The 72,089-nt window shown below is 39.3% G+C and overlaps 2 protein-coding genes across 2 annotated transcripts in view; one reads left to right on the forward strand and one right to left on the reverse strand.

Moving 5' to 3' along the window:
- Positions 1-5,321, forward strand: part of LOC131258338 (uncharacterized) — an 11,630-nt gene extending 6,309 nt beyond the window's left edge. Inside the window, exon 4 of the mRNA XM_058259590.1 lies at positions 3,737-5,321. Within this exon, the coding sequence (XP_058115573.1) occupies positions 3,737-4,727 (991 nt within the window). The 3' untranslated portion in view covers positions 4,728-5,321. The remainder of the gene's footprint in view (positions 1-3,736) is intronic.
- Positions 5,322-31,381: 26,060 nt separating this feature from the next.
- Positions 31,382-37,876, reverse strand: LOC131217497 (uncharacterized). The gene is made up of 2 exons (XM_058212432.1): positions 37,632-37,876; positions 31,382-31,865 (listed from the first exon to the last, which is right to left on the reverse strand). Exons 1-2 carry the CDS (start codon positions 37,874-37,876, stop codon positions 31,382-31,384), a joined length of 729 nt encoding a protein of 242 aa, XP_058068415.1.
- Positions 37,877-72,089: the final 34,213 nt, after the last annotated feature.

A 72,089-nucleotide genomic window follows, 5' to 3' on the forward strand; every position in this document is an offset into this window, starting at 1 on the left:
ACATTTTCACACTGGGCTCGAGTGGGGTGGCTTGTAGTATATAGGGGTACACTCGGGATGGGTGGCTCGTGTGAGGCAGGTGGTTGGTGTGAGGCGGAACCTATGTGATGTGGGGCCCACGAGGGGGTTCAGCCAAGGACCTAACCCATGGGATGTGGGGCCTAGGCTATGAGATAAAGGGATTGATTCACCACGCTCTATCAGTTCGAGCTGTTAGAGGAAGTGGTTAGTTGTCCTGCATCACTATGTTAGTGTTTGATGGGGCTTAGGAGTTTTTAAAGTCTATAGTTGGGTTTAAAAGGTGTTTAGGGTTTTATGGTTGGACTTTGACGATAATGTAGGGTTTGGAAAAGGCTTTAGGGGTTATATATTGGCTTGCTGTTGGGACTCTACATGGAATAGCAGTTAGGAATTGGCCAATTGGGTACAATAGGATTTGAATTAAAATTTGGGTTGTATATAGCTAGAATGGGAGTAATTCGGAACGGAAAAAGGGTTTTTGGGGTTTTTAATCGGATGGGAAGTGGGTGATAAGTGCTGCTTTGGAACTTGATTGCGGATTGGGGTCATGATTGAGATTGGATCGAGGATATGATTAGAGCCGTAGTTGGGGTTTTTGAGGGGATTTTAGAACGAGGATTGTCGTTGCATACTAGATGGGTAAGAGTTTAAGGTATAGGAGTCTGGGGAAATAGGCGTTGAGGTTAGAGTTTTATGCAGGAATTTACTAGGAGGATTTGGAGTGGAATCGGGTAAGAGTTTTGGGAATCCTAAAACGGGCAATGGCTAGGCACGGAAATGGGAATTGTGGCTGAGATGGATTAGGGTTATGAAATAGATTATAGGAAAATGTTGAAAAGGTAATTAGGGTTTTTGGGTGTATTATTAGGGGAGATTTGAGTTTAGGGTTAGGATTTGGGTAATTGGACAGGTTTGGGGGAAGGAGAAAAGCAGCAGCAAAAGCCAAGTTGCCTTGCCTATATAATAGGCTATTAGATAGCGCTTTATTGTAATCAACCTATGTAATAGTTTGTTACATTTCGCCTGTGGGAGTTTTGTGCTCTCATTGCTGATCCCAAGCCCAAATAAAGGAGGGTTGTGTGACTTTTGTCAGGTTGGCAGCTGGCATCAAAGTTATGCCATAACTTCCAACACAAATCCAAAGCCCCTGATGGAGTGGGATGGTGGAAAAGGATTCATGTAGCCAACCCCAATTAGTTGGGACTTGGGATAAATGATGATAACGACAAGTTGCCTTGGAAATAATTTATAGGAAATAAGTGAAGGAATGAATTTGTGGGTCTCACCACATGAACAACCTAAACGAGTTGCACCTCTATTGTTTATAGAAGAGTCACAATTCTAGGGTTTTTTTTTTTTGGTTAGCTTGTTAGTACACCCACTGTCAGTTCACACTTCACTGTTAGCCACCCCCACTAGGGAATCGATACCAAGACCTCAGTGTTGAAACGAGGTATCTTTCACAATTGTAGGGTTAATTCCAATAAAAGAATCAAATGAAAAGCCATACATATGGCTATAATGGCCTTGTATATACAAAAGTCCCAATAAACGAGATTTCTATTGGTCGATATTTATTTATTTTTAAAATATAATCAAAACTAATTCTAGGGAGTTGTAATATATAGGGAAATGATGGGTCAAGGAAACAACATAAAAAAGAGTTCAGATACTAATAAAATACTTTGTATATACAATTGTATGGCTCCTTAGTCCTGTACCGCTTGTACAGAACCTCATTTCGATGTATGTGATTTGTGTATAAATGCAAAAAGGACTCTTGATTGGACCTGTGTGCCCCACGGTCCAATCAGATGATAACTTATGGCCATCCAATGTTTCTGTTGGCCCCACATCCCAGTTGTGCCTGATCTTCAATCAGCTAGAAATGAGGACCACTCTTCTACTCTTTTTTATGATCTGATGGTCCTACATTAGATATAATAAAGAATGTTGAGAAAATGTTTTGACAGCATACACCAAAATCATCATTCCATAAACATACCAAAGAAACATTTTCTTAACTGTGCCCAAAACCATTGTCAGTCTCATGTTTCTGTTCCAGTCCCTATTTTCTCATCAATATAATGTAACAATTCCTCACAGCTGCACACCCGTATCCCCACCTGCAAGATCAAAGCACATGGATCGTATTGAAAAATTGCCATCAGCTTTGGCCTTTGAGACCAAATGCAACAATCCATGCTGTTTCTAGGAATGGAGGTATTCTCTAACAGCTGCAGCAAGCTTGAAAAATCAGAAATCTCCTGATCCAGCAAATTTCTTTCGAAAGTCAGCATGCAAAGCATATTCCCACCCACGCACTGAAAGCATTGGTTGATCTTCGCCCCTTTGTTGTCAACCAACATGCGGAGCCTTTCAAACCTTTTCCCAAAGCAGCACCTCACCACACCATTGATCTTCCAAAAGATGGATGTTCATCGTGTCACCCACAAACCACAATGAATCTAGTGAGATTGGAGCAGTACTTGACTGGCCAAGAGAGCCCTCCAAACAAAGGACCCCTCCTTTGAATAGCTGGATTAATGCCCCTAAGCCTTGCACTGAAGTCGATCTGCAGATATCCCTTTTTTTTCCAAGCAGCTAAATGATATCTGTGTTCTCCCTCATTCCAAGAATCGTTTTGGTATGTATCTGTGGTCGCCATGACCTTAACCGGACACCTGAGATGGACATTTTCCTTCAGATTGCTAGTCTCCTACTGAATTTTTCTACCAGATTATCCCAGCACTCTGCCAGAGGCTTCAGCCCGGATATTAGGATCCCTAGATGTTGGCAAATGGGAAACTGAACCGCCCAGCTGATGCGCCTGGTCATTGATGCAGGCAGGTATGCAATTAACCCCTGCAATGTTGCCTTTTTCTAAGTTAATGCTGAGACCAGACCCTATTTCAAGCATACTAGGATGCCTCTATACATCAGAGCTTCTGTTTCCATACCGTCCCTGAAGTGTAATGTAACGTTCAAATGTTGCATGTGTCTTATTATTAAACCCTCTTCCCCAGTAGCATGCCATTGATGAACTTTGTGTCTGCAGCCTTCTGAAGTATTTTCGCCATTGCCTATGCAACAGCTTTGAATAAGAGCAGAGATTGGAGATCGCCCTACTGGATCCCTCGAGTGCTATGAAAGTCCCTTTGGCTTTTCATTAACAAGGACCGAGAAACATGGCAACTTGATACAAGATCTGATCTACCTTGTCCATCAAACTCCGAAACCCATTCTATCTAACACGTGGCAAAAAAAACTCCCAGTTTATACTATCATTGGCTTTTTCCATATCCACCTTCAATAGTTCAGATGCTTCACACTTTCATTTAGGAAAAACCAATTCTTCCATACTGCCAAAATGAGAATTTTGGTGTCCTATGAATCTTCAATCAGCATTTTGGGGTACATCTAGACGGGCCCTAAATTTATACTCTCACCATTTTGTATAAATTGTAAAAATCAGAAATTAATAGGTCCTGCTCCAGGAACAAGTGTCACTTCTTTCTTTTTGGCAGTGTATGAGAGATACTTTATTGGTTAAAAGACCGAAGTATTCGCTCATCTGCTAGTGCTTCCAAAGTTCAATAAATATCTTAAAATTTTGTTTTTCTTTTAACTGCCAATGCTGATATTTTTGCTACTGTTTGAGACCACTGTTGCCTCTACATTGCAACCTGATTATCATGAGATATAAATCTTGCAGCTGTCAGAATGCTCTTGACGAGGATGAGAGCCGGATCAATCTCGGAATTGGGAATGTGGACAAATCAAATGGTCATGGTTACACCAAGTGGTTCCTATCAAAAGACCTGCTTCAAGTGGGTGACACTGTGCGTTCAAGAAAGCCAGCAAAGTCTTGCAAGCCAGAAAGCATGGCCATTCCAGAAGGAACGGTAGTTGGTCTGGAAAGCGGCAGCGATCGAGATGGTTTTGTTCTAGTAAGGGTCCATGGGATCCATGATCCTCTGAGGGTCCAATCATCAACTTTGGAGAGGGTGACATCTGGCTTTGCTGCTGGGGACTGGGTACGGGTGAGGGAGGAAGACAAGAAGAAGCATGCTTCTGTAGGCATTTTGCATTCGATTGAGCGTGATGGCAGAGTTACCGTTGGTTTAGTAGGGATGGAGATTCTTTGGAAGGGAACTTGTTCAGATCTCCAGATGGCGGAGTCTTACTGTGTTGATCAGTTTGTGAGAGTGAAGGCGAATGTGTTTAGTCCTCGGTTTGAGTGGCCTCGTAAACGAGGTGGGGAGTGGGCCACAGGGAGGATTTGTCAGGTCCTGCCAAATGGGTGTCTTGTCGTTAGATTTCCTGGCAGGTTTGTTTTGGGAGATGATTGCAAATTCTTAGCGGATCCGGCTGAAGTGGAAGTGGTTAGTTTCAATACTTGTCAGGGGGCGGTGAAGAAATACCAGCACCTTGAGGACTTCCATTGGGCCGTAAGGCCGCTGGTGATTGCCTTGGGTCTTTTCACGGCGTTGAAGGTGGGCTTCTTTATAGGGAAGAATGTGGGTAGATCGAGGTCAAGGCTGACATCAACATCGAGGTTGAGGTCAAGGAGGAAGAAAGGCCGCGTTGCTTTGGTTCAGGGTGACATTCGACAGCTGGATGGTCAGGATGGTAGCAATCCTGCATGGCTCCCTCCATCTGTGGCTAATATCCTTTTCAGGGAAGGTGTTGCTCCTGCTAGGTAACTTTCCATGCTTCTGTCAGGAGGACTGTTAATAGATGTACATATATACATGGTTTTTAGTTTGTTTTGTGTCATAACTCACGCTTCTCTAATGTTTGTGGATGGGGTTCGACATGGCTTCTTGGTGGGACTGGACTTCACATCTGTTGGGGTCCACCATTAGGTGATGTGGTTAAAAAATGCCAACTGGAAATCCTAGTCTAATTGAAGGGGGTAGCCGACTATTTCAATTTCACTACCAAAATTGATGGTTTGGATAACAGAGTGGCATGAATTTTGGAACATGGCCCATTCATGATGGTGCTTGCCAGATGGATGATTCAGATCCTCCAACTAAAAGCCATGTGGATCCCATTCAGTGACACATTGAAGGACCGTTACTCACACTGTATGCGACCTGTACCTTCTTTTAGCTTTCATTCCCTACTAGTTTGGTGTAAATATGCTTGAATTTGCCTCTGCCATATTTAAAGTCTATGTAGGCACACTTATAACTATGGTGTCCTTTATTTTTATGACCAACTGTGATAATCTATTTAATTGGAAGTGGGGGCCATTTATTGGATGGTGAGCTGCTAACCCCCAAGTTCCTCTACTTGATTATGAGTGAGATTTGTCTGCTTCCCAGAAGGTGCCATCATGCCATTTTCTATGTTTGTGATTTGTAATGCCATGAAGGGGCTCACATTTGTAGTTGGCTAATTTTCAACTTCCCTCCTGCTTACTACAACTACCTCTGGTATCTAAGATGGCCCGAGTTGCCTTGCTGAAGAGCGGAACTTAAATATAGGGTCCTGATGAATCATGTCAGGTGTGGTCCTGATGCCCAGTCTGTCCAAAGCGGGCCATGGTCTGCTGATCTATACTACTGATCTGATGCACCTTTGGTCAGATAGGGGAGATGCCATAGAAATGTTTCAGATGAGAAATTCCTAGCCATCTATCCTTTTTTTCCTGGGTTTTTGCTGTTTGTTGTTAGCTGTATGTGGGTGATTGGCTGATGGTTGTAGATGAAGGTTTTTTCCTTTTGGGAGCCTGTCTTGATCACTAAAACATGACCTACTTGTAATGGAAGGTTTCAAATGTCCTCATAGAATTATGTAGTTGGACTAGAAGTTCCATTTTTAATCAATTTATTTAGTTCTTATTCCTAAGAGTAGTTCCATTAGAAGAAAAACGATAGAGAATAGATTGAGCTGGTTTGGTTGTGTAACAAAGACCACAGGGAGATGGTTTTGTAAAGGGGTAACATTGATTCTGGCAAGAAAGCATGGAAAGAAGATAAATAGAAGACCTAGAAGGAACTTGGATTAAGGTGAGTGGAAATGCTAAATCTTGTTCACTTGCCAGAGATGGGGCCCTAAATAGGAATGGTTGGTGAAATAGGACCCACAGAAGCTTTGTTCACTTACAGAAGACGAGAAGTAGATTGGAATGACTAGTGGAATAAAATCCATAAAACCAATCCACAAATAGGTGGAATAAGGCTAATATGAAGATGATGGCTACTGCAATGCGGATGATGTATTATTTTCACTGGCTCACTCAAATCTTTTCCCAAGCCAAACTAGCCTGGCATAGAACAGTAACTGAAGGGGTTTTTTTTTTTGTAACAACATTTGTAAAAAGCAGAAGAAGAAGAAGAAGAAGAGAAGAAGCAAGCAATAAGCACTTATGATTGCTTCACTGCATGTCAACGATTGGTTTGGATTGAATTTCCCTCATTACGAATAGACGAGCATGCACACGCACAGCTCTCCTATGCAACTTCTAAGCAGTTGTTGATCTCCCCCAAAACTTACTAATCAGAAGCCAGACAATGGTGGCCATCAATTGGGCTACTAGAAGTTGATCGGACAATCTGAATCTGATGGGTGTAATCAGAGGATCTGGACCATACATGCTGTATAAATGGATGATATTTGGAGAATGTTAATGGTGAGAGGCAATGTTTTAAAACTCGTCTTCAACTTTGACCCGTTTTGGATTTTTGGTGGGTCGTTAGGTCCAACTGCTGGTCCAACCAGTCGAGCCCCCTCTTTCTCCATTTTGGTTCAGAATCTTCTTCTAAAATCATTCATCATCATCAATGGTTTATCCGAATTAGTTGGGGTCAGCTACAAAAATCCTCCTGCTCTGCTATTTTTCTTCTATGATCATTGCAAAAAACATCTAATTTTGGGGTTAGCCTAGTGATTTCTTCTAGTTAATGGTTCATGCTTTGACTGATGTAGTTTTATTTTTCTTTTTAAACAAAAGGCTTATGGGGTGACTTGCCTGTTTTAGTGGTGATTTGGGCTATGCTGGACAGCCTGTTTCAGGTGTCTGATTTCAGCCCATACAGGTTCAGGTTCAGGTTCATTACGGATTTTAAAACACTGATTAGGTGTGAAAAAATTGAACTGAAAAGAAAGAAAAAAAGAAAACGAAAAAGATGAAGGGATGGTTGACATTCAATGAGGAAAAGATCATTGAATAGATACCTATGATTATTTGATCAAAGGGATATATTTGGTTAAGAGAGCAACAGTGGCGCATCCCATGGGATAAGTTGTCCAGATCTCATAAACATTTCTCACGTATATTCTGTTGCATGGCAACGGGCCAGGTTCGACAGCTTGAGAATTCTGACTTGATGAACCTTAACTTACCCAGACGCCCAATCTAAACCTGCTAAAAATTTACTAGGCGTCAGATTGTGATCTGACCCACCTAACCAAACCTAACCATCCAACCATCCCACAGTTATAATATTTAGGGGCCAAACGTAAGCCTAGCCAACCCCACATATGTCATACATATATAATTATTTCCTGCTGATTAGGTCGGCTCTGTTTATCTGTTCAGCCCATGGACAGCTCAACTGCCTCTATTTTTTATTGACTTAAGAGATCCCAACTCACTGCCAATGTAGCTTGGCTCAAACATTTATCAAGAGTCAGTCAATGTTGTTGAACCATGGCCTGACCTGACTCATTTCTAACCATGGTTCACTGACCTTGTGAATTGACCCAGGACTCAGACGAGTCTACTCGGCCTGGTCATCAACTAGGTGTAGATGGATTGACCAGGAGTCAGCTGACTCATCCAAGTCAAAGAACGATCCTTGCTGCCCCCGAGTAAATGGATCTCACATGAATCAAAAGATTAGAAGGAAAAAAAAAGGATAGAGGAGACGAAAACAAAAACCCAATCTCTCAATTCTCATTCTACTCAACCTCTCTCCAATCACTAGGGCCTACGCTGTCCATTGATTTTTGTTTTTGATGAAGAAGAACAGAAGCAGTTAATAGGGTTGTAACAGTAAAAAATCGAGAGAGAGAGAGAGAGAGAGAGAGAGAGAGAGAGAGAGAGAGAGAGAGTAATTTCGTAAAAGTGTACATGTCTAACACTACCACTGTATATAAAGCATTCAAATTAAGGGAACGGACCCACTATAGGTTGGTCAAACTATTTCTAACCTCTGACTCGTGGTTACTGGTATATCAAATATCATATATTATCACCGCCAGAGTATAAAATATTTACACTTCAAAAGGTAAAGAAAGAGTACGACTTTTGGGTTTGTTTTCCCTCAATTGGTGATCAGGATCCAGTTGCCAACATTCTTCTATGATGATTTAGACCGTCTATATTCTTATTACCATTGTTGCTTTTTTATTTTTATTTTTATTTTTATTTTTAAATTTAAAAAATAACAATTTAGTCATGTGAGAAATGCTTGTGTGCCAGAATTGAACTTGCGGTTCAATTCAAACCGAACAACTATAGCCTCAAGTGCCGAGATATGCAGATACGTAGCGTATGATCGAGATCGAATGAGATCAGTCGCCTATTCAACCACTCACTCAGTATGTAAATAGGATTAGGTGATATTTAGAGGGTAGAGTTCGTCCTCTGGTGATGGGTTACACCTTTGCCTTCTATATAGAAGGACTTTTTGATACAGATAAGTCGGTCGCAGAGAACAACTGCAAAGCACCTTTTACAATGGAAATTGAATCTAGCGGATTGAGCGGTAGACCTAAATTATAGCTAAGATTATCAGCTACTTGATTAACACTATAGATTAAACTATGGAATGTAAACATCGAGCGAAAAGTAAAGGATTACATTAAGATATGTAATTGATTGAGTAGAATGATTACACTAAGGAATGTAAAATAACTGGTAATTGAAAGGATAATTGAAAGATATATTTCGGTTTGCTTGGGTTGATATGATACAAAATTTTCTTATTGAATTCCTTTGTTATTTATAGCCTTATCCTAGCCATCTGGATCCTTCCCACATTCTAACAGTTACTATAACTGTTCAACACTACTTGACCTTCTTTATTCCTGCTCTTGCCATCTGTCTTGTAACCACTTTTATACGATCGTTCTCCAATTGGCCGCTTAAGTAGTATTGTGGTGTCGCTCAATGTGCTCCAGTTGTACTATTGTAGGATCCTCTTCGTATATCCTGTTAGATCTCCAAATACACCATGTAAGTCCATCCAAATTACACGTAACTCACTTTGATTAGCTTTCATAGGAATTGGTGACAATGGGCATGAACATTGCCCCCCACGTCATTTCACCTTAGAAAAAGGTGAAAGCGACGTGTGACCCCTCATTAATGCAACAATCCTCCCATACATGTGGCAGTGTCATGGTAACCATCTCTGGCTGATACATCCCTACACGTCAGCTCTAACTACTCTTTTTTGAAATAAGGGCTAAACCCGTTGTGACACGTGTACTTGCATCGTACAAAGAAAATATTTAATGATGCCTTAATAAATGCTCCATCTCTTCGGTTGATATAAGCATCATTTCAACATTCTTTCATCCCACACTTTTTTTTTTTGTTTCTCTGAATATCCTAATTCCTTTATCCTTCTCGAACTCTAACAATGGTTGCCTCATTGTCATCTTCCCCCTCTTTTCATCAGGATGATTTGGTTACCGCAATACATGTCCTATTTGAAAAACACTCCAATGAGAAAGTCTTCAAATCACCTATTGGAGGCTATTTATGTATGGGACCAACATTCTTCCCTGCGATTGATGTTGATATCACGATGGATCCCCTATTCCCCATCTACTCATGCAAGACTTTACTAATTCAATTTGAATCCATCCTCGAACCCACCAACACTCTAAAGAATCCTCGATCTTGGCCAAGACCACTACCGGAATGGGATGCTTGGTTTGGTTGCATTTTGTCTCAATATGAGGCAACATGGAGGAATTATGACATTTATGAATGCATCAAACTCTCCGTCCATGATTATCCATCAGACTTTGCTCTACTCGAAGCAGCTTCGACATTTTGGAGACCATCCATCAACACATTCTTCTTGAGATGCGACCTTATGAGTCCAATGATTTTGGATGTTACAGCTCTGACCCAAATTCTCCCTTTTGGTGAGACCATTTTCTCGGATTTCGCTCAAAAAGAACCTAGACGTTTCACAAATAAGGCCAGCAATGCCTATTCTCACTTCATGCAAATGTACCGCAAACGCGGAGGCTCGTTCAATTATGAAGAACATACGGCCTTCATGTTACTCTGGATCTGCCGACATTTACTTTGCGTGAATGCTCCGTAGATCACGAATGAGTATGTTTAACTAGCTGAAGTGCTTGCACAGGGTCAAAAACTTGCTTTGGCACCTTTTGTACTTGGCCACCTGTACAGAGATATTTTCGATATCACCACCAAAGTCTGTATCTTAGAGGACTACTATGGCTTCTTCATATGTGGATTTATGAATATTTCCTTCATTCTCTTGTACATGCCCCCATTCTTTTCGATGTTGTTTATTCATCCTATGGTGAATGCGTCATCCATTCTCCCTAGGAGATTCGTACATTTTCCACCTATATGGACTCATTTTTTTTCCTGAATAGGGGTAAACGGAGTCAATCTTTTACTCCATTTTATAATAAAGAGTTCGACCCAGCTTGGTTCACCACCCGATACGAGAATGAGGACAATTAGGAGGCATCTCAGATACATCTAGCTTGGGAGAGTTACCTCATCTGTAAGGATCTTCCTTATGGCGACACGACTGATACTAATAAGAATGCCAAAGCTAGAATCGAGCAATTCCGTCCAAACCTACTCGTCCGTTAGTTTGGTCTATGTAAGGCCCGTATCCTAATCCATACCGTTCTTTTGACTTTCGCGATCCTTCCCATCAAAATCTGACAATCTGCAACCTGTAATTAGCGTTTGCGCGTGACCCTAAGTCGCATCCCGTATATCTGAGTCGACTCGACCCGAGACTTGTACCATAGCGACCGCGCCGTTGCTGCGGTTCCAACGCCGCATCTCGCACGTTGATAAGATGCCTAGGCCAGGAGCTGTGGGCCTGCGTTTATTTCAAGAAAAATGCCGCGCGTTGTGAATTCTGAGAGAATCTCTACCCAAACATCACATCAATTAATAAAAGTACAACCTATACCTAGCCCATCCCTCTCTCACCAACAAGGCATGGTAACCCATACCTCTCTCATCCAAGGTCAACTCTCTCTCTCTCTCTCTCTCTCTCTCTCTCTCTCTCTCTCCACCCATCCCTTTCTTACTCTCACCCATCACTCACACCATCCCTTTCATCTGATCACATCCTCTTCTCTCTCATTTCTCTCTTCACTCCCAAGCAACCAAGAGTGTGGACGTCCAAGCTTTCCAAGAGAGAACCCCAAGTGTGGCCCACTCCCTACCACCCAATCTCTCAGCCTAGCCATCCATACTTCATCATCCTCCATCAAAATTAAAGCCAAGGAGCTAAGGAAGCTAAGGGATTAAGAAGGAGTGCAATCGGTGGGTGTTCATAGCATTAGATTTTGATTTTTATGTAAGGCCTACTTGTGATGGGACCCATTTTGATGTATATGTTGTAGCAAGGAGGGGCCCATAGTGGCGGGGTCCCTCCACTACACCGTCTCTCTCTCTCTCTCTCTCTCTCTCTCTCTCTCTCTTTCGTATTTTTTTTATGGTGATGATGACGCCGTGTGGCCCACCCAGCTGGACCCCACCTTGATATATGTATCACATCCACGCCATCCACCAAGCAGGGCCACCCTGCTGGCCGTCCAGCAGCAGCACTTTGCTGCCCGTCCTTGAGTGGACCCTGGACGAAGGGAAAACGCATAGATCATCTTGATGCTGACCTGGTGGGCCCCACACTTGTGGACCCACCTTGATGACGTGCTGGATCCACACCATCCAAGCAGGATGGTGGGTCCCACGCAGCAGGTAGCTACTGCTGCTCAGAACGTCAGCAAGTTCTGTGGCCCCATCTCAAAGTATGTGATATATCCCATACCGTCCGTCCAATGGCAGGAAGTGGGACCCACTCCACATGTGCTGCATGTGTGGAGATGGGGCCCACATTGATGTATGCGTTCTATCATCCACACCGTCCGTCCAGACTGGACGCTGGAGTGCTAAATATATAATAATAATAATAATAATAATAATAATAATAATAATAATAATAATATATTATAATATAATACTATGGCGGGCCCCACGTGTGACCCACTTGATGGGAAGCTGATTGGCTGGTGTACTTTACATCAGCTATATAGCTGATGTATTGACGCCAACAGGTTTTGTGGGTCCTACATGATGCATGTATTTTATCCCACCGTCCATCCATGTGGGGCCTGCTGTGTTGTATGTGGAAATCCACACCGTCCAGACAGATAGGACGGTGGGACCCACCGTGATGTAAGTGTTTATCTACACCGTTTGTTTGACAGGCCCACCTTGATGCAGTGTTGTATCCACTCCGTGCATCCATGGGTCCCACATGAGATCACCATGATATATGCATATAGCTGTTGTACTAACATCAGCAAGCTCCGTGGGTCTGACCTGATGGGTGTTATATCCAAACCGTCCACCCACTTGCGAGCTTGTTTTAAGGCTTGAGACTAAAAATAAGACAGATCTGCCTATCAGGTGGACCACACTACAAAAATCAGTGGAGGATTGAACGCTTACCATTGAAACCATTGAGTCACATAAGCTCTGGATCAATATGAGATTTGTTTTTCCTCTTAATTTAGGTCTTTATGACCTTATGAACAGATTGGATGGAAAATAAACTTTAAGGTGGCCCCCATGAATTGTTAATGATGAAAATCATTATCTCCACTGCTATTTGTGGTATGGTCCAGATGATCTTTCGATATGATTCATTTTTAGGTAATGCTCTAAAATGATCTCTAAATATAGATGAATGGTGCAGATAGTCCAGTTAGGACGATGGGTCCCACTTGATGTATATGAAGCCCAATGCGATGTATATGAGGCCAATGAGTGAGGTCCAGTGTGATGTATGTGAGGCCCATGAGTGAGGCCCATTGTGATGTATATTGGGCCAAGTGATGAAGCCCATTGTGATGCATTTGAGGGCCAGGCGATGGGGCCCATTGTGATGTATATTAAGCCTATGAGATATGGCACATTACGATGTATAAAGCCCATGTGATGTGGCCCATTGTGATATATATTGGGCCCAAGTGATGAGGCCCATTGTGATGCATTTGAGGGCCAGGCGATGGGGCCCATTGTGATGTATATTAGGCCTGTGTGAGTGGCCTATTGTGATGTATATTGGGCCCAAGTGATGAGGCCCATTGTGGTGCATTTGAGGGCTAGGTGATGGGGCCCATTGTGATGTATGTTAAGCCCATGAGATACGGCCCATTACTATGTAAGGCCCATGTGATGCGGCCCATTGTGATGTATATGAGGCCCATGCAATGCGGCCCACTTGATGTATATGAGGCCCATGTGATGCGGCCCATTGTGATATGTGAGGCCCATTATGTTGTATGTGAGGCCCTTATGTGAGGCCATAGGCTCCACTGTATGTTTGGCCCTATGAGGGCCACTCCTTGGGAGTAATGTTGGTTGAATGTCCACATTGATGGACAATGATGGTTAAATGTCTACATTGTAACATTCCATTAGGCCTCGTTAGGCCCATTCTTGGTATGAGTAGGCCGCCTAGGCCCATCCTTGACATGAGGAGAGTACATTATCATCATATAACATGCTTAGTATAGCTCCGCAGTCCATGCCCATACACATCATATGTATGCTTGTTATAAGGAGTAATTGATCATAGCACATGCTATTGGGCGGATTATTGTATGACTGGATGATATGACTCATGCATCTCACATTTTGTGATATGACCACTGTACGCCCTAGCGACATCAGGGCTGTGGCCTTCACAGGCATATCGTGGATAACCAGATGGGACACTGAAAATCTTTTTCTACATGGGGAGCTATAGATGTCTCTGGGTGAAAGTCCCTAAACCCTCTTGGTACCAGGGGACGCCCCAACGTCTAGACCGAGTAGATATATATGAGCGCATGAGGGCCGTATACCAGTAGGCCGCTTCTCCCACTGTGTTGTGGTCGGTTGGGAGGGGGTGTGGCCTTGCCCGCCCGAGAGAGTAGGCAATGTTAGGCTGAGTCTGAGCAGCTCATAAATGGGTCCGCTATCGACGAGCTGGGTCGATATTGGTAGGCGGATAGTGAGGTCTCTTCCACTTACCCAGTTATGCGCTTAATGGGGCGGCATGTTGCGTAGTGTACTGACCCCGGTGATGAACCCAGAGATGTACGGTACTGATATGTGGACTTGTTGAGCAAGAGTTGCATACTTAGCATTTTACTCATTCATTCATACATTCACTATCCACTCAGGCTGGTGGTGTGCAACTAATTGTTATGTGTACCTTTGCAATGGCCAGGATTTCGGTTGGGGCGTGCGACCAACCTGAGATCAGGAGTTCACCACATTAAGTCTGGCTATCCAAATTTAGGTATAAGACTAGTTTAGATAGAAGTCCCTTGTGATAGACCTCATAGCCTGCGATACTATGTACTATCATCCCGACTTCATACTCCAGCTTGGTCATTTCATTTGCACTGCATATTGCATTGCATCCTTAGCACATAGCATTTGGTTTACTATGCTTTTACATTGCATAGCCTGGATAAGGCTGATGATATTTTTGGACTTACCAGCATGTTTTTGCATTGCTCTGATATTACATTCTTAGCACTTATCTTGTGCACACATGTACACCACCCTCTAAGCTTTCTATAAGCTTATGCACGATAGATGCGTGCAGGTGGCGTTAGGTCGCAGTAGTGTTGAGCTTGGAGCATGCAGCTATCCTCTGGAGCCTTTGATTTTCGATATATGTATTTCCCTTTCAGCACTATATTCAAATGTTTATATTAGTGGATATGTGATGATGACGTTGCCTTTGTGATTTGGGTACACTTGTGGTTATGCTCCTTTATTTACAAAAAACTTCATACTGAAAATCCTCCTTGAAGGATTTCAGGATCGGAATCTGGCGTGTGGGCGCCGGAAGCTGAGAATGGGGTACTACGGAGGTTGTCGGCACCGGATTCGGCGATCGGGAATTCTATGAGCCCGGTTTCCGTGTTTGAGGCGTGACAGTCTAGTTTAGTGCATTCCTTGTCCATTCACTCAAACAACCTACAACCAACCTCCCTACACACAGTCGATCACTGATTGAATCGATCTCTTCCATTCTCTCATCTCTACCTTTCGGTCGGCCAGCTTGACTCTCGATCTTCCCATCTACCTGAATCAGTCTCAAATAATGGACACTTTCACTACTTGGTGGGAGGATAATTATTAAAAACTTATCAATAAGTCTCCTCAACCTATCATAATCAAACTTTCTTCTTATATAGAGCTTCGAGGAAAGAAAAGAGCAGCACCTCAATCAGCCATGACTCCCAACTGAAAACTGAACAAGCTAAAGACCAAATTGGCCACTATGTCCTCCCTGCAAGCTTCACCAACCAAGACGGTTCCTCAACCAAAGCACAAAAAAGCTATGGTGAAGGCACCTATCGTGTGGACCCTGGAGGTAGTGCGATTCCTCGATGGTACGGGAGATCTACTCTCTCCTTTCCACTGGTTGCCTCGCTCGAAGGCTTTTGTAAAAGGGGGTAACAGTGTTATATTTGACTAGAGTCGCCACTAACCAATTATTATGATTTTACAGTCGGTTAGAGCCCATAAAAACACTTAAGATAGAAAACCTGAAGATTCTTAACTCTAAGATGACTCATGAGTTTACGTTTCAGAGATCCAAGTAAGGGACCATAGTTATAGAGAGGGAAGGTGTTAGGCACCATCTTTGCTTGTAAAGATATACGGTCTTTACTTCACGAGATTTGACTAATTTTTGAAGAATAAGGGTAATTCTCGTGTGTAGAAAATATAATGCGATGCAATGGTGCTAGTGTTTGATCGATTCGAATTTCTGATGGGAAGGATCCGACTATATCAGCAAGCCGCAGAGCATACATTCGAAACGATCAAGTGTAGGGTGCAAAGTATGTATGTATGGGATGCTTATGATAAAATGACGACAACCGACTAAGGTTTTTGATGAATCCGCAATGACTACATCGGTGAATCTCAGAGCATACACTCACCAGTCAGATATGATGGAAAATGATGAAATGCTATGTATATGCTAAAATGATGGCTAGCTGGCTAAGGTTTTTGATAGGCAAGATCTAATTATATCGGCAAGTCACAGAGCATGCGCTCGCCAGTTAGATGCGTGAAAATGATAAAATGCACTATGATGTTGATGTATATGATGAGTGTGGGGGTTGAGAGGGGAATGAATGTTGCGTGATATTGATGCACTGATTTGATGAAACCAATAGCGATTTGGATAGTAGGATAAATGGTAGTTTCACAAGGAAAGATTGAGTGGCTTAGGAGGCTTGGCCTCTTGCTAGGTTAGTGTAACGCCCCGGTTTTTGGAACCCGAGTATATGACCTATTCTCCAAAAACCTAAGTGTTAGCCTCTAAAATTCAGTGTAAATTTGAACTGCTTATCATTAATCAGAGTTAACAGCAACGAAGTTAGAGTAAACCATGCATTGAATAAAAAAATTCCAACCATAATGAAAATCCAAATGTAGCGCCCATACAGGATTTATATAATCTCAAATAACAAAGTTCATGTAAGCAAAAACATGAGTCTATCAACTAGTGGTGGAGCTCAATATGGGCCGCAGGGACCCCGTCTAGCTCCTCAGCTACCCGATCTGCTCTAGCAACCCAGTGAACAACATCGTCTTGTTCTACACTTGCATTAACTGTTACGGTTTGATAGTGTCAATGACTATCGCAGTGATGAGTACCCTCTAAGATTGCGCACTCATCATTCATAATCCAATATAGATTGCAGGTCACGAAATTACATATATTAAACTGGGCATTTCATAATCACACACGTACTCAAAAAGTAAGCCATTCAATAGAATTTCATCATAAGAAAAATATAATAGCAATCATAATATAAGGGAATATGTCCATATAATCAATTAACCAATCATACGACTTTCTATTGCACCCGAAATCACATTGTACATGAACTCCGCAAGATGACTAGAAAATCGATAAGCGAACTTCAGCTCCACTCGGAAATTATGGTACAAGTGAAGTCCGTAAGGTGAATAGAAAATCACCCTTTAAACCTCTACTTCACCCGGAAATCATATCGTATGTGAACACCGCAAAATGGCTAGAAAATCGATAAGCGAACTTCAGCTCCACCCGAAAATCATCATACGACTGAACATCGCAAGATGAAGAGAGAATCAACATAGGAACTCCGGTGTCATTAAAAAAATCATATGAACTCTGCAAGATAGCTAGAAAGTCGACAAGCGAACTTCAGCTCCACCCGAAAATCATAACGAACTTCGCATAATGACCTGAAAATCGTCAGGATACGCGAATATAACCAACAAGCCACAGAATGACGTCAATGTCCCATCAAAGCTACGAAGGACAAATAAACGATCCAAGCCACATATGGCAAATATGCGGTCCAAGCCATGTAAGGCAAATTGTGATCAAAGCCATGTAAGGCAAGTATGTGGTCCAAGCCATGTAAGACATATGTGTGATACAAGTCGCGTAAGTCAAATATGGACTGCAAGATGGTGAGTTCATGATAGGTTTCATTCATTACATCACTCAATCACAAACGGCAAACATACAGTTAATTAACAATGTATGACTAAAGATAGCATGTTACCATTAATCATTTCTGCTTGCTATAAGTTAAGAGATGTATTCATTATCTAACACAGGAATCAAGTGCACAACATATTAACATATCCACATGTTCACATATTTACATAATAAGTTAAGTAACTCAATCAAGTAACTTAGGAGGTACTAAATGGAAGGGATTAAAGCAACATCTATGATTAGATTAATGAATTTAAGTGGGAAGCTCGAAGGGTGAGTCCTCGCCTTTGATTAATTATGAGACGGAATCAACTTGAGTCCAATAGCAATGTCCACACCAACTTGACTTCAATGAGAGCGAACTAAGGTAGTCTCCACTGAATACCTATAGTCAACTAACATAAGAAGATAAATAACCTAGCATATTATTATTACTACTATTTATTTATTTATACTAATAGAAGGTGACAAGAGAGTCAACTCACCTAGTTGTCGACTCATCATTGTCATGGCCCTAATTTGGTTTAAATTGCAAGATCGTCGAGTCAACTCACCTCCCGAACTCAAACTCTCTCTTCTTTCTTTCTATCTTCTATCTCTTCTTCTCATGCTCCTCTTTTTCTTTCTTCCTTGCTAGAACTCCAGCAAGTCTCCAACCCGAATCAGGTCTAAAACCAACTCGGTCCAGTCATACTCGGTTTCAGCCGAGTCGACTTGGTAGCCTCGAGGAAATCAAACTATCTCTCTCCCTCTTCTATTCCTTTCCTTTTTTCCTTTCTCCTTCTTCTTCTTTCCTTTTTTTTGTTTATATAAATTGTTGGAACGTCCAGCAAGAATCTGGACCGAGTCAACTTGGACTCAACTCGGCAGCGAGTTGACTCGACTCCCCACTCTCTCTCTCTCTCTCTCTCTCTCTCTCTCTCTCCACAACCGGACTAGTAAGAAAACAGGTCCAGTACCCTAGGCCATCCAACGCCAGAACCGCACTCAACCTGGCTGGGTTGAGTTGGGACAGCAACCACCCCACTCTCCCTCTCGTTTCCTCTTCCTCTCCTTCCTTTCTTCTTCTTTTCCCTACTGAAATCTATAGCCAGAGCTAGAGTAGACCAGCTCCTAGGTTGCACTGGAATCAACGACGAGTTGGACCTGTTTGAGCGGCTGGATGAAGCACCCCCTCAACTCAAGTCCAAACAGGAGTGCGGCGGCACTCTTCTCTCATACTTCTCTCCCTGCTTCCTCCTTCTTTTCCTTCTATTTTTCTTCTACCCTTCTTCTTTCAACGTTCAAGAGGGCCTACCTGAACCTGGGCTCGACTTAAACTCGGACTGAGTCAGCGCAGCTTGGTGGAGAAGACGAGCTAGCCATTAATGTCAACTTGAAATCCGGTGACCCTAGCTTCGATCTTCTTTGTGTGGACATCAGAGAACAGTCTAGGGAGGCTAGTAGATGGAATATTTCGAAGCTCCAGGTTGATTTCGATGGTGGGTTCAAGCCTTGAAGGAAGCGGCTGAGTTTGAAGGTGCGACTGTAAGGAGTAGAGCAGGGAACCCTCACGCTTTATACTCCCTTTTCTTGAAGCCCTAAGCGATCTAAGACTGTCGAATGGAGAGTGCACGACCCGGATTGAATCCAACTGTTCGGTTTTCTCAAAACCGTGGGAAGGATTCGCGTTGGTTTTCTTTCAAGGAAACCTTAAAGAGGAGCGAACGTAGGGCTTGGATGCTTCCAAATGGAGTGCCAAGATGCAAGGAAAAAAGCTCACGTGGATCGCCAGTGTGGAAGGAAATCGGACTTTTTCATTTTTTTGGAAAGGAAAGAAACACAAATAGCTTTCCTGCGCTGGCATTTGTGCATACATGCGCGTGATTCATCGGGTGGGCCAACCATGGTTTTGGTCAGACCCCCGCTGCGCACCAGATGAACGGATCAGATTGACCATTTGGGTCATGATGGTGGGCCATGATCGGAACAGAGGGACGGTCCTTCATCCGTTCAAAAAGGCTGGGCGCGAGAAAAGGAAAGGAGTTTCCTTCTTTAGGTTGGCTCAGGTCAAACTTGTTTGACCGAGCAGCCCAATTCAATGCACGTCGAGTGTGCACTTGTAAGTAGTGCCCATGCACCACAGGTGGGGCCCACAGTGATGCTCTTGCCTAATCCACTCCGTTTATTCATTCTGTCAGCCCGTATTATGGCCCCGTCCAAAGAACGAAGCAGATCCATGACTTAGGTGGGCCATATGATCTGAACTATGGCCATTAAATGTTAGTTATCATTGATTCGAGGTGGAATATGGTCCACACCCGTGATTAGGACTGTTCATTTAATTCCTTGATGTGTATAAGGCCCCGAGTCCAATGATAGGGCTGATTTGGAGTTCAGGTGGGCCACACTTTAAATTCTTGGACTTTAACCATGGATTTTCGCTAATCTGACGGTCTGATCCTTTCTAAATCTGATCGTCAACATACTTAATGGTTCCTAGTCCTATATTGGGCAAATTTAACAATCATCTCTATGATCGATTACTCTCACTTATTAGTTAAACAAGTGATTATGAATTTTAACCTTTGTATAACAGGATTTCCAACTGTCTTAAGAGTCAGTCAAGGCTCTTGAGTGAAATCTAAAATTTAATGATTGGCCTGGATTATCAGACCATGAGTAGATGATGAGAAGTCCTAGAGACTATATAAATGGAAACCTAGCCATTGATCCTATACCTGGATGGACGGATTTCTTATAGGCTTAATCAATGCCGATCTAAAGGATTCTAGGGGTCCTAAATTTAAGACGGTCAGTTAGATTTGCCTACCAATGAAGTTCGAATCCAAACCTGACCATTAGTGATATTTGGAGTTTGATATTGACAGTGGATGGTCTAATCTGTCTATTGAGGTGATTTATAGGGTTGGATCACCCAAATATTGATTATAAGCCTAAGGAATTGTAAATCTTCTTATTTAAGTCTTAAAACTGATTTTTCCACAGCTCAATCAACCCATCAGGATGTTGTCTAGCATTTTATTCCAATTAGGTGATGTTGTCATAGAAGTAAGCCTCATGAGGTTCAATGCGGTTCTCTAGGTGATGTAATGGTCCATCTTGAAAGTAAATGGTTGGATGGCTTGATCTTTGCCTAGGTCCTCATGGTAACACCTGAGTACTGAAAAGTACGGGGTATTACAGTTAGGCTAGACCAGGGTTGGGCTCTCTCTCTCTCTCTCTCACTATCTCACTCTCCTTAGTGGAAGGATGGCTAAGGCTAAGGCTAAGGGATGCTTAAGGATGGAAAGGGATGCTTGGAAATGAGACTGGATGTTTGAAATGAGAAGGGAAGGGGGCAATTTATAGTCTCCCAACCCAGTTTTCTTATAATTCCTTTTGATCCCTAGGGCAAAATGTGCTTGAATGGCTGGGATTGGAGATCGCCACATGTCATCATCTGATAGGTTGGATGAGGTGGTACAAGTGTGATTTTGGGTAAGGAGATGGGCATCGGAGTGAATGCACTTCAACCACACACTTAAGGTTTGAAAAAGGAGCAACCCATATGCTTGAGGGGTGCTACTCAAGAGAGGAGTGCCATGTGACCGACAACAACCTGTTTGCTGTTGGTCCCCACTCGGACTTCCTACTTTGGTAGGCAACATCCTCCAAGCATATGGAGGATTTGTTGTAAGGGTTGGTGCTTTTAGGTTTCGACCATTTCTCTTATTGGGCTTGGTTCTGGGTTTAACTAGGTGAGTTGACAAGCTTGCTGGATTAGGTAGGCTGATCGGGTGAGTTAACTCACCGAGTTGACTTAAGGTTATAGGGGTTTTGGTTCCTAGTGTTTATGTCTAGGCTGACTGGGTTGGCTAGGTTGGATGGGCTAAGTTTAAGATTTAGGACTAGGGTTCTTAGGGTTTAGGCTTTTAGGGTTAGGGTTTAGGATTGGGGTTCAGTCATCCATCCATCCGTTCAAAACTCTATCAGCTTATTAGCCTAGGGTGGGGTGTCAATAGATGCCCATCTTTGGCAGAGGTTGTGTGCAACCGAATGCCAAAGTGAGTAGATACCTCGCCTTTGCCAATCAGTCATGAATTGCAATCTAGATTTGTTGCCTTCCTTTATGTCTGTGCCAGTTGGTTGCCCGAAAATAGATAACTCAAACATATCCCGAGGGTTTGAGAAAAATGTTGTGACTGTCCCTGCGTGGGCTGCCAATTGCAACCCTTTCACTCCTGATCGGTACTAGCATTAGAAAGGTACAGTAGAGCCCCTGTACTTTCTGTGGCCTTACGAGGATACTAACCCAGTACTGGATTGTCCATTGCTTCCCTAATCACCTAGGAGTACTTGTTTTGTTTGATCGTTAAAGTGGTTAGCTGCCTTGTGCTTTCTAAGGCTTTATGGGGAACTCACTATTCCGACTTGGACTCAATCAAATTCTACAAGCATCCATGCCTAGATATGTGCGAGCGACCTCTTTCCATGCAATCTTTTGGTTTTAACACTTGTTACAATTTGTCTTTTTCATTGTTTGGATGATTTCTTCTGACTAGGCTTGGCCTATCATCTTTTTCAGAGCATTAGTATTTTATATAATGGAACTGACACTGGAGTTCAGTCTGATCGTACTTTGATGTGCATTCGGATCGGAAAATCTCTGGGGAAACCACGAGATATTGGATCTTATTTGATTTAGCATTAATTCCCACCCGGAGATATGGAAGATCTCTTACTACCTCGGAAGTCGATTATATAACATGAATGATTTGTTGAGCAAGAGTAATCAATTGTATAGCAATTTTCAGATGTTCTGTAATCATTTAATATCACATCCTTTATTATTTACTATCTCACATCCACGATCAGAAAATTTTACACTACGATTGTTATCACAGATTTGAGATATGCTTAGAAGATTATGTTTTAAACCTTTAACATATAAAACATTTTTAAAGATAGATAACTTGGAAAGATCTACATTACCTATGCTGATGATCTTATAGTTGATACCATCTCCAAATGTAATTGATCCGCCATCGATTTGATTGATGTTTGAAAGAATGGCTTTATCACCCGTCATATGTCTAAAACATACACTATCTAGGTACCATCTTGAATAGCTATTGTTCGCCACAATTTTTGTGATCCTTCTCCGGCATAGGTGGCGAGCAGGTTTGCCAGAATTGGGATTACGGTTTCAATTCAATCCGAACAACAATGACCTCGAGCACCAAAAGTAGGCAGACACAGAGTATGATCGAAGTCTGAGGAGATTGGTCGCCTATTCAGCCACTTGCTCAAAGTGTAAATTGATCAGGCGATAGTCAGAGGGTGGGTTTCGTCCTTTGGTGATGGGTTACTTCTTCACCTTTTGTACAAAAGGACTTTCTCAATGCAGACTGAGCGGAATAAGAAGAGAAAAACATACAATTGATCGTTATCAACCGTTGGAAAGTGCTCCGATTACAGTTACGATTAGCAACCGTTGTATGTACGCTATGAATTAAGCTAAGAAATGCAATGGCAAGTGCAGAAATCAAATGATTATGCTAAAGAAAGAAATTTACTTGATCAAGAAAGATGATTACACTATGGAATGTAAATCTAACGAGATAACTTGAAAGATAATTAAAAGATAATTTGATTTGCTGATTTTTTTGGGTTAGTGTGAGATGAATTTTTAGGCTTGCTTGATCTTCTATTTATAACATCACTCCATTGGTCTAAACTCTTCCCATGTTCTGACAGTTATTGTAACCATTCCTCCCTCGTTCTGTTTCTAAAAATTTCCCACATTCTTGCTCCTTGTGGTCTTCAGACACCTGCCTAGCAATTGTGTGAACCTAACTATTGGCTACTTATTGCTTAGCCACCCGGACTCGGTTGCACCTATAATGTTTTTAATGCAATTGATATGTTGTTGCCTCCTTTTGAAATGTAATCATACGTATTTGAAGAAAATCATGCGACCGTTGAACATGCGTACATACAACTCACACATGTTCGATCTTGGATAGTTGAAAATAGGATTTGGTCAGATAGGGTACAAACATTGCCCCCCTGTCGCTGTCCTTTCAAAGAAAGTGACTGCAATGTTTGAGGTTTCATTAATGCTGTCATAAATGCTCATACATGTTACCCAAATGTGAACCACCTTCGACTGCCGTCACTAGCACCAATCGCACCGATTCGAGGCGTCGGATGAATCCTGAATTAACATGTGTCTCAAAAGAGCCGTTCTGCCGAAATAGGCATGATTTCCCAATTAATGTTGCTTTCTGCTTGCCTATATATACATGATCTTGTATTTGAATCCATTACGATTCTGAATCCCTCTTTCTTTGTATTTGCTTCTTTCGAAATCTCCGTTGCTCTGCTCTCATCCCTTAGTCATGGCTTCTTCATCGTCCAAACCATCTTTCGACCAAAAGGATATAATGTCGGTGATGGATCTATTTGTAGGAAGATGTACGGAGGAGATAATCTTTAAATCACCAATCCATGAGGACGCCTTCAGTCTAGGTCCTTTGTTCTCTCCAGAAATTTTGGCCGAAGCACTACAGCCTTTGGATCCATTCTTCCTGATATGTCCCGGGGATAACATTCTTATTAAATTTGGAATCGTTCTTGATGGGGTTAATGCATTGAAAACTTTGAGATTGTGGCCGAAACCACTTCCAGAGTGGGAAGATTGGTTTAACAGGGTATCTGCCCAATGCGAAGATTTGTGGCGAGAGCTTGGCATCTTTGAATGCATTAAACTATAGCTTTCAGAGTACTTAGCTAACATTCCTCTGCTTCTTGCCTTGACGTCCTTTTGGAGCACTTCTACTAATACTTTTATGTTTGGTTGCGGTCCCATGAGCATCTCTATAAAAGCTATTTGCCATTTGACTGAACTATTGCCCTTTGGGATGGTCTATCGTGCAAAAGCTAAAGTTAGACAGCGCAAGAATTTCCCCAATAAGAACGCCAAAGGGCACAACAATTTCATGACCATGTACCGCAAATTCGAGGGACTGGTCAAGGAGATCGAGCATATTGCCTTCCTTCTTTTTTGGATCTGTCGCCATCTCTTGTGTGTCAACGCCCAGTAAGTCATGCCATCTCTTGTGTGTCAACGCCCAGCTGAATGCCTCATTCAAGGACAACAAATAGCACTAGCACCACTGGTTCTCAGTCACCTGTATAGTGGTCTCTATAAAGTCAATGTTAAAGGGTTATACTCGGCTGGAGGACCTATATGGCTCACGCAGATGTGGTTTGTTGCGTATTCCTGACCATAACTTTTCAGTCAGGAACATGCCGATCGATCGTCTTCTTCGTATGGTGACCGAATTCTTCACATTGCTCTGGAGAACAATACGATCGATGAGTATCTCCGAGGATTCTTCTCCCTCGACAATTCCGACAACAGTCTGTCCTTCATGCCCTTCGCAGGGCAATTTGATCCCAAGGATGAGCATGCAATTGGCCGACTTCATTACTCTTGGAACTACTATGTCGTCAGCCGAGATTTGGCTTTTGGTGGCACAATAAAAAGGCAAGAATGCTAAGGCAGGGATCGAATAGTATCACCCTTCTCTGTTCGCTCCTCAATTGGGCTTTGTGCAGCACATTCCGTATCCTCTTACTCATATAACGAACAATCAACCTGCTTTTAATTGGATAAAAGTTACTGATGAGGAGCTCTATGTCTCTCTCGAGTTGGCTTATCGTAAAGAAACGGTTGCCCTCCAAATCCCAATCTACTCGGAATATCCTAAGGTGATGAGAAGCTTTAGCTTTGTATCGTGGTGGGACCATCAATACACTAAGTTCCTAGGCGGTTGAAGCACCACAGAACTTTTGCTTCAACTTTGCTCCCAACTAGGCCTGGTGGAGAGTAAGCAAAGAAGTGTTCCCCCTCCCTCAATTAATGTTGCAAAAAGGACAACAAGAGAGAAGACGAAGCTGGTTGCTACTCTTCCTGTTTCGAAGGCCGAAGCTCCTTATCCAGACGTCCCACAGATCACCCAGAGGCATCTTGACATTCTTGTGGCCGCATGACCTCAACAGATGGCTCTAAGGAAGATTTCATACTTGGGAGGTATCAGTCTTCCCCCAAATCCTCCTGTTCTTTCTTTCCAGCAATCAGTTCCTTCTAAACCTCCTTCGCCAATAAAACCTTGGCCACTAAAGAGAGCTAAAAAAACCAACAGACACTTCTTCTGCTGAGGCTATTACAACTTTTGAAAAATATTTTAAAATAAAATATTGGCCTCATCTTGACACGACAGATTATTTCGAAGAAATAGCTGAAGGCATGTAGTGGCATAAAGATGCTCATTTCAATAAATGTTTTAACAAATGGATTTAGGACAAAGGGAGATTGGATGATCCTGACCTTCCATTTAAAAAATATCTCAAACCCTATCGTCCTCAGCCGTCACCATTTCCTATTGTTGTTCGGCCGTTGGTGACTATAATAACGAATCCTAAATCCGTTCAGGGCTTACCAGTCAAACAAGCAATTCGATCTGACTTAGGTGGAGATCGTTCACTTATGCTTTTGTTTGAATTGGTATTCTCACTCCTACCCTCATCATCTTTGTTTTAATCCTTTCGTGACTTAGGAATTACCCAAATCAATACTGGCTCGGGGGTAGTGTACGCAGGCGATACTAGCGATTCCATTGGCTACAGTACTCTCGACTTTTATGGATGAAATGGTTGCAGTGGTAATCACTCCTGTGATTCTCAGAGATCCTACCCCTGTGACTACGGTGGTAGTGGATTCAGATACCACGACCGACGTAGAAGATATCCCTTTGAGCATGACAGACTCCTTCTCTGCCTCCGTCAATCGTTCGACAAAGAATCCTGATCTCCCCCAACTGGCCTTTCAAGCTGACTTTGGCCCCAACAATTTCTTCGTCACCTACACTAATTGGTGAAACCTCGACTTCGGCCGAGTCTGCAACAACTAATATAATCGCAATGCCTAAAAGATTGGTCGAGGCTGAGAAGCTCATCTCTGAAGAGGCGACAGTTGTCAGTACTTCTACAAAAGTGGTAGGACAAGCTTTACCTTCTACAGCAGAACAACAATCGGTCACTGTCAAGCAACCAGCTGAAGTCACGTCGGTTGAGACTCTGGCGGCACTGACCGAAATAGAAGCGATTGACGTGACTCCTCTTCCTCCCTTTCCAAAAACTATTCTTAGAGGTGATGCATCTGCTTCCATTAATCTTTCTTTGGTCAATGATGCTCTTTTTGTACTTGAGAAGGCTTTAGTCGGAGATATGCATGCAACAAAGTCTCCTCTCTACCATGATAACTTTCAAAGTTTATTGGCCGAGTTACACAAGCTTCTCCAAAAAGGGCTATCTGAATCCTTTGATGCCGAGTTGACAGACAAAATCGGTCGATTGGTCGATTCAACATACATGTTGTCCCAGCCAGACCCAACTTTGGCAATCAAGGTATCGTCTCTTCTAGGGTTTTAGGGTATACTTGACATGTATTGTCAAGCTAAGGCAGTTAGCGGCCGTCTTGAAGTTGAGAAATAAGCCACCGACCTCAAGAAAGCCAGTGCGCAAGAAGTTGCCCGCACACTCACGGCAAAAAATGTTGCAGTGAGAGCTTCTGAAAAGAGGATTGGGAATTTAGAGATCAGGATCACGACTTTGGAGGCTGAACTGATCACATTGAGACAACATTTGGCAGATAAACGTGCAAAGCAACTCAAGATTGCGGACGAGATTTCCCAGTTGGTTGCTACAACACATTCACAAGCAAAAGATATGAATCAGGCGTCCCGATCAACGGTAAGGGGAGAAGCATTATTGTGGACAGCCAGAAAGTGGATGGTGATGGCTGAGGCATTCTTTCAACAATTCTAATCTTCTGATATGTAATACTTTTATGTGAATGAATGGCCCTCGAGCCACTTTTGATACTTTCATTTTCTTAAGTAATTGTCTACAATTACGCTTCCTAGAACATTCCCTGAATTTTAGTTGAACGTGGGCTGCTTCCGTATATCTTGCCTCAACCGCCCATACCGCGAGCTAACTGGAATGTGTAGCTCCCTCCAGCCACACTCTTTACGGATAGTGGGCTTTTGAATCCACTATTTAAATAACATTGAACTTCCAATTTCATCATCACCTTTTTAAATCTAAACGTTCCCATGGCTATTGAGCTACCTTCCCTCATTGTTAGAGCCGAGTCCTTTCTTCAAGAGATTTTTGACAAAGGGTTGAAAGACTTCTCTTTCTCCTTTTTGCCGTTTGGCATAAGGAGAGTCATTACTGATGCTTCATGTTCGCTCGACCTTGATCCTTCCGCTGATTTAAACGATAGACTCAAGGGTCTACTCATAAAGCTGAGGAAATTAGCGGATATGGGAGATCACTACGAAAAAATCATATTATCTCCACGGGGTGCACACATGTCACCTAGAACAGTAAGATGCGGTCATGAAGGATTCATTCGATATAAGTGGCAAATATGAAAGAGTCTGGTACAACAACTTACGTTGTGTTCAGGCACACCAATTCAACTAATCGATGCTCAGGATGTTGCAGTCTTACCGCTCCGGCCTGATGGATGAATTACGAGAACGAGGTAACACCTTTTATGCGAAAGAAATGACCGATCCAGTGGACCTGGAGTTCATAGATGAACAGATTCACCTATACCGAACTCGGTCAATGGCGAGCCATGTTGACAAAAAGGCAGTCGAGAGTGAAGTACACTCCATTTATGTTCGTGTTGATCAATTACTTCACTTCTTACCATGTTTCATTGACGAGAGATACTACTGGGGGTCCGCTAAAGAGAAAAATGAATCAGAGATGCAAGCCCTCTCAGTAGAATTTGATAGCTTAAAGATCTGACTTGTTTTTCTATTTTTAGCTTTTTTATTTTTTTCTTCTCGTAACCGAGCGGTCGATGACCAGCACGATAAAGAATAAACTTCAAGCCCTTGGTCAACATTCAGACATTGCATATTTTCTATCTTGACCTCACTGCATAGGATGAGCGATCATCTTGCGATTCACTTACCCCCAAGTAGCGGTATGAGTACTTAGTACTTGGCCATCTCCAATCGTACTTGCCATATCTTTGCTTACAGTGATATATCTCATCGAGAGAAGTTAATTTCGCTGAATTCCAATGACTCCGAAACAACTGCATTTCATCTTAAAAAGCCTAAACAACGCAGTTTCTTTATGTGCATTAACTCCCTCTTTGCTCCATCTCATCTATAAAAGGGAGGCTTGGGCTCTCAGGTCCTCATAAATCCCTTAGCCCAATAGCCTTTGCTACATTTGTTTCCATATATGTTGGGCTTCCTGGAGGGAAGCTCACCGTTAGGACTGGGCCCCTTCGCATAATCTTCCATGCTCATTGTTTCCTTTTTCATCCAAAGTATCGTTGATCTTTTTGTAGATAACTAGTCCACTCAGACGGTCGTGGAGGCTTGCCTAGCACTTTGATGATTTGGGGAGGAAAATGTAGTAGCAAGGCTCGATCGTTTTGATGTTTTGTGCCCATCATTCCTTACCCCTGAATATGGGATTCTACTTGTCCATCAAGAGATGGCTCGACAGAACGTAATATGTGGGACTCGTGGATATTGCTCTATTAATGAGATGTCATGGTCGATGGGGCTTTCCCTTAACACCTTGGTTGATGGCTTGGCTCAGATCCATCTGCTTTACCCAGGTCGAGTCCAACCAAACATCAAAGGGGTGGTCTCATTGACCAGGTCCCCAGCAACATTTTATCAGTTATCAAGACCGTTCGATCTCCAGCAAGACTGATCTTGGATCATCCGAATCAAAGTATGTGAATCTCAGCTGACGTCTTGCTTATGCCGACCATTCTGGCGCACTTGTGGGTCGGCATACTCCAAGGGAGAGAACACAATATGTGGTGAGGGGGGACAAGCTGCAGTTGCAAAAAGATGTGTGATCATTATCTGATCTTGGCCATCTTCCTCACCAATGACTTGTCCGCTCCATCGTCTTCCTCCTTATTCTTGCAGTTTGTAATGAATCAGCCTTGTCCCTAATTTTATCTTTACTCACAGAGAAGCTTCCCAATTTCATGTAACCATGTGTTTAAAAACCAGCAAATTGATGAAATAAAACAACCTTGACCGATCGAGAGAACTTTTGCATATTTTATTGTAATTATAAGGATAAGGCATTCATGACCAATCTCCCTCATGGGTTTGGCCCATTTGGTAAGGTAGTCGGTCGCTATTGTAATGAATATATCTGGCTTAGTCGAAGGTGGGTGGATCTGTCCGATTAGGTCGATTGCCCATCCTCGAAAAGGCCATGGCTTTAAGATAAGATGCAACTCGGTCGTGGGCACACATCGAACTTATGTGATGCATGTTTTGCCCTGCAAAATGTGGACACGATATTTAATCATTTTGCATTCGCGCCATGCTTCCTAAACAAGCTCCGCCTATCCCGCCACCTTCCCATGATCCCGAGAATGGCTCCTTTAGTATCGAGTAGCCAACTGTCACCTAGCCAATTGTGCACATTAAATGCTGCTCTATAATCTTAATCTATAAAAACAATACTTGTGCATTAAGTGGACTAACCTTAATCAACATACCTACAAGAGAGATTTCACCTTCAATGGATCATTTCACTTTGTCCTTAAAAATTCTAAAAGAAATCATTGACAAAGGTATAGAATCCTTCTCGTGCTCCTCCTTAGCAAATGAACGTCTCTCATTTCTTAGGGATATTAACAGTGTTCCTAAGAAAGAACGACCTCCTTAGGAGATCTTGAGTCTCTTCTCCGAGCTCAGACATCTCGGAGATGAATACGTGGTAGCGGATGTAGAGATTAAGCATTATACAACCACTTTAAATCGGTAGTCATCCCTCAGTGCAGAGTGCAGGACCGCTTTAAATCGGTAGCCAGCCTGTTCCAAAGAAGCTTGGATGAACCAGTTGCATTGGACTCGTGAACACGAGTTCAATAAAAAATGTTGCGGGCAATGAAGCGTTTGCTCGACAGGCTCTTTGACGACTTGGCTGATACTAACAGGCTTTATCCCAACCGCGATCGGTTAGAGAGCACTGAGCTAGTTATGTTCATGGAGGCCCAGATAGTCCTATATCAAGGGCGCGCTAAGGTTAGTGAGGCTAAGAGACGGTCGATCGAATTGGAATAAGCTGACGTTGACGACCGTTTGGCTTATGTTGAACGCACCGCAGTGGAGTTCATGAGCTAAGGAGCATCCTGGAGTGAGAGGAGAAATATGGCAAGGGACGCAAAGCTTGAAGCTACTCGGGCTTTTGAGCATGCAAAATGGGCTAAGGGTTAGCCTCATCGTCTGGCCTCTCTCTTTCCTTTCCCTTATTATACACACACACACACACACACACACACACACACACACACACACACACACACACACAAATATATATATATATATATATATATATATATATTCTTTCTTGCCTAGCGCGGGTTCAACTAATGACCTCAGGGGCTTTATTTAAATATTTCTGATGGACCCTTGTTCAGGGTTTTTATTTAAATGAAAATTTGATCTATCTTACTAAATTGGCTCGGCTCAATTTCTAATGACTTCCCACAATGGAGGAAAGTATTGTTTTAGATATTTGCCGCTTATAGGTTCTTGTGCAACATCGCCACTTAAATCCTTAAGGAGGTAAACCCCTCCCCTTAGAACATTTTCAATGATATATGGCCCATCCCATGTATGGGACCATTTTCCTAACGCTCGGTCCTTCTGGCTGATGGGCAGAACCATCTTCCAGACTGTATTTCCCTCTTTGAAAGCCTTTCCTTTAACCTTTTTATTGTATGCTCGAGCGACGGCCGCTTTGTTGGCCATTATTGAATTAAGAGCTTTGACACGAGTCTCATCCAATCCCTCAAGTTCGGCCAACATTGCTTCCATGAACTCGGGCGGGCTCAATTGAGATTGATGCGTGACTCGTAATGATGGGACCATGACCTCTAAGGGTAAAACTGCTTCGTGTCCATAAGCCAACCCGAATGGAATGACCCTTGTACTGGTATGAGGTGTTACCCTGTAAGCCCACAAAGCCTCAGATAACTTAAGATGTCATTCACATGGATTTCCTCGTATCATTTTCCTCAAAATATTCTTGATTACCTTATTGCTAGCCTTGGCCTGACCATTAGCCTGAGCATAGTATGGGGTTGAGTGAAAGATCTTTATATCATATCAGTCAGTAAGGGCACACACTTCTTTGGCCGAGAAAGTAGCACCTTGGTCCTTTGTAATAGACTCTGGTACACCAAAACGATGAATGATGTTAGCTTTTATGAAACTAATGATGTCTTCATGACCGACTTTCCTCATGGGTTTCGCTTCAACCCATTTGGTAGAGTAATCAGTCACAATGATGATGAACAAATCCAGCTTGGTCAAAGGTGGGTGGATCTGCCCAATCAAGTTGATTGCCCATTCTCGAAATGGCCATGACTTTATGATAGGATGCAATTCGATCACAGGTACATGTTGAACTGGCCCATTTCTTTGGCAAGTGCCACAACCTTTCGTATATTAGACACAATTGGCCATCATTTCTGACCAAAAGTATCCGTTACACCTAAGAATAAGCCTCATTTTCCTTCTTGCCTAGTGAGCCCTACAACTGCAAACACCCTCATGGACTCCTTTCATGACTGACAAGGCTTCATTTTTCGACAAAGAGTGAAGCAAAACTCCATAGGCCCCTTTTCGATATAATTCATTATCGACCATAACATAATTAACGGCCGATCTCCTTGTACTTCTATCGACCTTAGTTCGAGGATTTGCAAGTAACCCATAAGGGGAGCATCAGATAGACTTTTTTTATACTTCCCCTTTGGAAAACAGAGGGTAATGATCTTTTTTGAACTGTGATCGACCAACTGGCTGCTCCCTTCCATGTCTCAAGACCTTTTGCCAATTGCATGGTTTCATTGGCATCCACATTTTAATTCTGAGTGACATGCATCAATTAGACATCATTGAATCGTTTGAGCAATTGGATGGCTACAGCGTAATATGGTAATAAGGATGGACTGGTGCACTTAAACAATCCCGCCATCTGATTTATCACCAATTGTGAACGCTGACGATCATTACGTCCTTCACACGTAATTCTAACAATATTTCGAGGTCGATTATCATAGCCTGATATTCGACCTGATTGTTAGTACACTCGAATTCTAACTGAATTGCAAACTCTTGACGATTTCCATTGGGAGCGATCAACACTATACTAGCCCCAAATGTTTCATTTGTTCTCTACTCATCAAAGATTAGCTTCCAGGGTGTGAGTTGCACATAATATGAATCCGCAATGCCTGCTGGGATTTGTTCCTCCAAATTCAATGGATGACTAGCCAAAAACTCTGCTATGGCTCTACCTTTTATTGCTTTTTGCGACAAATAAATCAAGTAAAATTTAGATAACACCAATACCCATTTACCAATATGGTCGCTTAAAATAGGCCGATTTAACATATATTTTACTAGATCAATTATGGATATCACATTAACTCTTTTGGCCAACAAGTAATGTTTAAGCTTGGTAGCTGTGAAATATAAGGACAGACACAAATTTTCCATGGTCGAATACCACGTTTCTACATTGAGCAACACTCGGCTTAAATAGTATATTGCTCTTTATTTTCATAAGTCATCCTCTTGTGCTAAAAGGGCTCCGATCGACCCTAGGGAAGCAACTATATATAACTTAAGCGGTCGATTCTTGATAGGAGGCATTAACACAAGTGGCTTCATCAGATATTCCTTGATTCGATTGAAAGTCAGCTGATGTTATGCTTCTCGTACAAACTCGTCTCCCTGTTTCAATTTTAATAACAAGGAAAACACATTAGTCTTGCATGTACAGTTAGATATGAAATGTCGTAAGAAATTGAGGTGGCCCAGGAACTTCTGTAACTCAGCCTTATTCCCTAGTGGTCGTGCATCGATCATAGCCTGAGCTTTGTTCTAATTGATTTCAATTCCTCTCTGATGTGCAAGGAATCCTAAGAAATTACTAGCTGATACCCCGAAAGCACACTTCATAGGGTTCATTTTCAGTTTATGAAGTCTCATACGTTTGAAAGACTTGTGCAAGTGCTCTAGATGCTCTCTCGCATCGATCAACTTTAATGACTACATCGTCTATATAGACTTCTATAAAGCGACCAATCATATCATGAAAAAATGGCATTCATTTCTCTTTGGTATGCAGCGCTTGCATTCTTCAAACCGAAAGGCATTACCACCTAGCAGTAAGTCTCTAAAGGTTTGGGACATCTGAATGCGGTCTTTGGCACATTGTCTAGAGCTATATAAATTTGATTGTACCCTAAATGCCCATCCAAGAAGGACACAATCCCATGCCCAGCTGCCCGATCGATTAATTAATCAGCCACAGGCATGGGATATTCATCTTTAGGTGTGGCTAAGTTCAAATTTCTGAAATTAATGCACACTCTCAACTCACCATTCTTCTTCATTACTGGGAATATGTTTGACATCCACTCAGCATATTTGATCGGTCGAATGAACCCGGCCTTCAAGCGTGATTCGATCTCTCTCTTTTTTTCTTTTTTCTTTTTTTTTTAATCTTAAAAGTGACTTCGGTTGTCATCCGTCTTCGAGGCCGTTTGTATGGTTGATGCCCCTCTTTAGTGGGCAACCTGTGCTCAACCAAAGATCTATCCAGTCCTGGCATATCTTGATAGTCCCATGCAAACAATCCGCAAATTCTTGCAGCAAACTTATTACTTTATCCCTTTCAGGCGGTCGTAACAGATTGCTTATAAACGTGGGTCTTGGGTTCTGATCCATCCCCAGATGTATTTCGTCCAGCGGGTCTTGAACTTATGGTCGATGCTCTTATGCTTCTCCTGGTTGATATATCTTCCATCCCCAAGCTGTCTTCCTTGGCCTATTCGTTTAGATCTGTTAAATTTACAAAGACACCTTCGTCAATTTCTCTCAAGATTTCTTCAAGCCTCTTTATTCTTGTAAATGCTATCTTATCTAGCTCCTATATTTATCGAATTTTATAGTGCCAAAACCTCTTGGAATCTGTATCTTGTGTAGCTCAACTTTATATCATCATTGCCTACATTCAAGAAGTTCAAATTCAAGATCAAGCATCTCAAATTCAAGTTTAAGAAGTTCAAGTACAAGAATAAGAGATTCAAGTACAACATCAAGTACTAGATCAAGTTTTCAAGCTTCAACAATGTCAAGACAGTGTGCATTACTTAAAAATACATGCTCAACTTCAAAGTACTTCAAGATGACAAGCTTCAAAGTACTTTAAGCTAAACTATCAACCGAAGCGAACGATGTTTTAATGTTCAATTTTCACCGATAAGGTATGAATGACCCTGGATTGACCATAGGTTAGGTCATATTGATTGCATACTAATATTGGGTCATATATAATTTTATAGGCTTTTTCTCGACTAGTCCTAGCCTATGTTTGACTAGTCCAAGCACTGGCTCGACCAGTCCAAGAATTCCCTCGACCAGTCCAAGGTTTGTTACTAATTTTTAAAATTTTCTGTTGGACCCTCGACCAATCTTAGAGACTGCTCGACCAGTCCTGGAGACTACTTGACCAGTCGAGTGAACACTGCTCGACCAGTCGAGCAGGCTCAACTCAAAGTCCAGCAATCATTCTTGGTCCCACTCAACCAGTCGAGTGCAGGGCTCGACCAGTCGAGCAAGGCACTCGACCAGTCGAGGAACAGTCTTATCTTATCAAGCCCAAAATATTTAAAATTTTGTTGGTCCTTCGACTAGTTGAGCTGACCACTGGGCCAGTCGAGTGAATAGTATTTGTACCTATAAATTGAGCACGAATTTTAGAGTTTGGTAAGTCATTCAAGAAAAATTCAAGACACCACTCTGAGAGATAAGTTTGTGATATTCTTAAGCTATATTGTGTTCATTTAATATTCTCTTTAATTTAGCTTTTTGCATTTTATTTTGAATTCTCTATTCCAATCTTAATTGAAGAAGGGATTTAAGTTTTCCCCTTTCTTGAGATCAAAATCAAATCAAGCTAGCCCAAGGTGATTTAATCTAAAAATCATTTAGATCTAAGAACCCTTTCATAAGTGAGTGTGGACATTGAACATTTACTCCGAATTGGTTTTACCAGGCTTCATCAAATGAGAATATCCAGATAAATATATTTATGTTTTTGTAAATCTCTTTTTTGTTTTTAAGGTTATGTCAAAAAAACCTCTCTTTCCTTTCTTGGTTTGTCTGAGGTGTTCCAGAAAATCTCAAAGTGTGGGGTTTTTGAATTGTGTAAGCCCACTTGAAAGACACAATTGTGAAGGTTTTAGGTGAACCTTGAAAAACCTATTTTATAGTGAACACCAATATCTCGAGGGTGAGGATATTGGGAGTGGAGTAGTTGTGTGGACAGTTGGTATACACACAAGCGAACCACTATAACTTTTGGTGTTGTGGTGGATGGTTGATTGTGGCTTTGTGTGAATGTTGTAATTTCTCTTTAAGCCTTTATGGAGAATGATTGTAATTTATTATCTGCACATGTGGTGAATGTTGTAATAGCAATAGAAATTTATTTCTGTTTTATTTTTTATTCCTCTATATTTGTTTGGAATTTTGATACATAGACCGTTCTAGAAATCAGGTTGTCCTACCATAAGTCATTGGTTTTTGGTGTAAGGTTGTCCTTAGAACAACATTTGTATCAACCTCTCAATACTTGTGCATTTGAGGTTGCTATTCATTTATGCTATTTAAATTGATAAGTGCTATCTTTATTTATTTCTTTTTTATTCCGCATTAAAAATTTTAATTTGGCATAATCCTATTCACCCCCCGCGGGGGACTCTTAGCTTGGCCTTTTCAATTCTGGCCGCGAAGTTGGCCCCACATACTATTCCTTCAGCTGTCACAATCATGATATCTTTTCGATAACACAACGGGTAACCAGCCGATAAAGGACAATGTCCTTCATCTAAGTCTCGTTTTCCTAGATCGTATTGCTTGCACAATGCTACCTAGATTCTTCTTTACTATAATCCCAGTCGGTCGTCCGTATTTATTTCTTCCGGTGAACCTAATGGGCCCTATTTCTTTGCCATAATAATAAGCCTCATTAGCATTTGATGTGGGTAGAAAAGGTTTATTATTAGCCAGGACAAGCTCGACCCTATCCTGATTCCAGAAAATGACGAACTGGTGAAGAGAAGATGGGATGCATGTGAAGGAATGAATCCAATCTCTCCCTAATAAAGCATTGTAACTTGATGGCGTGCCAACTACAAAAAACGATGCCAGGACAGATGTGGTGCCTATATGAGAGCGACTGATAGGACACCATGTGTGTTGGTAACATGACCAACAAAATTATTAACGGTGACCTCAAATGGAATCAAGTCAGTCATGGTTTTTCCCAATTTGGCCATCATTCTCTTTGGTAACAAATTTACCGCGGCCCTATTGTCTACCAAAATTCTAGTAACACGGCATCCATCTAAATGAGTGGATATATACAAAAGCTTGAGATGTTGCGTTATGTCAGTGGCGGGTCTATCTATAATTACTCTGTCGGTGATACCATCAGTCGCTACAATGACCCTATTAATATGCAATGCCTTGTCTTATTTCGCTTCTTCATAAGGAAAAGAGGCATGTTGTATAATAACTGGGGAAATGTATTCTTCTACATCCCTAGGCATTTTGTTTAGCTAAGTTGCCCTTGCCTGAAAATTAGATGGCAAAGTAAGTACCATGTTGTAATGAAACACCGTAAGTGGCAACGAACCAAACACAATGTTGCTGCCCAAACCTTTTCACCCCTAGTGTATCAGACTCGATATCATGAGTCTGACTAGGGTATTTGTTGACTGTGGGTTTGACCGACAAATTCGCTGCTGTATCCCTTAACATATCTGCAGTGTATGCGAGTTCGTCAGGGAACCATTCCTCTATGGGGAAGCAATCCTTACTGAAGTAATCCGATAGGCTACCAGGGTTGTCTTCTTCTTTAAAGCCTCTCGATTCTTCCATGCTTTTGAGAGACTTTTTCCTTTCTCAAATAGTCAGTGGCATCACAACTTCGATCGTGTTTATAGCCACTTGTTCGTCAGGTGAGGGTGCTTTCCAAAATGGACGCGGTATCCTGGGCTCCGGTTGAGAAGGCACTTCACCCCCTTCTCTTTCTCTTCTCGTTGCGGCTATGTTCCTCTGCCACTGGCGTTTGGGTTTTGGTCAAAATTTCTGGTACCACTGGGAACTTTGGGTCTGTGGGTCTGTGAGCTATTCCATAATCCTTCTCGCATAGTCAAGGGTTTGACCATCCTAGTCAAAGGCGACCCCTACCGCGATTAGTGGTTGGATGTTGATTGCCTCAACCTCTGATGATCTCGATTGTGACCAGGGTTGAAATTTCCCAGCTCGTGATGATCTCTCGATTGTGAAGGGATATCTCGAGTGCAGCAATCACATAACTGTGATTTTTTGTTGTTCCTTCAACTGCACATGTCCTGATAGTGAGATGCCCATCGTCGTCTTGGTGTGTATCGACCGTGTGTTCCACATGGATTTCCTGGACCAAGCTCGACTTTCGGTTGAGGTCGATCTCTCAAATCAGCCGTGATAATGTTTGTCTCCATGCCGGTCAGGAATGGGTCAGTATCAATCAGCATGGCCTCCTTTTCCTTTTCTGAAAATTTCAGTAATCCACGGTTGATGTGATCTTGAATGAGATTCTTGAAAATAACACACTTATTAGTGGAATAAGATCGAGATCCATGCCATTTGCAATAATCGACCTTTTATAGCTCGTTGACCAAATTTATTTTGTGATTGATAGGAACCTTTATAAACATTGCTTCTAACATGAAGTCAAAGATTTCTTTGGCCCGAGTAATATCAAAGGTATATACTTTCTGAGCCTTCTGGGTTGCTGGGCCAGTCGATTCTGCCTTGGCCAACACCGAGCATACTAATGGCTTTCTAGCCACTACTTTAGCAATTACAATTTTGTAATTAGGATCATTGTAATACGTTCCAATTGACGAATTTGCTTGTCTAGTCCCCTCTTTAAGAAACTCCTCGTAATGAGAGACCTTAGTAAGGTCATACAAATCGACAAATTCCGTGCTCACAAACTTTTTATGAAGTTTGTATTCTAGGCCGTCTTGCGCAAGCTGCACGAATTCAACCTCGGTCATGACTACCTTACAGCGGCTTTTCGCCTGCTTGAACCGCAGAATATAACTTTCGCAGGATTCCCTAGGCAGTTGTAGAAACAGTGCGAGATCGGTCATACTTATATCTCTATTCCTAGAGAAAAAACTGAGCATGTAATTTCTCTTCCAATTCTTACTAGGTGTGTATTGAATTTGGCGACAAGTTCGAATACCATGTAAAGGCTGCGGTAGTCAATGAGTGACCAAATAACTGTAATTTATAATAATCATTGTTGGCTAGCTCGCCACATTGCATGGTGAGCCAGCCGATGTGTTCGATAGTTGACTGACCATGCTTGCTAGAAAATAAGGTGAAATCCGGTTGATAATTCCTCGGCAATGGGTGTTTCCGATCCACCCATTCAGGATATGGTATGTGATATGTAGGAATAGCGTTGTGGCCTAGCACTTGGCCATCAACTTCATGCACAATTTGTAGTATTTGGTCGCGATCGATTTGTTGAGGTTCCACGACTGGCGGATGATTTGGACCAAATCAATTAAAATTCTCTGAAACCTAGAACCTTGCGGTGGTAGAACCCAACTGGTGGTCCTTGATTTCTATTTTCAAAATTTCTAACCTCATGCTTAGGTCGCCTGACCTCCGCAGGAGGTGGCGCATTCCTAACCTCTGGGGGAGGAATAAGTGGTGAGTTGCGTTGTAATGATAATGTCGGTGGGAATGGGGCAACATTATTGACCGAACTCCCATTATGTTGTTGTGTTGGATGTGTTCTCTCCGTCATTATGGCTAACAATCATTGCATAGACTTAGTCTGGATGGCCATGTAACAATTAGTACTTTTAGCCTGTTGACGGAACTACTCTGAATGAGCTCTCTCGTCTGCACCATTTGGATGCTTGTATGAACATCCCTGAATACCATTGATACTTCATCCGGAAGGATGGGGTGAGCTGTGGATGGTCCAGCGTGATTTCCAGCTAGGTTAATATTCAAATTAATTTCACCCGGGGGTGCCTGAACCTGCACATCATCCCCCAGGGGTAGTGCAGTTGGTGTTGCAAGTTCGTTTTCAAAAATTATACTGCTTCTTCTCTCCATTATTGGAAACATCTAGACCGGTAGTTTAAACAAATAGATGTCCCACTGGGTGTGCCAAAAAATTGTTTGCTATGGTTTTTGTGATCCTTCTCCGGCACGAGTGGTGCACAAGCGTGCCAGAATTGGGATTGCGGTTCCAATTCAAACCGAACAACAATGATCCCGAGCGCTAAAGTAGGCAGACATAGAGCATGACCAAAGTTTGAGGAGATCAGTCGTCTATTTAGCCACTCGCTCAAAGTGTAAATTGATCAGGCGATAGTCAGAGGGTGGGGTTCGTCCTCTGATGATGGGTTATTTCTTCGCCTTCTATACAAAAGGACTTTCTCAATACAGACTGAGCGGAATAAGAAGAGAAACTTATAATCGATTGTTATTGACCACTGGAGAGTGCTCCGATTACAATTACAATTATCAGCTATTGTACTTTAAGTTATGAATTAAGCTAAATGGCAAGTGCGGAAAGTAAATGATTATGCTAAAGAAAGAAATTTACTTGATAAGGAAAGACGATTACACTATAGAATGTAAATCTGCAAGACATTTTGAAAGATATGAAAGATAATTTGATTTGCTGATTTTTTTTGGGTTGGTGTGAGATGAATTTTTAGGCTTGCTTGATCTTTTATTTATAACGTCACTCCATTATTCTAGACGTTTCCCACGTTTTGATGATTATTGTAATCGTTCCTCCCTCGTTCTGTTTTTAGAAATTTTCCATGTTCTTGCTCCTTGTGGTCTACAGACACTTGTCCAGCAATCGTGTGTGTCATACCCCAAACTCGGAAACCAGGCTCACAGAATTTTCGATCACTGAATCCGGTGCCGACAACCTCTGTAGTACCCCATTCTTGGCTCCCAGCGCCCGTACGCCAGATTTAGATCCTAGGATCCCAGAAATAGGATTTTTCAATGTACATTTATCTCGTAAGAAGCATAACCACAAGTTTACCCAAATCACAAAGACAACATCATCATCACATATCCACTAATACAAATAGTTGAATACAGTGCTGAAAGGGAAGATACATATGTCAAAAATCAAAGCTCCAGAAGACAGCTGCAAGCTCCAAGCTCAACGTTGTTGCGACCTAACGCCACCTACACGCATCTATCATGCATAAGCTTATAGAAAGCTTAGAGGGTGGTGTAAGTGTGTACGCAAGGTAAGTGTCAAGTATGCAATATCAGAGAAATGCGAAAACATGTCGGTAAGTCCATAAATACCATCAGCCTTATCCAGACTATGCGATGTAAAAACATAATAAGTCAATATCATATACTGAGAAAGCAATGTAGATCAGTTATACAATGTGGAGATATAATGAGTCAAATATCATATAATGTGGATATAATGCAATATGGAAATCCAGATGAGTCCACAAATATTGTCAACCTCATTTAGGCAATATAAACGCAGAAACATAGCAATCCAAAATGTCATATGCCGCGAATGTAATGCAATATGCGTGCGAATGAAATGACCAAGCTAAAGTGTGAAGTCGGGATGATAGTACGTAGTATCGCAGGGTATGGGGTCTATTATAAGGGACTTCTACTACGTGAAAAATGGAAAAAAATGACGGATTTAGAGACGGTTCTGGACCGTCTCTAAAATTGCTTGGTTTAAAGATGCTTTAGAGACGGCCGTAAACTGTCTCTAAACTTTTAGATGGCCTTTGACCGTCCTTAATATTGTCTTAAAAATTTGAACGTCCACAAATCATTTAAGACGGTCAAAAACCGTCGTTAACTGCGGATAAAAGACGGCCATTGACCGTTTGGAATAAGAGACGATCTCTGACTGTCTTATATGCAGCCATTTGAGACGGTCAAAGACTGTCCATATTAGAGACGGTCATTGGCCGTCTCTTACTAGTAATTTGAGACTGTCAAGGACCGTCTCAATTAGAGACGGTCATTGGTCGTCTTTTACTGTAATCTGAGACTGTCAAAAATAGTTTATATTAGGGACGGTTCTTAGCTGTCTCCATTTGAGACTGTCAAGGACCGTCTCTATTAGAGACGGTCTTTGACCATCTCTATTAGAGACGGTCTTTGACCATCTCATATGCGGTCATTTGAGACGGTCATTGGCCATCTTTTATTGGTAATCTGAGACTGTCAAAGACCGTCTCAATTTTAGACGGTCATCGGCCATCTTTTACTGGTTTAATGAGACAGTAAAAAATAGTCTGTATTAGGGACGGTCCTTAGCAGTCTCCATTTGAGACTGTCAAAGACCGTCTCTATTAGAGACGGTCCTTAGCCGTCTTATACTGGTCATTTGAGACTGTCAAAGACCGTCTGCGTTAGAGACGGTCCTAAACCGTCTCTAATGGTCAAGTCAAAAATTAAGAACAAAAAAATTTATGAATTTCGAAAAAAAAAAAAAAGAGTTAAAAGGCTTAGAAAAATAACTAACAATGTTTAAGAAAAATTTTTAGATTTTGAAAAAACATGTAATTTTATAAAAATCTAGATTTTGAAAAAAAAATTAAGAACTTTGAATAATGTTGATAATTTTGAAAAAAAAGAATTTCGATAAGAAAATGATATTTTGAAAAAGAAAATTTAAAAAATTAAATAAAATTGACAAATTATAAAAAAATATATATTTTAAAAAAGAAAACTAGATTTTGTATTTTGAAAAGAAAAATTAAAAACTTGTATAAGAAAAGTGATATTCAAAAAATGATATTTTGAAAAAGAAAATTTAAAAAATTAAACAAAATTGTGAAAAAATTGACAAATTGTAAAAAAAAAATATATTTTAAAAAAGAAAACTAGATTTTGTATTTTGAAAAGAAAAATTTAAAAGTTGTATAAGAAAAGTGATATTTAAAAAATGATATTTTGAAAAAGAAAATTTTAAAAATTAAACAAAATTGTGAAAAAATTGAAAAATTGTAAAAAAAAATATATATTTTAAAAAAGAAAAGTAGATTTTGTATTTTGAAAAGAAAAATTAAAAAGTTATATAACAAAAGTGATATTTAAAAAAATGATATTTTGAAAAAGAAAATTTAAAAAATTAAACAAAATTGTGAAAAAATTGACAAATTGTAAAAAAATATATATTTTAAAAAAGAAAACTAGATTTTGTATTTTGAAAAGAAAAATTAAAAATTTATATAACAAAAGTGATATTTTGAAAAAGAAAATTTAAAAAATTAAACAAAATTGTGAAAAAATTGACAAATTGTAAAAAAATATATATTTTAAAGAAGAAAACTAAATTTTGTAAAAAAAAAAAATGTTAAATTTATTTATAATAAAAATGATATTTAGTTAAAAGAGTAAAAAAATTATACATTTTGAAAAAAAAATGTTAAATTTATTTGTGAAAAATAAAATTACTAAATTATTAGGCACATCCACTAGTTGAACCTTTAATCGTTATTGGACAATCTAATCAGTTCAAATTGAATAGTAAATAACTTCAGATGTTTAAATCAAATTTCACTGAAATTGTTGATCAATATTGTATGCCCAATATCTTTTTCATATGTAGACATGTAAAATGGGCCAAATATTCTGGTTAAAATTGAGGCGAGTAACTAGTCAAATTGAGAGTATTGATAGTAAAATGGAGTGAATGGACTAGACACGTAAAATGGGCCAAATATTCTGGTTAAAATTGTGACCCAACTTACTGACCTCATGAGAAGCTAAGAATTGATGTTAGTAAGTTTTGTGCGCCCCATCATGATGTTTGTCGAACATCAACACCGTGGATTTGATGTGTCCACTTTAGGTTATGAGATATCTCAAAAATCATCGGTAAACGAAACTCAAGTGGGCCATACCATTTAAAACAATGTGAAGACATCCTAAAAAATATAAAAGCATTTAGTGGGGCCCACATGAGTTTTGGATGCGGTTGAAACTTGGTCTGACCCCTCATCCAATTGGGACACACATAATGAGTGGGTTGGATATGTGAATCACATTTAAGCAGGCCCAATATATGATTATGAATGTTTTAAGGAAACCTTTCTCCACTACATTTAAGTGAGTTACTCGTTACCTTTACCAAAGTAAATTCTGTGGGGTTCATCGTTATTTATTTATTTTATCCACTCTATTCATCCATGTTAACAGATAATTTGAGGTCTAAAAAACAAAAAGGAAGCATATCCAAAGCTCAAGTGGACCACACCATAGGAAATAGTGTGATTGAACCTCTACCATTTAAAATTTCTTAGAGGCCATAGAAGTTTTGGATCAAGCTGATGTTTGTGTTTTCTATTAATTTATATATTTTTGATATTATGAACAACCTTTAACTGTTTTTGGACAATCTGATCAGTCCGGACATGAAGAGTAAATAACTTCAGATGTTTAAATCAAAATTCACTTAAATTGTTGATCAATCTTGTTTGCCCAATATCTTTCTCATATGTAGTATGATCGAGGTGAGTAACTAGTCAAATTGAGGGTAATGATAAGTAAAATAGAGTGAATGGACAGTGTCGATATACATAAAATATATCAAGGTGGGCCCTACATGGTTAGAGTAACACCCATGAAGGAGTTACCTAAATAGTGAAATGGTACTATAAAGTCACCTCATAGGAACTTCTCATAAGGTTAATCTGCGTGCGCCCCACCATGATGTGTGTAGAACATCAACACCATGCATTTGATGTGTCCCCTTTAAGTCCAAAAATCAGTCATATACGAAACTCAGGTGGGCCATAACATCTAAAACTATGCGAAGACATCCCCAAAATATATAAAAGCATTTGGTGGGGCCCACATGAGTTTTGGATGTGTATGAAACTTGGTCTGACTCCTCATCCAAGTGGGACACACATAATGAATGGGCTGGATCTATGAACCACATCTAGGTGGGCCCAATAAATGATTATGAATGTTTTAATGGGAGGGTAACCCTCTCAACTATAGTATGTGGTGTGGCCCACCCAAGTCATGGATTGACTTTATTTTTAAGCTCGTGGCCCACCATGGAATGGTGCATCTGACTGACGAGGCAGATCCAAAGTTCAAGTGGACCCACCATAGAAAAGAGTGGGATAGTGAATAAATAAATAAATCATGGTGGGCCCCACAGGATTTACTTAGTACGCTTAGGGTACCGAGTTACTCTATACGTAATCCGCTTCCATCCAGAAATGTACGTGGTTTGGCTAGTTACGCTGCCACTAGCTAGGTTGCTAGTAGTCGATGCAATGTGGACCCCACCACGATGTATGTGTTTTATTCACGCCGTCCATCCATTTTAAAAGATAATTTTATGACTTAATCCTGAAAATGAGATAGATATAAATCTCAGGTGGACCACACCATGGAAATTTTTTTTGATTGAATGTCCACTGTTAAAAACCTCCTAGGGCCCACTGTAATGGTTATTTGACATCTAACCTATTGATATATTAGGTGTAAAAAATTGGATGAAATGAAAAAATATATATTAGCTTGATCCAAAACTTTTGTGAGCCCTACCATGATTGTTTAATCCATGTCGTCTATCTATTTTTAAAGATCATCTTATGGTATGAAACCAAAAATGAGATATATCCAAATCTTAAGTGGACCACATTCTAGGAAACAGTGTTGAATGAGCGTCAACCATTAAAAAACATTTTGGGGCCATAAAAGTTTTGGATCAAACTGATTTTTGTTTTTCCCCTTCATCTGGCCTTGTATGACCTAATCAACATATTGGATGTCAAATAAATAATACAGTGGGTCTTAAGAGGATTTTTATGTGGTTCACAAATCCAGCCCATCCATTATGTGTGTCCCACTTGGATCAAACTGATTATTTCTATTTCATTTCAACATGCATTATTTGCATCTGATGTATTTTATTTATTAGATTGTTGAAATTTGTTGGGGTATTTTGTGAATCTGTTTAGATTATCTATATACATTAGTGTTTTTTTGTGTATTTGTTGTTTCATTTCAGCTTTATTGTTGTTGTTTACAATTACTGAGTGTTGGAGAATTTTCACTAACTGAATGCTGGCAGTGGTTTCTAGATGGTTAGAGAAAAGATGATGGATGTTCCATATTCAGCGTGAATGTGTGGCCCACCTGATGAATGTATCAGACTGATTTTGGGGTATGATAGACATTATATGGTGATCTACATGAGTGGTTCAGAACTCACATGTGCCATCCTTGAATATCCTTATGTATGTGTTGAGTATAGACCATTGGGTCTCTTTTCTCCAAAATTATATGTTAAAATGGATGGATGGAGTGGATAAAATGAATAAATCATGGTCGGCCCCACAGGATATATAAAAATATATGGACGACATGAATAAATCATGGGAACGGATTGGCTACTCCCCTTGACACCAGCCATTGGCTAGTGGTCGGTGCTCTGTGGGGCCCACCATGATGTATGTGTATCATCCATGCCGTCCATCTATTTTTATATATCATTTTATTATATGATAAAAAAAATGATTATATCTCAATCTCAAGTGGACCACATTATAGGAAATAGTGTTGAATGAATTTTGACCATTAAAAACGTTTTGGGGGCCATAAAAGTTTTGGATCAAGCTGATATTTATTTTTTCCCTTCATCTGGGTCTTTATGACCAAATCAACAGATTGGATGTCAAATAAACAGTACAGTGGGCCTTAGGAGGATTTTAATTGTGAATATCCATTCATTATTTTTGTCCTGTGGTGTGGCCCACCTAGGATTTATATCGCTATCAATTTTTGTATCAAGCACTAAAATGATCTTTAAAAATGTATGAACGGAATGGATGAAACATGTACATCATGGTGGGGCCCACAGTGCACCGACCTAAATGTATCCCAAAATTGGGCGCGTGCTCAAAAGAAGCCGCGCCCAATCTCCCTCTCCCAAAATCTGCCCTCCCTCTCTCTCCCTCTGCGCCTCATCATTTCATTTCTCTACCCTAGGTAAGGAGGCAATCATTACTTGCCTTAAAACCCTCCCTCTCCTTCTCTCTCTCTCTCTCTCTCTCTCTCTCTCTCTCTCTCTCTCTCTCTCTCTCTCTTCTGGTATTGGATTTCCAACAGCCCTTCATCTCTTCCCCGGCCAGGTACTCATTTCTCTATTTACGTTTTTAATTTTTAGATATGTAAATCCTCATATAATGGATGTATACCATGTATACAATGGATGCAGAGATAGAATAGTCTTGCCATTCATCATTTGTTGTGAATGTTTAAGGTGTGCACAACTTGTGTTTGACGAAATGTCTCTGCTAACATGATCTGGGGTTCAAGAAGTTTATTCACTCAAATATCAAGAAGTTTATTCTATTTACCTCTGATTCTCGAATCTTTGTTATCGTTTGTCCATAACAATCTGCCTGCTACATACCCAGGCTCTTTCTAGATAGGCCTTTCCTTTGTAAATCCGTTCATACCTATTTTTGATTACATAATCTTGACATTAACTTCTTGTTCCTGTCTCTTCAATTTACCTAATTTTGGCAACAAAGTCTTTTTCCAGATGTTTCACTTTCATCTGTTCATCATGCTTACTGATGAAATAGAAGTAAAGTCAGTTCAAGAGTTCTTTTTGTTTATGAGTTATGACAATGGGGCATTGTTTTCTTCCTGGAGCTATTTACAGGCATGGAATTCTTGCTGGGAAAGTTATTCGATACTCTTGTGAGTGATGGTTCATATGCAGGAACTTACATGTGGCATACATAAACTCAAATTCAACCATCCAAATTGTGGGTCCTCCTGTAGATCTGTTATCATCAAAAGGTTGAGATTGAGCTCACGAACTGATAGTTCTCTGAGCCCATGGAGCGATCCAAAACTCTGATTACTAGGCATTTATTTTTTGTTGAATGCAGACCATTGACTATTTTTTATTTTGACCACCCATTAAAATTTCTACCAATCAGCAAATCAGGAAATCAAATTAGTGTGATTTTCTTGCACAAGCCATCTAGATTGGGACCCATGATTTGGATGGTTTAACCTGCATGCCATGTGTATCTAGATTGGGACCCATGATTTTAAAATCTAAACTATCCATTGATTGAGAATTAAGTTCTGTTTTCTCCCTCACCGTTGATATTATTTTCTGTATGGGTTCTTGGCCTAATGCCTTCAAGTGAAAGATGGTATGAGAAAACATCTCTTTAATCCTTTAATGAAAATGTTTAAGCTAACATCTTTACAAAATAACTTGTTCAGACCCAAAGAAATTCTCTATATATTTGTTTTATCGTGTGGCTAGAAAAAGCTTTTGAATGTTGTCGCAAGAAAAAGGAATTTATGTTCTATGAATGTCATTTCCCCGACTTCCCTTCAACCTCCAATCACTTAAGCTATTTCGCCCCATTGTGACAGTTCATGCATTTCTGTTCTTGATGGAAAGTGATAGCAACCAAATGGATTTTTGAATAGGAGCTGAATGACAAGATGCTTCAAGTTCAAATGATGTTTAAGAAAGAGGATTACTTCCAATCGATTAAGCTACAACAACATTACCTTTTTTTTAATTTTAGTTTAAGCTATTATTTAACTTTTGGACTCCAAAGGAACCCAATTGCAATTTGAGGATTACTTCCTCATTTTAATTACAACAACATTACCTTTTTTTTTTAATTTTTCATTTCCAATTGATTAAAAGACTCACTTGTGTATCCAAATGCAATCTGTCCTTTTTGCATTTGGTCCATACAGATATAGAGATACAGAATTCAGAATAATCCAGGACATTCCCAAATGGGACCATTGCATGCACCAAGATCCCAAGATGTTGGATATGAGTCTGAAAAATGATGTTGGGTATGAAAAATGATTGAGGATATATATAGATTGTCTATGTTTGTATAGCGCGCAAATTGTTTAAGCCTTGTAAAAGGATATATATAGATGCATATTATTCCTTATAGAAAACTGATCACCTACAATTGGAAGTATGGTATGACGATTCTTTTGTATTCTAAGTTTTTTATTTCTACTTCTTTCCCTTAAAAATCTTTTATATTTTCAAGAGAAAATGTTTATAGGAATGGATTTTAAGCTAACCTACAGCTAGCTGTCGTTGCAGTCTTTTTATTTTCCAAAAAAAAAAAAAGAAGAAAAAAAAAGTACTTATTCACTTGTGCATATTCTTTGGTAGTTATGGAATGATGGCTTTGTACCTTAGCTTGTGGTTGCATTTGCCAAGGATTTCCTATCCATGCATCAGGTAGGCCCCACCATATGGATGACATGAACCCTGACCTTAGATGGATGACAGCCATAACATAAAATTTCTCAAATGGAAATTTTCTAACCATTTGATTATTTGACTCCTTTCCTTCGGAGTTTGGACATGGACGACCTCCTTAACTTTTGAATCAAAGAATTGCCCTTGTGGAATGCATGTGATTTTGGATTAGAGGATATCTGTTGGGCTTTTCTTGATAAACAACCCAGATATCCCATGTGTGCCATGTTGGCATATGTGGGACACCAACATTTGGCGGTTGCAGATGCACATCTATAGGTAGCATTTTCCCAAGCAATTCTAACATGAGAAAACATAAAATCTCAAAGTGATGTTGTGGTTTTGTTGGTCATTGGGTGACACTGGTTATGTAGCCAACCTCATGAAAAGAGAGCATATATAGCTTTGGTTTGGTTGTTATTGCAAAGATATATCACACTCATCTCTCACAAGAGAGTAGACAAGGGAGTACCAACTAGACCCCTTGTAGTGTTGGGGCTTGAAATTCAGGGCAGTGATTCTCCCATATCAGTCATAAATGGCCATGGGCCAGGTTTGGGTTTCAACAGCAGTGTTGTTGAACCTTAGACTTGTCTGGCATACTTAATAATCAAGTCTGATTTTAGGCTCATGCATAGTCTTTGGGACCAACCCACATAAAGAGTGAAGCGGTACAGTTGAGGAAACTGCTCTGTTCTTATCTGCCCACACATTGTCAACTACTATTCTTCTTGGGGCAATTATATCATGGGGTTTTCTTTGGCCGTTCATCAGTAAACGTGTTGGTGATTGGAACCTGGATAACCTTGTTATAACAATGACTTCAAAGGTCTCTACGGATACAAGCAATAGTAAAATCATTTTTTTGGTAGTGAATGTATAAATTCCACTAATGAAGTTTGCTAAAGAAACATATTGATGTATAAATTCTTATTATTTTTTCCTTTACTTTCTTGTTTGTTTGTTTGTTTGTTTTGTTTTGTTTTTTTTTTTTTTTTAAAGATCTAGATGAAATCATTTTGGATATACTAGTCAATCTCTAGTTTTGAACCTCTGATTTGTGACCTCTTATTTGTGGACAAACTGTAAGATATTTTTCATTTCTTAATGTTGTATATCATCTATCACACCCTACCAGAGTATCGAACTGAATTGACTGAGTGTAGACTGCAGAAATGCATGGAGAGCAAAATTGTGACTATAATATTTATATATCAACATCAAGCTTATAAGTTCCTGCACCTTTTCTCTTTTATAAGGTCATCTACAAAACTGCTGAAGAGATTAATGTCCTTTTTTCTGTACTGATGCTTCACTGTTGCCTATCCATGCATGAGGTTGTTGATAATTATACATTTGGGCATACTTGAAGGTAAAGTCTGCTACTGAACTTGCTTCAAGAGGCCTTCCAGTGGATGAAGTTGAAGCAATGGCTGTTGTAGGCCTTCTACAGTTTGTTAATATCTTGCAATCTAGCATGAAATTAGCACTCAAGGAAGACCTTTACTGGTGTGCTGCAACCCTTTCCTTTTTCAACAAACAGGTGATGAGTTCTCAAATAGAACAACCATGTGCACACACATACCAATAATAAAACAATACATGCATAAAGAATGCAATTTAAGCAGGACAATAAATAACTAGCAGTGCCACTATATAATGAAAATGGACCGAGTCTATTGCCACTTCATTTCATGATCTGTGCAACTAACAATTGTTCAATCATGGACCGATTTTGTCCATTCACCTTGAATTCATTGCATTTTCCCCCGTGTTTCTCTAGTGCATGACACATTTCTGCCAATGCCCCATACTAGTTCTCTTGACTTGCTTCTCCAGGTTCAAGCCGTTTAACACATACATCTCTTGCATGCATCTTGCCTCATCTCCATCGATCAACCCTTACATTAAATGTGGGATGCCAACATATATGACGTAGTTGCAAATTTTTTTTGTCTTCTCTGCATCATTTTAGTACACAATTCTAGGCTTTAGCATACAATTGGTCCATGTTCGTAGCTTTTGGTTCTCAACAACGTTATGTACAGAGGATCTCACCAATGCTGCAAAAATATATCATGTCCTGCAATCCCATCCATCTGATTGTTAGCCTACAGATGGATGATTAAAAAATAAACTATAGCCAACATTCCACATGTACCCGAAAGCACACCTATCTGATAGGTGGGATTATGTGATGAACGTAATCAGTCATCCAGAAGTTTGCCAGCCCCATGTGTAGCTCTCTCCACAAGCAGTTTATTCAATCATGGAATGCATTTGAAAGTAGGTAAGCAGTTTATATTCAATCATGTAGCCCCATGTGTAGCTCTCTCCACCGCTTGCCTTCTTTTCTTACAGATCTTTTTGGTTTGACTTGAAAGTAAAGGTGATGCATCTTCTTATTTATTCAATCATGGAATGCAGGATGTTGCTGTTAAGGTTCTTACAGATCAGGACTTTCATGAGGATCAACTGAAGGACTTTCTAAGAGAGGTATGCATTTGAAAGGATGCTAATAATGTTATTTGAAACTGTACCCATTTATGTATCCAGATGTGCGTCGGAGCTATCCGGATGTTGAGCGGGGGTCCTTGGAAGATGGGAACCGCTGTTATGACCAATGGAGGGGCCTGGCCATTTGGACAGGCAGTGTTTATGTATTTGCTCGAAATTAATGGAGCAGACATGGATGTGCGTCGGAGCTATCCGGATGTTGAGCGGGGGTCCTTGGAAGGTGAGAACCGCTGTTATGACCATGATAAAGTTGTCCATTTCCTATGGACAACATTGAAGTGGCTTGGCCAAATGGCCAGGCCATGTTTATGTATTTACTCGAAATTGATGGAGCAGACCCGGATGTGCGTCGGAGCTATCCGGATGTTGAGCGGGGGTCCCTGGAAGATGGGAACCGCTGTTATGACTATGATGAAGCTGTCCATTTCCTATGGACAGCATTGGAAGGGCCTAGCCAATTGGAGCAGGCCGTGTTTATATCTGTATTTATAGAGACCACACCCTTAACCTATAACCTAAACTTATTCTCAAATCCCAAAACCTATAACTACAACCTAAACCTATAACCTAAACCTATAAACTATAACCTAGACCTATAACCTAAACTCAATTCCCTAAACTTTAACCTACAACCTAACCTAAACCTATACTTATTCCCTAAACCTATTCTCAAATCCCAAAACCTATAACCTAAACCATACCCTAAACCTATAACCTATAACCTTAACCTAAAACCTAAACTCAATTCCCTAAACCTTAATCTATAAACTAACCTAAACCTATACTTATAACCTAAACCTATTCTCAAATCCCAAAACCTATAACCTAAACCTATAACCAATAACCTATAACCTGAACCTATAACCTAAACTCAATTCCCTAAACCTTAAGCTATAACCTAACCTAAACCTATACTAATAACCTAAACCTATTCTCAAATCTGAAAACCTATAACTATAACCTAAACCTTAACCAAAAACTTATAACCTAACCTAAACCTAAACCTATAACCTTAACCTAAACCTAAACCTATAACCTAAACCTATTCTCAAATCCTTAAACCTAAACCTAAACCTTAATGTATTCTCAAATCCCTAAACCTAAACCTACACCTAATCCTAATCTAAACTCCATAACCTAAACCTAAACCTAAACTTGAAAACCCAAACCTAAACCCGATCCCGAACCCGAACCCAATTTCCTAAACCTAAACCTAAACCTATAACCTATAACCTAAACCTAAACCTAAAACCTAAATGTATTCTCAAATCCTTAAACCTAAACCTACACCTAATCCTAATCTCAACTCCCTAACCTAAACCTAAACTTAAACTTGAAAACCCAAACCTAAACCCGATCCGGAACCGAACCCGATTTCCTAAACCTAAACCATAACCTATTCTCAATTCCCTAAACCTATATCATATAACCTAAACCTAAGCTTAAACCTAAACCTTAACCTAAACCTAAACCTAAACCTGTAACCTATAACCTAAACCTAAACCTAAAACCTAAATGTATTCTCAAATCCCTAAACCTAAACCTAAACCTAATCCTAATCTCAACTCCCTAACCGAAACCTAAACCTAAACTTGAAAACCAAAACCTAAACCCAATCCCGAACCCGAACCCGATTTCCTAAACCTAAACCTATTCTCAATTGACTAAACCTATAGCTTATAACCTAAACCTAAACATATAACATATAACCTAAACCTAAACCTAAAACCTAATGTATTCCCAAATCCTTAAACCTAAACCTACACCTAATCCTAGTCTCAAATTCCTAACCTAAACCAAAACTTAAACTTGAAAACCCAAACCTAAACCCGATCCCGAACCCGAACCCGATTTCCTAAACATAAACCTTAACCTATACTCAATTCCATAAACCTATATCTTAATACCTAAGCCTAAACCTAAACCTAAACTAAACCTGTAACCTATAACCTAAACCAAAACCTAAAACCTAAATGTATTCTCAAATCCAAAAACCTAAACCTACACCTAATCCTAATCTCAACTCCCTAACCAAAAGCTAAACCTAAACCCGATCCCAAACCCGAACCCGATTTCCTAAACCTAAACCTTAACCTATTCGCAATTCCCTAAACCTATTGCTTATAACCAAAACTTATACCTTAACCTAAACCTAAACCTAAACCTATAACCTATAACCTAAACATAAATCTAAAACCGAAATGTATTCTCAAATCCCTAAACCTAAACCTACACCTAATCCTAATCTCAACTCCCTAACCTAAACCTAAACCTAAACATGAAAACTCAAACCGAAACCCGATCCTGAACCCGAACCCGATTTCCTAAACCTAAACCTTAATGTATTCTCAAATCCCTAAATCTAAACCTACACCTAATCATAATCTCAACTCCCTAACCTAAATCTAAACCTAAACTTGAAAACCCAAACCTAAACCTGATCCAGAAACCGAACCCGATTTCCTAAACCTAAACCTTAACCTATTCTCAATTCCCTAAACCTATACCTATACCTAATCCTAAACCTAAACCTATAACCTATAACTTAAACCTAAACCTAAAACCTAAATGTATTCTCAAATCCCTAAACCTAAACCTACACCAAATCATAATCTCAACTCCCTAACCTAAACCTAAACCTAAACTTGAAAACCAAAACCTAAACCCGATCCCGAACTAGAACCCGATTTCCTAAACCTAAACGTTAACCTATTTTCAATTCCCTAAACCTATAGCTTATAAACTAAACCTAAACCTAAACCTAAACCTAAACCTAAACCTAAACCTAAAACCTAAATGTATTCTCAAATCCCTAAACCTAAACCTACACCTAATCCTAATCTCAACTCCCTAACCTAAACCTAAACCTAAACCCATTCTTGAACCCGAACCCAATTTTCTAAACCTAAACCATAACCTATTCTCAATTCCCTAAACCTATTGCATATAACCTAAACCGAAACCTAAACCTATACCTAAACTTAAACCTAAACCTAAACCTATAACCTATAACCTAAACATAAACCTAAAACCTAAATGTATTCTCAATCCCTAAACCTAAACCTACACCTAATCCTAATCTCAACTCCCTAACCGAAATCTAAACCTAAACTTGAAAACTCAAACTTAAACCTGATCCCAAACCCAAACCCGATTTCCTAAACCTAAACCTTAATGTATTCTCAAATCCCTAAACCTAAACCTACACCTAATCCGACTCTCAACTCCCTAACCTAAACCTAAACCTAAACTTGAAAACCCAAACCTAAACCTGATCCTGAACCCAAACCAAATTTCCTAAACCTAAGCCTTAACCTATACTCAATTACCTAAACCTATAGCTTATAACCTAAACCTAAACCTAAACTAAACCTTAACCTAAACCTAAACCTAAACCAATAACATATAACCTAAACCTAAACATAAAACCTAAATGTATTCTCAAATCACTAAACCTAAACCTACACCTACTCCTAATCTCAACTCCCTAACCTAAACCAAAACTTGAAAACCCAAACCTAAACCCGATCTCGAACCCGAACCCGATTTCATAAACCTAAACCTTAACCCATTCTCAATTTCCTAAACCTATAGCATATAACATAAACCTAAACCTAAACCTAAACCTATATAACAAATAACCTAAACCTAAACCTAAAACCTAATATATTCTCAAATCCCTAAACCTAAACCTACACCTAATCGTAATCTCAACGCCCTAACCTAAACCTAAAACTAAACTTGAAAACCCAAACCTAAACCCGATCCCGAACCCAAACCCGATTTCCTAAACCTAAACCTTAACTTATTCTCAATACCCTAAACCTATAGCTTATAACCTAAACCTAAACCTAAACCTTAACCTTAACCTAAACCTAAACCTGTAACCTATAACCTAAACCTAAACCTAAAACCTAAATGTATTCTCAAATCCCTAAACATATACCTACACCTAATCCTAATCTCAACTCCCTAACCTAAACCGAAACCTAAACTTGAAAACCAAAACCTAAACCCGATCCCGAACCTGAACCCGATTTCCTAAACCTAAACCTTAACCTATTCTCAATTCTCTAAACCTATTGCTTATAACCTAAACCGAAACCTAAACCTATAACTAAACCTAAACCAAAACCAAAACCTATAACCTATAAACTAAACCGCAAACCTAAATGTATTCTCAAATTCCTAAACCTAAACCTACACCTAATCCTAATCTCAACTCCCTAACCTAAACTTAAACCTAAACTTGAAAACCAAAACCTAAACCCGATCCTGAACCTGAACCCGATTTCCTAAACCTAACCCTTAACTTATTCTCAATTCCCTAAACCTATTGCTTATACCTAAACCTAAACCTTAACCAAAACCTAAACCTAAACCTATAACCTAAACATAAACCTAAAACCTAAATGTATTCTCAAATCCCTAAACCTAAACCTACACCTAATCCTAATCTCAACTCCCTAACCTAAACCTAAACATAAACTTGAAAACTCAAACTTAAACCCGATCCTGAACCCGAACCCGATTTTCTAAACCTAAACCTTAATGTATTCTCAAATCCCTAAACCTAAACCTACACCTAATACTAATCTCAACACCCTAACCTAAATCTAAACCTAAACTTGAAAACCCAAACCTAAACCTGATCCCGAACCCGAACCCAAACCCGATTTCCTAAACCCAAACCTTAACCTATTCTCAATTCTTTAAACCTATTGCTTATAACCTAAACCGAAACCTAAACCTAAACCTAAACCAAAACCTAAACCTAAACCTATAACCTAAACATAAAACCTAAATGTATTCTTAAATCCCCAAACCTGAACCTATACTAATCCTAATCTCAACTCCCTAACCTAAACCTAAACCTAAACTTGAAAACCAAAACCTAAACCCGATCCAGAACCCGAACCCGATTTCCTAAACCTAAACCTTAACCTATTCTCAATTCCCTAAACCTATAGCTTATAACCTAAACCTAAGCCTAAACCTAAACCTTAACCTAAACCTAAACCTAAACCTAAACCTGTAACCTAAAACCTAAATGTATTCTCAAATCCCTAAACCTAAACCTACACCTAATCCTAATCTCAACTCCCTAACCTAAACCTAAACCTAAACTTGAAAACCAAAACCTAAACCCGATCCCGAACCTGAACCCGATTTCCTAAACCTAAACCTTAACCTATTCTCAATTCCCTAAACCTATTGCTTATAACCTAAACCTATACCTTAACCTAAACCTAAACCTAAACCTATAACCTATAACCTAAACATAAACCTAAAACCTAAATGTATTCTCAAATCCCTAAACCTAAACCTACACCTAATCCTAATCTCAACTCCCTAACCTAAACCTAAACCTAAACTTGAAAACTCAAACCTAAACCCGATCCTGAACCCGAACCCGATTTCCTAAACCTAAACCTTAATGTATTCTCAAATCCCTAAACCTAAACCTACACCTAATCCTAATCTCAACACCCTAACCTAAATCTAAACCTAAACTTGAAAACCCAAACCTAAACCTGATCCCGAACCCGAACCCAAACCCGATTTCCTAAACCCAAACCTTAACCTATTCTCAATTCTTTAAACCTATTGCTTATAACCTAAACCGAAACCTAAACCTAAACCTAAACCAAAACCTAAACCTAAACCTATAACCTAAAACCTAAACCTAAACCTAAAACCCAAATGTATTCTCAAATCCCTAAACCTAAACCTATACATAATCCTAATCTTAACTCCCTAACCTAAACCTAAACCTAAACTTGAAAACCAAAACCTAAACCCGATCTCGAACCTGAACCCGATTTCCTAAACATAAACCTTAACCTATTTTCAGTTCCCTAAACCTATAGCTTATAACCTAAACCTAAGCTTAAACCTAAACCTTAACCTAAACCTAAACCTAAACCTAAACCTGTAACCTATAACCTAAAACCTAAATATATTCTCAAATCCCTTAACCTAAACCTACACCAAATCCTAATCTCAACTCCCTAACCTAAACGTAAACCTGAACTTGAAAACCAAAACCTAAACCCGATCCCGAACCTGAACCCGATTTCCTAAACCTAAACCTTAACCTATTCTCAATTTCCTAAAACTATTACTTATACCTAAACCTATACCTTAACCGAAACCTAAACCTAAACCAATAACCTATAACCTAAACATAAACCTAAAACCTAAATGTATTCTCAAATCCCTAAACCTAAACCTACACCTAATCCTAATCTCAACTCCCTAACCTAAACCTAAACCTAAACTTGAAAACTCAAACCTAAACCCGATCCTGAACCCGAACCCGATTTCCTAAACCAAAACCATAATGTATTCTCAAATCCATAAGTCTAAACCTACACCTAATCCTAATCTCAACTCCCTAACCTAAATCTAAACCTAAACTTGAAAACCCAAACCTAAACCTGATCCCGAACCCGAACCCGATTTCCTAAACCTAAACCTTAACCTATTCTCAATTCTCTAAACCTATTGCTTATAACCTATACCGAAACCTAAACCTAAACCTAAACCTAAACCTATAACCTATAACCTAAACCTAAACCTAAAACCTAAATGTATTCTCAAATCCCTAAACTTAAACCTATACAGAATCCTAATCTCAACTCCCTAACCTAAACCTAAACCTAAACTTGAAAACCAAAACCTAAACCTGATCCCGAACCTGAACCCGATTTTCTAAACCTAAACCTTAACCTATTTTCAATTCCCTAAACCTATAGCTTATAACTTAAACCTAAGCCTAAATCTAAACCTTAACTTAAACCTAAACCTAAACCTAAACTTGTAACCTATAACCTAAAACCTAAATGTATTCTCAAATCCCTAAACCTAAACCTACACCTAATCCTAATCTCAACTCCCTAACCAAAACCTAAACCTAAACTTGAAAACCAAAACCTAAACCCGATCCCGAACCTGAACCCGATTTCCTAAACCTAAACCTTAACCTATTCTCAATTCCCTAAAACTATTGCTTATACCTAAACCTATACCTTAACCGAAACCTAAACCTAAACCTATAACCCATAACCTAAGCATAAACCTAAAACCTAAATGTATTCTTAAATCCCAAAACCTAAACCTACACCTAATCCTAATCTCAACTTCCTAACCTAAACTTAAACCTAAACTTGAAAACTCAAACCTAAACTCAATCCTGAACTCGAACTCGATTTCCTAAACTAAAACCTTAATGTATTCTCAAATCCATAAATCTAAACCTACACCTAATCCTAATCTCAACTCCCTAACCTAAATCTAAACCTAAACTTGAAAACCCAAACCTAAACCTGATCCCGAACCCGAACCCGATTTCCTAAACCGAAACCTTATCCTATTCTCAATTCTCTAAACCTATTGCTTATAACCTATACCGAAACCTAAACCTAAACCTAACAACACACAACAACAAACAATAAAACTAACAACAACCACAACAACAATAAACAAACAACCCCAACCTTTAACAACTACTTTATCCAACTATAACACAAAACTACTAACAACAACAACTACACAAACAATAACCAACAACCACAACCACAAACAACAATAAACAAACAACCCCAACCTTCAACAACTACTTATCTAAAACTATTCTTATACCTAAACCTATACCTTAACCAAACCTAAACCTAAACCATAACCATAACCTAATAAACCTAAAACCTAAATGTATTCTAAATCCCAAACCTAAACCTACACCTAATCCTAATCTCAACTCCTAACCTAAACTAAACCTAAACTTGAAAACTCAAACCTAAACCATATGAAACCGAACCGATTTCCTAAACAAAACCTAATGTATTCTCAAATCCTAACTAAACCTACACCTAATCCTAATCTCACTCCCTAACCTAAATCTAAACCTAAACTTGAAAACCCAAACCTAAACTCGAACCCAAACATTCCAAACCAAACCTTACCTATTCTCAATTCTAAACCTATTGCTTATAACCTATCAACCAAACCTAAACCTAAACCTAAACCTAAACCTATAACTAAACCTAAACCTAAAACCTAAATGTATTCTCAAATCCCTAAACTAAACCTATAATCCTAATCTCACTCCCTAACCTAAACCTAAACCTAAACTTGAAAACCAAAACCTAAACCCGATCCAACGAACCCGATTTCTAAACCTAAACCTTAACCTATTTTCAATTCCAAACCTATAGCTTATAACTTAACCTAACCTAAACTAAACCTTAACTAAACCTAAACCTAAACCTAAACTGAACCTAAACCTAAAACCTAAATGTATTCTCAAATCCCTAAACCTAAACCTACACCTAATCCTAATCTCCCTAACCTAAACCTAAACCTAAACTTGAAAACCAAAACCTAAACCCGATCTCGAACCTGAACCCGATTTCCTAAACCTAAACCTTAACCTATTCTCAATTCCCTAAAACTATTGCTTATACGTAAACCTATACCTTAACTGAAACCTAAACCTAAACCAATAACCCATAACCTAAGAATAAACCTAAAACCTAAATGTATTCTCAAATCCCTAAACCTAAACCTACACCTAATCCTAATCTCAACTCCCTAACCTAAACCTAAACTTGAAAACCAAAACCTAAACCATATCCCGAACCTAATTCCCCAAACCTAAATCTCAAATCCTAACTAAACCTACACCTAATCCTAATCTCACTCCCTAACCTAAATCTAAACTAAACTTGAAAACCCAAACTAAACCGATCCAACCCAACCCGATTTCCTAAACCAAACCTTACCTATTCTCAATTCTAAACCTATTGCTTATAACCTACAACCAAACCTAAACCTAAAACTAAAAAACAACAAACAACAACCAACAACACAACCACAACAACAACAAACAACCACAAACAACCACAACAACAACAACAACAACCACCACAACAACCACAACCACCACAACACAACAAACAAAACCAACAACCACACCACAACAACAAAAACAAACAACCAACCCACAACAACACAAACCAAATTAACCTACAACAACAACACCACAAAACAAACAATAACCAACAACCACAACCACAACAACAATAAAAACAAAAACCTTAACAACGTGGATATATACAGAAACGCTCATTCGTGGCTAGAGACGCCCAATCCTAATCTCAACTACTAAACCTAAACCTTTACCTAAACCTAAACCTATAACCTAAAACCTAAATGTATTCTCAAATCCCTAAACCTAAACCTACACCTAATCCTAATCTCAACTCCGTAACTTAAACCTAAACCTAAACTTGAAAACCAAAGCCTAAACCCGATCCCGAACCTGAACCCGATTTCCTAAACCTAAACCTTAACCTATTCTCAATTCCCAAAAACTATTGCTTATACCAAAACCTATACCTTAACCGAAACCTAAACCTAAACCTATAACATATAACCTAAACATAAACTTAAAACCTAAATGTATTTTCAAATCCCTAAACCTAAACCTACACCTAATCCTAATCTCAACTCCCTAACCTAAACCTAAACCTAAACTTAAAAACTCAAACCTAAACCCGATCCTGAACCCGAACCCGATTTCCTAAACCTAAACCTTAAAGTATTCTCAAATCCATAAACCTAAATCTACACCTAATCCTAATCTCAACTCCCTAACCTAAATCTAAACCTAAACTTGAAAACCCAAACCTAAACTTGATCCCGAACCCGATTTCCTAAACCTAAACCTTAACCTATTCTCAATTCTCTAAACCTATTGCTTATAACCTAAACCGAAACCTAAACATATACCTAAACCTAAACCTAAAACTAAACCTATAACCTATAACCTATAATCTAAACCTAAACCTAAAACCTAAATGTATTCTCAAATCCCTAAACCTAAACCTATACATAATCCTAATCTCAACTCCCTAACCTAAACCTAAAGCTAAACTTGAAAACCAAAACCTAAACCCGATCCCGAACTTGAACCCGATTTCCTAAACCTAAACCTTAACCTATTTTCAATTCCCTAAACCTATAGCTTATAACCTAAACCTAAGCCTAAACCTAAACCTAACCTAAACCTAAACCTAAACCTAAACCTGTAACCTATAACCTAAAACCTAAATGTATTCTCAAATCCCTAAACCTAAACCTACACCTAATCCTAATCTCAACTCCCTAACCTAAACCTAAACCTAAACATGAAAAACAAAACCTAAACCCGATCCCGAACCTGAACCCGATTTCCTAAACCTTAACCTATTCTCAATTCCCTAAACCTATACCTTAACCAAAACCTAAACCTAAACCTATAACCCATAACCTAAACATAAACCTAAAACCTAAATGTATTCTCAAATCCCTAAACCTAAACCTACACCTAATCCTAATCTCAACTTCCTAACCTAAACTTAAACCTAAACTTGAAAACTCAAACCTAAACTCAATCCTGAACTCGAACTCGATTTCCTAAACTAAAACCTTAATGTATTCTCAAATCCATAAATCTAAACCTACACCTAATCCTAATCTCAACTCCCTAACCTAAATCTAAACCTAAACTTGAAAACCCAAACCTAAACCTGATCCCGAACCCGAACCCGATTTCCTAAACCGAAACCTTATCCTATTCTCAATTCTCTAAACCTATTGCTTATAACCTATACCGAAACCTAAACCTAAACCTAAACCTAAACCTATAACCTATAACCTAAACCTAAACCTAAAACCTAAATGTATTCTCAAATCCCTAAACCTAAACCTATACATAATCCTAATCTCAACTCCCTAACCTAAACCTAAACCTAAACTTGAAAACCAAAACCTAAACCCGATCCCGAACCTGAACCCGATTTCCTAAACCTAAACCTTAACCTATTTTCAATTCCCGAAACCTATAGCTTATAACTTACACCTAATCCTAAACCTAAACCTTAACCTAAACCTAAACCTAAACCTAAACCTGTAACCTACAACCTAAAACCTAAATGTATTCTCAAATCCCTAAACCTAAACCTACACCTAATCCTAATCTCCCTAACCTAAACCTAAACCTAAACTTGAAAACCAAAACCTAAACCCGATCTCGAACCTGAACCCGATTTCCTAAACCTAAACCTTAACCTATTCTCAATTCCCTAAAACTATTGCTTATACGTAAACCTATACCTTAACTGAAACCTAAACCTAAACCTATAACCCATAACCTAAGAATAAACCTAAAACCTAAATGTATTCTCAAATCCCTAAACCTAAACCTACACCTAATCCTAATCTCAACTCCCTAACCTAAACCTAAACCTAAACTTGAAAACTCAAACCTAAACTCGATCCTGAACTCGAACCCAATTTCGTAAACCTAAACCTTAATGTATTCTCAAATCCTTAAACCTAAACCTACACCTAATCCTAATCTCAACTCCCTAACCTAAATCTAAACCTAAACTTGAAAACCCAAACCTAAACCTGATCCCCAACCCAAACCCGATTTCCTAAACCTAAACCTTAACCTATTCTCAATTCTCTAAACCTATTGCTTATAACCTAAACCGAAACCTAAACCTAAAACTAAACCTAAACTTATAACCTATAACCTAAACCTAAACCTAAAACCTAAATGTATTCTCAAATCCTTAAACCTAAACCTATACATAATCCTAATCTCAACTCCCTAACCTAAACCTAAAGCTAAACTTGAAAACCAAAACCTAAATTCGTTCCCGAACCTGAACCCGATTTCCTAAACCTAAACCTTAACATATTTTCAATTCCCTAAACCTATAGCGACCTAAACCTAAGCCTAAACCTAAACCTTAACCTAAACCTAAACCTTTACCTAAACCTGTAACCTATAACCTAAAACCTAAATGTATTCTCAAATCCCTAAACCTAAACCTACACCTAATCCTAATCTCAACTCCGTAACTTAAACCTAAACCTAAACTTGAAAACCAAAGCCTAAACCCGATCCCGAACCTGAACCCGATTTCCTAAACCTAAACCTTAACCTATTCTCAATTCCCAAACCTTAACCAAAACTATAACTACAACCTAAACCTAAACCACATAACCTAAACATAAACTAAAACCAAATGATTTCAAATCCCTAAACCTAAACCTACACCTAATCCTAATCTCAACTCCATAACCTAAACCTAAACCTAAACTTGAAAAGCCAAACCTAAACCTGATCCCGAACCTGAACCCGATTTCCTAAACCTAAACCTTAATGTATTCTCAAATCCCTAAACCTACTACACCTAATCCTAATCTCAACTCCCAACTAAATCTAAACCTAAACTTGAAAACCAAACCTAAACTTATCCGAACCGATTTCCTAAACCTAAACCTTAACCTATTCTCAATTCTCTAAACCTATTGCTTATAACCTAAACGAAACCTAAACTATACCTAAACCTAAACCTAAACTAAACCTATAACCTATAACCTAAACAACTAAACCTAAAACCTAAATGTATTCTCAAATCCTAAACCTAAACCTAACATAAATCTAATCTCACTCCTAACCTAAACCTAAACTAAACTTGAAAACCAAAACCTAAACCCGATCCCGAACTTGAACCCGATTTCCTAAACCTAAACCTTAACCTATTTTCAATTCCCTAAACCTATAGCTTATAACCTAAACCTAAGCCTAAACCTAAACCTAACCTAAACCTAAACCTAAACCTAAACCTGTAACCTATAACCTAAAACCTAAATGTATTCTCAAATCCCTAAACCTAAACCTACACCTAATCCTAATCTCAACTCCCTAACCTAAACCTAAACCTAAACATGAAAAACAAAACCTAAACCCGATCCCGAACCTGAACCCGATTTCCTAAACCTTAACCTATTCTCAATTCCCTAAACCTATACCTTAACCAAAACCTAAACCTAAACCTATAACCCATAACCTAAACATAAACCTAAAACCAAAATGCATTCTCAAATCCCTAAACCTAAACCTACACCTAATCCTAATCTCAACTCCCTAACCTAAACCTAAACCTAAACTTGAAAAGTCAAACCTAAACCCGATCTTGAACCCGGACCCGATTTCCTAAACCTAAACCTTAATGTATTCTGAAATCCCTAAACCTAAACCTACACCTAATCCTAATCTCAACTCCCTAATCTAAATCTAAACCTAAACTTGAAAATCCAAACCTAAACCTGATCCCGAACCCAAACCCGATTTCCTAAACCTAAACCTTAACCTATTCTCAATTCTCTAAACCTATTGCTTATAACCTAAAACGAAACCTAAACCTATACCTAAACCTAAACCTAAACCTAAACCTATAACCTATAACCTAAACATAAACCTAAAACCTAAATGTATTCTCAAATTCCTAAACCTAAACCTATACATAATCCTAATCTCAACTTCCTAACCTAAACCTAAACCTAAACTTGAAAACCAAAACCTAAACCCGATCCCGAACCTGAACCCGATTTCCTAAACCTAAACCTTAACCTATTTTCAATTCCCTAAACCTATAGCTTATAACCTAAACCTAAGCCTAACCCTAAACCTTAACCAAAACTTAACCTAAACCTAAACCTGTAATCTATAACCTAAAACCTAAATGTATTCTCAAATCCCTAAACCTAAACGTACACCTAATCCTAATCTCAACTCCCTAACCAAAACCTAAACCTAAACTTGAAAACCAAAACCTAAACCCAATCCCGAACCTGAACCCGATTTCCTAAACCTAAACCTTAACCTATTCTCAATTCCCTAAAACTATTGCTTATACCTAAACCTATACCTTAACCAAAACCTAAACCTAAACCTATAACCCATAACCTAAACAAAAACCTAAAACCTAAATGTATTCTCAAATCCCTAAACCTAAACCTACACCTAATCCTAATCTCAACTCCCTAACCTAAACCTAAACCTAAACTTAAAAACTCAAACCTAAACCCGATCCTGAACCGGAACCCGATTTCCTAAACCTAAACCTTAATGTATTCTCAAATCCCTAAACCTAAACCTACACCTAATCCTAACCTCAACTCCCTAACCTAAATCTAAATCTAAACTTGAAAACCTAAACCTAAACCTGATCCCGAACCCGAACCTGATTTCCTAAACCTAAACCTTAACCTATTCTCAATTCTCTAAACCTATTGCTTATTACCTAAACCGAAACCTAAACCTATACCTAATCCAAAACCTATAACCTATAACCTAAACCTAAACCTAAAACCTAAATGTATTGTCAAATCCCTAAACCTAAACCTATACATAATCCTAATCTCAACTCCCTAAACTAAACCAAAAGCTAAACTTGAAAACCAAAACCTAAACCCGATCCCGAACCTGAACCCGATTTCCTAAACCTAAACCTTAACCTATTTTCAATTCCCTGAACCTATAGCTTATAACCTAAACATAAGCCTAAACCTAAACCTTAACTTAAACCTAAACCTAAACCTAAACCTATAACCTATAACCTATAACCTAAAACCTAAATGTATTCTCAAATCCCTAAACCTAAACATACACCTAATCCTAATCTCAACACCCTAACCTAAACCTAAACATAAACTTGAAAACCAAAACCTAAACCCGATCCCGAACCTGAACCCGATTTCCTAAACCTAAACCTTAACCTATTCTCAATTCCCTAAAATTATTGCTTATACCTAAACCTATACCTTAACCGAAACCTAAACCTAAACCTATAACCTATAACCTAAACATAAACCTAAAACCTAAATGTATTCTCAAATCCCTAAACCTAAACCTATACCTAATCCTAATCTTAACTCCCTAACCTAAACCTAAACCTAAACTTGAAAACTTAAACCTAAACCCGATCCTGAACCCGAACCCGATTTCCTAAACCTAAACCTTAATGTATTCTCAAATCCCTAAACCTAAACCTACACCTAATCCTAATTTCAACTCCCTAACCTAAATCTAAACCTAAACTTGAAAATCCAAACCTAAACCTGATCCTGAACCTGAACCCGATTTCCTAAACCTAAACCTTAACCTATTCTCAATTCTCTAAACCTATTGCTTATAACCTAAACCGAAACCTAAACCTAAACCTAAACCTAAACCTAAACCTATAACTTATAACCTAAACCAAAAACCTAAATGTATTCTCAAATCCCTAAACCTAAACCTATACATAATCCTAATCTCAACTCCCTAACCTAAACCTAAACTTAAAAACCAAAACCTAAACCCGATCCTGAACCTGAACCCGATTTCCTAAACCTAAACCTTAACCTATTTTCAATTCCCTAAACCTATAGCTTATAACCTAAACTTAAGCCTAAACCTAAACCTTAACGTAAACCTAAACCTAAACCTAAACCTGTAACCTATAACCTAAACCTAAACCTAAAACCTAAGTGTATTCTCACATCCCTAAACCTAAACCTACACCTAATCCTAACCTCAACTCCCTAACCTAAACCTAAACCTAAACTTGAAAACCAAAACCTAAACCTGATCCCGAACCTGAACCCGATTTCCTAAACCTAAACCTTTACCTATTCTCAATTCCCTAAAACTATTGCTTATACCTAAACCTATACCTTAAGCGAAACCTAAACCTAAACCTATAACCTATAACCTAAACATAAACCTAAAACCTAAATGTATTCTCAAATCCCTAAACCTAAACCTACACCTAATCCTAATCTCAACTTCCTAACCTAAACCTAAACCTAAACTTGAAAACTCAAACCTAAACCCAATCCTGAACCCGAACCCGATTTCCTAAACCTAAACTTTAATGTATTCTCAAATCCCTAAACTTAAACCTACACCTAATCCTAATCTCAACTCCCTAACCTAAATCTAAACCTAAACTTGAAAACCCAAACCTAAACCTGATCCTGAACCCGAACTAGATTTCCTAAACCTAAACCTTAACCTATTCTCAATTCCCTAAACTTATTGCTTATAACCTAAAACGAAACCTAAACCTAAACCTAAACCTAAACCTAAACCTATAACCTATAACCTATAACCTAAACCAAAACCTAAAACCTAAATGTATTCTCAAATCCCTAAACCTAAACCTAAACCTAAACTTGAAAACCAAAACCTAAACCCGATCCAGAACCTGAACCCGATTTCCTAAACCTAAACCTTAACCTATTTTCAATTCCCTAAACCTATAGCTTATAACCTAAACCAAAGCCGAAACCTAAACCTTAACCTAAACCTAAACCTAAACCTAAACCTGTAACCTATAACCTAAACCTAAACCTAAAACCTAAATGTATTCTCAAATCCCTAAACCTAAACCTACACCTAATCCTAATCTCAACTCCCTAACCTAAATCTGAACCTAAACCCGAACCAGATTTCCTAAACCTAAACCTTAACCTATTCTCAATTCCCTAAATCTATTGCTTATAACTTAAACCAAAACCTAAACCTATACCTTAACCTAAACCTAAACCTAAACCTATAACCTATAACCTAAAACCTAAATGTATTCTCAAATCCTTAAACCTAAACCTACACCTAATCCTAATCTCAACTCCCTAACCTAAATCTAAACCTAAACTTGAAAACTCAAACATAAACCTGATCCCGAACCCGAACCCGATTTCCTAAACCTAAACTTTAATGTATTCTCAAATCCCTAAACCTAAACCTACACCTAATTCTAATCTCAACTCCCTAGCCTAAACCTAAACCTAAACTTGAAAACCCAAACCTAAACCCGATCCTGAACCCGAACCCGATTTCCTAAACCTAAACCTTAACCTATTCTCAATCCCCTAAACCTATAGCTTATAACATATACCTAAACCTAAACCTAAACCTTAACCTAAACCTAAACCTAAACCAATAACCTATAACCTAAACCTAAACCTAAAACCTAAATGTATTCTCAAATCCCTAAACCTTAACCTATTCTCAATCCCCTAAACCTACATATACCTAAACCTAAACCTAAACCTTAACCTAAACCTAAACCTAAACCTATAACCTAAACCTAAACCTAAAACCTAAATGTATTCTTAAATCCCTAAACCTAAACCTACACCTAATCTTAATCTCAACTCCCTAACCTAAACCTAAACTTGAAAACCCAAACCTAAACCTGATCTCGAACCCGAACCCGATTTCCTAAACCTAAACCTTAACCTATTCTCAATTCCCTAAACCTATTGCTTATAACCTAAACGTAAACCTAAACCTAAACCTAAACCTAAACCTATATAACATATAACCTAAACCTAAACCTAAAACCTAATGTATTCTCAAATCCCTAAACCTAAACCTACACCTAATCCTAATCTCAACTCCCTAACCTAAACCTAAACCTAAACTTGAAAACCCAAACCTAAATCCGATCCCGAACCCGAACCCGATTTCCTAAACCTAAACCTTAACCTATTCTCAATTCCCTAAACCTATAGCTTATAACCTAAACCTAAACCAAAACCTAAACCTTAACCTAAACCAATAACCTAAACCTAAACCTAAACCTAAAACCTAAATGTATTCTCGAATCCCTAAACCTAAACCTACACCTAATCCTAATCTCAACTCCCTAACCTAAACCTAAACCAAAACTTAAAAACCCAAACCTAAACCCAATCCCGAACCCGAACCCGATTTCCTAAACCTAAACATTAACCTATTCTCAATTCCCTAAACCTATAGCTTATAACCTAAACCTAAACCTAAACCTAAAACCTAAATGTATTCTCAAATCCCTAAACCTAAACCTACACCTAATCCTAATCTCAACTCCCTAACCTAATCATAAACCTAAACTTGAAAACCCAAACCTAAACCCGATCCCGAACCCGAACCCGATTTCCTAAACCTAAACCTTAACCTATAACCTAACCTAAACCTAAACCTATTACCTGCACTTATAACCTAAACCTATAACCTAAACCTAAGCCTAAAACCTAAACCTAAACCTAAAATCGAAATATATTCTCAAATCCTTAAACCTAAACCTACACCTAATCCTAATGTTTACTCCCTAACCTAAACTTAAACCTAAACTTGAAAACCCAAACCTAAACCCGATCCCGAACCCGGACCCGATTTTCTAAACCTAAACCTTAACCTTAACCTATTCTCAATTCCCTAAAGTTATAACTTATATACAATAACCTATAACTAAAACCTAAACCTTAACCTAAACCTATAACCTAAACCTTAACCTTAACCTAAACCAAAACCTATAACCTAAACCTTAACCTATAACCTATTTAACCTATAACCTAAAACCTAAAACCTAATCCTAAACCTAAATCTAAACCTATAACCTAAATGTATTCTCAAATCCTTAAACCTAGACCTACACCTAATCCTAATCTCAACTCCCTAACCTAAACCTAAACCTAAACTTGAAAACCCAAACCTAAACCCGATCCCGAACCCAAACCCAATTGTTGTAATAATGTAGCCCAATCACATGGCAAGAAACAAGAATGTATCCCTTTTAACACATGCCCCTTTTTACAAAGCTTTAATTTTTGTTGTTGTTTCCATTAACTTGAATTGTAGTCCAATCACATGGCAACAGACAAGAATGTATCCCTTTTAACGCATGCCCCATTTTACAGAGCTTTAATTTTTGTTGTTGTTTCTATTAACTTGAATTGAAACACTTTTTTGCATTATTTACTTGCATTAGTTTTATTTTAATGATCAGTTTTATTTTAAAAAAGTGCCCACTTTTTTGGAAGAAGTTTATGCAATTCTTCATGATTCTGAATTATAATGTTTTGTTGGTTTAATATTTTTTTTTTCAGATGAAAGACACAAAAAGAAAATTGTTGCTGATTTTTTTCCTTTTTTTATTTATGATGTTAAACTTATATGTATTTATGCGTGGATGAATGTAATGTGGATAAGATTGTTTGTGTTTGGATGGATGTAGTTTATGTTTGGATGAATGTAGTTTATTTTGGATTTACGTATTTTGGGTTTAGATGGATATGAATGTGAATATGATGAAATATATTATATAACAGGTGTATATCAGGAAAAATACGATGAAATATATTGTAATAGGTGTATATTGATCCTCTCAAATTTGAAAATGTGCTTTGAAGGCTCATAAGGGACGGTCCATGACAGTCCTTTTTAAGGACGGTCTGTGGCCATCCTTTGAAGGCTCATAAGAGACGGTCCATGACAGTCCTTTTTAAGGATGGTCCATAGCCATCTTTTGAAGGGCCATAAGAGATGGTCCATGACAGTCCTTTTTAAGGACGGTCCATGGCCGTCCTTTGAAGGCTCATCAGAGACGGTCTATGACAGTCCTTTTTAAGGACGGTCGATGGCTGTCCTTTAAAGGCTTTTTAAGGACGGTCTTTTTAAGGACGGTCTTTTTAAGGATGGTCCACGACCGTCTTTTTCTTGTCAATAAGAACAACGGTTTTGGACCGTCTTTTAAGTAATATGACACGTCAAAATTTGATAGCCCATACGATGGTCCATGACCGTCCTTTTTGGTCATTTGAGACGGTTTTGGACCATCCTTTTTTCATAATTTTGGCGTAGCGTTCTATTCAAACCAGTCTCATACCTAATTTGGATAGCCAGACTCAATGTGGTAGACTCCTGATCTCAGGTTGGTCGCGCGGCCCAACCGATATCTTAGTCATTGCGAAGGTACATAAAATAATTAGTTGCGCACCACCAGCCCGAGTGGATAGTGAATGAATGAGTAAAATGATGAGTATACAACTCCTGCTCAATAAGTCCACATATCAGTACCGTACATCTCTAAGATCATCACCGGGGTCTAGTACACTCTATGCCAGCTTGCCGCCTCTATCCGAGCGCAAACTAGGTAAGTGGAAGAGACCTCACTATCCGCCTACCAATATCAGGCCCGGCTCATCAATAGCGGGCCCATTCCTCAAGCTGGTCAAACTCAACCTAGATATTGCCCTCTCACTCAGGCGGGTAAGGTCACACCCCTTTCCAACTGACCACGACACAGTGGGAGACACGGCATATGGGTATACGGCCCTCGTGCGCTCATGTATCCACTCGGTCTCGACGTTGGAGGGTCCCCTGGCCTCAGGGGTTTAGAGATTTTCACTCAGGGACATCTATAGCGCTCGTATGCTAGAACCAAACATTTTCGGTATCCCATCTGGTCATCCACGACATGCCTGTGGACGCCACGGCCTGATGTCGCTAGGGCATACGGTGGTCATATCACAAAATGTGAGATGCATGAGTCATACCATCCAGTCATGCATTAAACCTGTGCATACCGTGCGCTCATA

This window comes from Magnolia sinica, chromosome 10 (assembly GCF_029962835.1).
Source record: "Magnolia sinica isolate HGM2019 chromosome 10, MsV1, whole genome shotgun sequence".
Taxonomy (NCBI): Eukaryota; Viridiplantae; Streptophyta; class Magnoliopsida; order Magnoliales; family Magnoliaceae; genus Magnolia; species Magnolia sinica.

What these genes read in the sequence shown, in the direction of transcription:
- LOC131217497 (XM_058212432.1), bottom strand. Translation starts at nt 37,876, where the DNA reads ATGGAAGAATCGAGAGGCTTTAAAGAAGAAGACAACCCTGGTAGCCTA. An exon ending in GGGCAGCAACATTGTGTTTG is followed by an intron (nt 31,866 to 37,631) that starts GTTCGTTGCCAC and finishes GTGGGCTTACAG; the next exon opens with GGTAACACCTCATACCAGTA.